Below are 72,089 nucleotides of genomic sequence, written 5' to 3' on the forward strand. Positions count from 1 at the left end.
TTTTGGATACCCCATATAGAGATTCCGGTTGAGGGGAGAGCAGTGACTCCATGTCTGAAGCTCCCAGTGTGGCTATTGAAAGGCTGGCTTCCTGGAGCCTAAGCATTGGTTGCTTGACGTGGATTTGGGTCTCCAGCACCCTGTGGCAAGCAGCTCATTTGGGATAAAGTCATAAAGGGAGATTGGAGCAGTGTGAAGAAAAGGAGGGTTTTACGATTTGCCTGGAAGCAATGCACATGAAGGCTTCACAGCACAGAGGAAGGGCAGCGAGGCCAGTTGTAAATATCTCTATAGATCCATATAGCTAGATATAATATTATACCTTAAAAAGGATATCTTGCCCTAACGTGCTGCAATGAGAGCAGTTGAACGCTACTGCGACTCATACTCTGTAGGTTAAGTGTCAAAATGAGGTGGAGATTTGGCAGTGACACCCTTTCAGGAACGTGAACCTTCTGAGTTTGCTATGGATTTGGTCATTTTAGCCTGCACGTTGCCAGATCTCCCCTTGTTGAGTCTTGTATGTGGTCTGTCGTCTGTGTCATTTGAGTCCTCAGCTGTCCCCAACCCCTTCCCAGCCCCTCCCCAGCCTGCAGTCACCCCCTCCTGTCCAGCAGGCTGCCTCCATCCCATCCCTCTCCTCACCTCACACCAAGTAACTCTGGAAGTGCGGAATGCTTGGTAGTTTGGAGCTTGGGCAGCATCTGGGATGCAGCAACCCCTATTTTACTCTTCTACTCACTTTCTATTTCTTTCCTTCCCATCGACTTCCCCCACCCAGGATCCCTTCTTTGCCACTGTCATGGGAAGGATACCCATCTGTCTTTCTGAAGTGCCATTTTATTGTGGGGATGTGTGACACGTTTCCTACCAAGTTCTTGCCAGTTCCATCTGCCACTGTGGGGTGCCTTTGCACAGGTCATGGGCGATCTGGTGGGTCTTAATAGAGCTTGTCAAATGTATTCTTACAGTTCATGTCATCTTGTTAATAGCAGGGCTTCAAAGTCTTTGCACATTTAGAGCTGAGTTTTGCTGAGACTGTGGCCATTCCTAATGAGGTTTCCTCATTCCATATATATAATAGCTAACCCTTAAAGCTATTAACTAATGAATGCATTTATTAAGCTATCCACTCGCATGGTACCCTGCTGTGGTGATGAGCAGTAACTTTCTAGCTATTCCATAGCCCAACATCAAAGGAAATCGTGACTCGTCCTACTAGAAGTGTAGTGTCTTTGTGTTTGTTGTGTAGTGTCCTGTGATCAATATAAAATCTATATTATCAGTGTTGGGTTTTCAGGGGAGGGAGGGAGAGGGTGTTAAAGTTTCTCTTTGATAAACTTAAATTATGAAATAGCCCAGTTGTTCAGGATCACTTCTATTGACTCAATTTGTGTGAGACTTTGCACTCACTATCTTGCCGGATGGACTGCATGCCCAGGGTCAGTAGTCAGCAGAGCTAAAGGTGCCCGAATTTAGCACAACTGGCTGTGGTGCCTGACATAGGGCAGTGCCGGGGGATTCTTCAGAGGTCAGCCAAGTCGGTAACATTCTGTGAAGCAGATTAAATACAGTAAAATCAAACACATGTAGGTCTTTGGAAGTGATGCTGGCCCCAGGCAGTGAAAATCAAGAAAAGAGGAGAAAGACCAAGACCTGGGTGTCCTGGATGACCTGACCCAAAAAGGGGCACAAAGCAGCAGAGCTTCACGAGGTGACTGGGTGGCTTCTTCGTCCTCATTAAATGTACATCTTTGCATGTAAAGGACCTTGACTGGTCCGGACTTTAACAAAGTAAAATATGAAGAAACGTAAAATTATGCTTCTGAAAAATATACTGAAATAAAATTTTGTAAATAGCTAAAAGAAAAATAAATAAATATAATAACAAGTACTCTACCAGGTCATTGTGTTTCCTCTCTGTTGGATTAGAAGATATTGAGCAGGACAGCTGTCTGGCTTCCATCACTCACTTCCCATGGCCTTCCCACAGCTTTTCACATGGACCTCTTCATACCCCGGGACAGTGGAAGCCATGGTTTTCAAGCCGAGGGGAATTAGCAACAGCACAGTTTAAATTAGTTTTGGTTTTTGCAGAAGCCATTCTTAATCTTTTAAAACAAAACTTCTAAAACAGAACAGACCACTGTGGTGCCAAAATACAAGGTGGAAGTTTCATTCAATTTTATCGGGGGAGAGCCCCGACTTGAGCCCGCAAGTCACGGCTGCAGTAAGCCATCATCGTGCCACTGCACTCCAGCCTGGGAAACAGAGCAAGACTGTCTCAAAACAAAACAAAAGGGTTGGAGGAAAGAACTTGAAAGAAGTGGTATCTTCCAAGGTAGTGTTCTCAAAGAGAAACAAAAGGGAATAGAAATACGCCAGCTTCTTAGGAAGTCTCCCTCCAGTATCACTCTGGGTTGGGAAAGGAGGTTAAAAATTTATTGGAGATTATGGACCCCAGCTCTCCACCCAGCAACTCCTCCCCACCCGCTTCTCTCAGAAGCACTCTGTGTGCCCTTGGACAAGACTTTGTTCATTTGGGAGCCTCTTCTAGGCCTGTCTCTCCCTGGCCCCTGACCAGCTAGCCAGCCCATTCTGACCCCAGGCCAGGTGCTCAAAGCTCTACCCATTAAGGGGAAGATTTTCCCTTGCCACTCTCTTTCAAGACCACCCCCAGGTGTGTGCCTGACATGCAGTGCCATCTATTTTCAGCTTGTACACACAGGCTGAACCAGCTCATTTATAAATCAGCTAGGGCCCTTTCCCTCCTACAGCTGGTCATAAAGGGCTCCCCCATGTGGTCACAGGTACAAAGTGGAGAAGGGGCGCTGGTACAACTGTGATAAGTGGTGTAGGGGTCAAAGCCATCTGCTCACGCAGTTACTTGTGCTCTCTGGTCCTGCACAGGCTGGGAACAGGCCAGCAATGTCATCCCTGCTCCTCTCAGCCACTGGATGGGAGCAGCCCCAGGGAAAGCATGGCCTCCACACAAGTACAGTTGTAGCTGATAAGTAACAATGCCTGCAATAGCAAATTCTCTTACTGGACAGCTGAAAGGCACACAACTCCATGGCCACCACACAAACACACCTTTCTATTGCTACTGTTGGTCTGCCTCTTACAGCATAACATTTTTCACCTAATCAAAAACCCTCTTGTTACTCTAGGTTGGTATGGGCCAGGCCTCGAGAAATCCCACCCTGATACACTCTCCGTGGAGAAATATGTAAATCCTTTCGTGAAGAAAGTGAAACCTCCACCTTCCTCTCCAATAAATAAAAATGACTGCCCCATCACACCACCAGACAATGGCTAACTACATGGAAATACCCAATTTAGTATTAGATAATGAGTCAGGAAAGGTTAGGTGCTGCTATTGTGACAACCCCAAAATCCCAGTGACTTGACCCCCAAAAAATGTTTATTTCCTTCTCACATTGTGCATCTAATGCAGGTCATCAGGGGAGCTTCTGCTCATGGTGGCAACTCAGGGACAAGCTGACAGAGGTTTCATCGTGTGCTTCTGCAATCTTTGTAGTAAAGGGGAAGGGAAAGCAGTGGGGCTCACGCTCTAACTAAATGCTGCAGCCAGAAAGGACCTACCTCACTTAAACTCATGACTCATTAGCTAGAACCAATACCATAGCCTAACCGACTAGAAGGAACCAGGACATTCAGTTTGCTGTGCACCCAGGAGGGGTGAACTATATATTATTGAATTGTACTCGTGGCAACCATAGGTGTTTCCCTTGATCTTTGAAAGGATGTTACTTTCTCATTTCCCCGCTTAAAAGTACTCATGCCCTCCCTTTGTGGTAGTCTTCTCATCTGAAGCCAGTAACATATGCAGAAGTTCTAAAATACTGCCATTCATCAGTGAGAGTGTCTACTGGAGGTAGTATTCAGAAGAAGCTCCAGGCAGACAGTCATTCTCCTCATCCTTTCCCCCCAGGGAAAGGAAAAACAGCCCCTTTGCTATTTCTGACAGGCCGCACTACCAAAATCCCAGAGATCATGGGGGTCAGGAGCTGAAACTTGGTCCCCAACTATCTACAGTTTTAGGAGCAGACCTTGTGTAAGCTTTCTACCTTCACCTCTGAGGTTTGGAAGCAATAGGATAGATATATATATATATACATATACATATACATACATATATATACATATGATAGGTATGAGAGGGATGAGAAGAGATTATTAGGAAAATTGGCTCATGCAATTATGGAGGCTGAGAAGTCCCACAAAATACCATCTGCAAACTGGAGAGCCAAAGAAGCCAGAAGTGTGGCTCAGTCTAAGTCCAGTGAAGGTCTCAGAACCAGGGAAGCCAATAGGTGTAACTCTCAGTCCCAGGCTGAAGTCCCAAGAACCTGGAAAGATGATGGTGCGAGTCCTAAAGTCCAAAGGCCAGAGAGCCTGGAATTGATGTCCAAAAGCAGAAGAAGATGGACGTTGCAGCTCCAGAAGACAGAGAGTGCAAATTTGCCTTTCCTCTACCTTCTTGTTCAATCTGGGTCTCAGCCAATTGAATGGTGTCACCCACATTGAGTGAGGGCAGATCTTCCTTATTCAGGCCATTGATTCAAATGCCAGTCACTCCCAGAAACACCCTCATAGGCACACTCAGAAATAATACTTTATCAGCTATCTGGACATTAGCCCAGTCAACTTGACACCTAAAATTAAGTATCACAGGCTGTATACCCCATTCTGGCTATAAGAAAGGCTAACTGCACCAGAGACACTAAGGCCAAAGCTGAGGAAGAAAAACTCCTCAACAGCTGAGTTGGTCCTGGGCACAGTGAATCTGGAGATGACCCAGACCTTCAGTGAACTCTCTCACAAAAACACAAGTCAACCTCTTTTGGAATCTCAGGGTTCCTGAGTTCTGATGAGGAACCTGTCAAGAGTGAGGGCAGCCAAGAGGAAGTATGTGGAGCAGAGGTGGGGCAGGTGTTGATCCGGGTGGGCATTGATCATGGATGGATGAGATTAACAAGAAAGCACCCTTCATCCTACATAATCCCCACAGCAATCACCCTGGGGCTCATTTTGAATGACCCCATTCTCATACAGAGGCTGATTATCAGCCTGAAGTGTTTCCTACCAGGAGCTGCAAATCCCAGTTTGGTGGTGGAAGGTCTTCATTAACACACTGAAAGGCACAGTTAAGAAAATGAAAAGGCAAGCACAGACTGGGAGAAAATATTTGCAAAACACATATCTGATACAGGACTTTTATCCAAAATATACAAAGTACTCATAATTCAACAATAAGAAAACAAAAAAAAAAACAATAAAAAATGGGCAAAAGATATGAAAAGATAGCTTATCAAAGAAAACATACAGATGGCAAATAAGCATATGAAAAGATAAGCGTCATTTATAATTAGGGAATTACATATTTAAACAACAATGAGATATCATCACATCATATTAAGATGCCTAAAATACAAAACACTGATAATACCAATTGCTGGTTAGGATGCTAAGCAACAGAAATTCCCATTAATTGCTGGTAGTAATGCAAAATAGTACACTTGTTTGGAGGACACTTCAGCAGTTTCTTACAAAGCTAAACATAGCCTTACCATATGATGCAACAATCATAGATTTTGATATTTTATCTTATTTAGTAGAAAACTTATCTCCACACAAAACTCCATACAAATGTTACAGCAGCTTTATCCATAATTTCCCAAAGCTGGAAGCAACCAAGATGCCCCCTCAATAGGTGAATGGATAAACAAACTCTGGTACATTCAAACCTCAGAATAAAAATACCATTCAGCAATAAAAATGAGCTATGAAGCCATGAAAAAAACACAGAGGAACTTTAAATGCATGTTGCTAAGTGAAAGAAGCCAGTTTGAAAAGGCCACACACCATATTGATTCCAACTATGTGACATGCTAGAGAAAGTAAAATTATTGATATAAAAAGATCAGTGCTTGCTAGGGATTCAGGGAGAAAGAGTGAGCATAAATAGGTGAAGCACAAGAAATTCATCAGGACAATGAAACTATTCCATATGGTACTGGAATGGTGGGTAAATGACATTGGACATTTTTTAAAAACCATGAAAATATACAACACAAAGTAAGCCTTAATGTAAACAACAGACTTTAGTTAATAATAATTTATCAACATTGGTTCATTAATTGTAACAAATTTACCATACTAATGCAAAAAGCTAATAATAAGGAAAATTGTATAAGAGGATGAGGCTACTGGGAACTATCAGTACTGCCCAATTTCCTATAAATTAGAACTGTTCTATAATGTCTATTAATTAAAAATATAAAACATGCAACTAACACACAACCCAGATTTCATAGTTGGGCATTTATCCTGGAGAAATGAAAATGTATGATCACACTGAAAGCTGTACATGAATGTCCACAGTAGCTTTATTTATAATACCCAAATGCTGAAAACAGCCCTGAACTAATTCTATTTATGTGGGATCCACCCTCACGACTTAATCACCTTCTAAAAGGTCCCACCTCTTAATATTATCACATTTTCAATTAAGTTTCAACACATGAATTTTCTGAGGATACATTCAGATCATAATGTATGCTAAGTGAAAAAAGCTAAAAATCACAATGAGATACTACCATCCACCTATTAGATTAGCTAATATGGAAAAGACTGACAATACCAAGTATTGGTGAGAATTTGGCAGTTTCTTAAAATGTTAAACATGCACCTATCATGTCATGCAAGTATACCACTTCTAGGGAATTATATAAAACTTCCCTAAATGTAAAAGAATCTATTAAGAGAAGGCAGATCCATGGTTTCTTGGGAATGGAGGTTCAGGGAGGGGGCTCCTACAGGAGGAATTATGAAGGGTAGAAGAAACCTTTTGAGGGTGATGCATCTGTTCACTCTCTTTATTGTGGTGATGGTTTTTCCGGGGTATACATGTGCCAAAGCTTATCAAATTTACACATAATGCAGAGTTTTTTTATGTCAAATATCTTTTAATAAAGCTTTTTTTCTTATTCTTCAACTTTTATTTTAGATTCAGGGGGTGCATGTGCAGGTTTGTTAACTGGTTATATTGCCTGATGCTGAGGTTTGGGGTACAAATGATCCTGTCATCCAGGTGCTGAGCACAGAACCCAACGGTTTTTCAACCCTTGCTCCCCTCCCTCCCCAGTCTAGTAGTCCCCAGTGTGTATTTGGTTTTTGGTTCCCGTGTTAATTCACTTAGGATAATGGTCTCCACCTGCAACCAGGTTGCTGCAAATTGCAGCACATGATTTTGTTCTTTCTTATGAATGCATAGTATTCCATGGTGTATATGTACGTTTTCTTTATCCAATCCACCATTGATGGGCAGCTAGGGTGATTCCATGTCTTTGCTGTTGTGAATAGTGCTGCAATGAACACGCTAGTGCATGTGCCTTTTTGGTACAATAATTTGTTTTCTTTTGGATATATGCCAAGTAATGGGATTGCTGGACAAATGGTAGTCCTGTTTTGCGTTATCTGAGAAACCGCTAAAGTACCTTCCACAGTGGCTGAACTAATTTACATTCCCACCAATAGTGTATAAGCATTCCCTTTTTTCTGCAGCCTCGCCAACATCTGTTGTTTTTGACTTTTCAAGAATAGCCATTCTTACCGGGATGAGATGGTATCTCACTGTGGTTTTGATTTGCATTTCTCTGATGATTAGTGATGCTGAACATTTTTTCACGATGGTTGGCTGCTTGTATGCAATCTTTTGAGAAGTGTCTCTTTGTGTCTTTTGCTCAGTTTTTAAATGGGGTTATGGGTTATTTTTCCTTGTTGAACTGTTTAAGCTCCTTATAGATTCTGGATATTAGACCTTTCTCAGATGCATACTTTTGCAAATTTTTTCCTCATTCTCTCTTGATACTTATCTTGCTGTGCAGAATTTTTTTAGTTGAATTAGATCTGACTTGTCAATTTTTATTTTTGCTGCAATTGCTTTTGAGGACTTTGTCATAAATTATTTCCCAGGACCCATGTCCAGAATAGTGTTTTCTGATATTTTCTTCTAGGATTCTGATATGATTTGGGTCTGTGTTCCCACCCAAAACTCATGTCGAATTGTAATCCTCAGTGTTGGAAGAGGGGCCTGGTGGGAGGGAATTGTATCATGGGGGTGGATTTCTCCCTTGATGTTCTCGTAATAATGAGTGAGATCTCACAAGATCTGATTGTTTATAAAATTGTGTAGCACTTCCCCCCTCTCTTTCTCTTCCTCCTGCTTTGGCCATGTAAGACGTGCCTCCTTCCTCTTTGCCTTCTGCCATGATCGTAAGTTTCCTGAGGCCTCCCTAGCCATGCTTCCTGTACATGCAGGTGGAGACCATTATCCTAAGTGAATTAACACGGGAACCAAAAACCAAATACATACTGGGGACTACTACTTCCTGTACAGCCTGCCAAACTGTGAGTCAGTTGAAGCTCTTTTCCTTTTCAATTACTCAGTCTCAGGTAGATCTTTATAGCAACGCGAGAACAGACTAATATGGATCCTTACAGTTTGAGGTCTTACATTTAAATCTTTATCTTGAGTTAATTTCAGTATATGGTGAAAGGGGTCCAGTTTCATTCTTTTGCATATGGTTAGCCAGCTATCCCAGCACCATTTATTAAATAGGGAGTCCTTTCCTCATTGCTTATTTTTGTTGACTTTGTCAAGGATTAGATGGCTGTAGGTGTGTGGCTTTATTTCTGGGTTCTCTATTATGTTCCATTGGTCTATGTGTCTGTTTTTCTACCAGTACCATGCTGTTTCAGTTACTGTAGCTTTATACTATAGTTTGAAGTCAGGTAATGTGATGCCTCCATCTTTGTTCTTTTTGCTTATGATGACTTTGGCAATTCAGGCTATTTTTTGCTTCTATGTGAATTTCAGAATAGTTTTTTCCAATTCTGTGAAAAAATAACATTGGTAGTTTGATAAGAATAGCATTGAATCTTAGATTGTTTCAGGCAATAGAGTCATTTTAACAATATTGATTCTTCCAGTCTATGAGCATGAAATATTTTTCCATTTATTTGTGTCATCTATGATTTCTTTTAGCAGGGTTTTGTAGTTCTCCTTGTAGAGATCTTTCACTTCCTTGGTTAGATATATTCCTAGCTATTCCACCTTTCCGTGGCTATCGTAAATGTGGTTGCATTCTTGATTTGGCTCTCAGCTTGAACATTATTGATGTATAGAAATGCTACTGATTTTTGTATATTGATTTTGTATCCTGAAAGTTTGCTGAAGTTGTTTATCAGTTCCGGAAGCTTTTTGGTGGAGTCTTTATGATTTTCTAGGTAGAGAAGCCTATTGTTTACAAGAGCTGTTTTTCTAAAGTTGTATTTTCTACAAGAACAAAACAACTTTTGAAAAGAATAAAAATAAAAGACTTGGGAAGGGAGAGTATTTAATGACTGGGATTATTTTAAAATCCTGGGATATGGTGTTAATTAAAAAATCAAGACTTTTAAAATGGGTTTATTACTATTTAAAAATGCTCTGTATGGATTCAACTGCCTTCAGGAAGATGGAGTAGAGGTACTTTTCTCTGTTTAACGTGGTAAACATAACTAAACAGCCTGGACGTTGGCTATACTACAAGCACTAGAAGAGTCTGAATGGTGGAAAGAAGAAAGAAAACTCTCTAGTGACCTTGGGACCAAAGGAGTGGCATGGTGGGGCATTGCCTGGGTTTCCTTTTGCCTCATATATCCCAGACTTGGAGATAAAGAAGCAACAAACCCAGAAATGCCAATGGGCACAGACAAGAAAAGCCCCAACAAAAGCTTGCTCTCTCCAGCCAAAGGAAAGGGGTAACCCATGAAGGCAGAAAATGTTTAGACATTAAGTGCTCTACTCCAGCCAGACAACACAGAAAAAAATGTGGCTCCACCCCAAACAGACAGCAAAGACCAAGTAGTGAGCCCAGATATCTAACCTTATCAGGCTATACCAAAGTATTTGAAACCCCACTCGACTGCACCCCACCAGAGATGGTGACAGAGAAGATTCAGTAGGGCCCTGGGAGTTCGATTCCTTACCAGTTGGTAAGGAGGCCTAGCAGAGACTCAGAATTTAAATATGGCATAGAAACTGTGCAACCACACCCAACCACCATGATGTCAGTGCTCCACATGGGGAGCAGTAATGAGGCGGTCCTACCCCTCCAGGAAGGAGATATTCAAGGGAAGTCTAGTAGGGAGTTGGAACGGCCACCATTTCCCAACAGTAACAAAGACAACCTCTCTAGGTGTCAGTGGAGGCCAAGATAGGAACCCACCTGGCAGTGATGAAGCAGTGGCCTCCTTCCCCTGCTAGAGCAGTGTCAGAGGAAGTTAGTTAAAATAGAAGGTTTGAACAAGATCCAGTCTTATGGCACAATACTAAAATGCCCAGGATACAATTAAAATAAAATAAAACCTCATCATGCCAAGAATCAGGAAAATCTCAACTTAAATGAGAATAGACAATCAAGACAGGCTAACACCAAGAGGACACAGATGTTGGACTTATTCTCCGAAAAGTATTAGAAATAAATCATCATAAAAATGTTTCAACGAGTAATTACAAACACACTTAAAACACAGGAAAACAGAAAGTCTCAGCAAGAAACAGGAGATATTAAAAGAACAAATGGAAGAAAAATACAATAACTGAAATTAAAACCTTAACTGATGTATTCAACAGCAGAATGGAGAGGACAGAAGGGAAATCAGTGAACTGAAGACAGAGTAATAAAAATGATCCAGTCTGAACAACAGAGTTAAAAATAGAAGGAAAACATAAACAAAGCTGCAGGGACCAATAGGATTGTGCCAAAAGATCTGTTATTTCTGTCATCAAAGTCCCAGAAGGAGAGGAGAAAGAGACTAAGGCTGCAAATGTATTAAAATGACACCTTTTATAAGGGGATAACGCTTCAAATGACAGAGGATTTATTTGTAGAAAACACAAGGGCTAGAAAAAGTGGTACAAGATCTTTCAAGTGCAGAAAATGATCTAAACATACCAATTGAAATACAGAGAATAGAATAGTGGATTCAAAAAATTACCCAATTATATGGTGTCTGTAAGAAACTCACTCAAATATAATGATATAAGTAGGTTGAAAATAAACATGTATGTTGATAACACCCTTATCTGTAATAGTCAAAAAATTGAAACAACTAAAATATCCTTCAATAAATGAATGGTTAAACAACCTGTGATACATACTACTCCGCAATAAAAATGAGAAAACTACTGAAAGGTGCAACAACAGCTTATATGGACCTCAAGGGCATTATGCTCATTGAAAAAATCCAGTATTAAAATTCCGTTTCATACTGTGTGGCTCCATGTATATAACATTCTTGATATAACAGTTATAAATATGGACAACAGACTATTGGTTTCCAGGAATTGGGGATTGTGGGGGGGAAAGGGTGAGTGTGATTATAAAGGGTAGCACAGGGAAGTTTGTGTAGATGGTATAGTTCTGTATCTTAATTGTATCATGATCTGTACCTTGACTGGGGTGGTAGTTGCAAATCTACACTTCTGATAAATTGGCAACAAATACACTGTATCAGTTTCCTGATTTTGAGATAGTAATCCTTGGCTGAAATTGGATGGTTACTTAGAACTTCTCTACTACCATTGCAGCTTCCTTGAATCTATAATTATTTCAACATAAAACATTTCTAAAGTGTATGAGGGCCTCTATTTTTGACAAAGTATTTAAAAAGATATTCTGAACAACACCCATTATGAAAACAACTAAAGTGCTGAGTAAATAACTCAAGTCTTTTAAAATACCTAACTGCTTGGCATTGAAATATGGAATTTACTGGAGCCATGTATGAAATGATAGTGGGAATCCTGGGAGGTGAGAGAGTATAAAAGTCAGCTTTAATCCTTGGGTTTCTGGAAAATCTTAGAAGTGTGCTTCTATTGTGATGGGTACATGAAGTACAAAGTACAGGAGACGAAGCCTATAGCCTTCCCAAGGAGGGAAGTCTAATGGGAGATTAATAGCAGGTATAACAGAAGATCATCTGCTTGGGAACTTGCTACAGTATCAGATGGATGAGATGATAAAGGAATTCACTTGTCATGGCCTTTGTACTGGATAGAGGAAAAAACCAGCGCCCTGAAAAATTATAATATTTGTAAGTCATATATTTTATGATACACTAGTATCAAGAGTATATAAATAACTCTTACAACTCAAAAATAAAAAGACAGATATCCTAATTTTAAAATGGGCAGAAGATTTCAATAGACATTTCTCCAAAGAACATATACGAATGACCAATAAGCATAATAAAAGAAGCCAGATCTTATTAGGCATTATGGAAATACAAATCAAAACCACAGTGAGATACCACTTCACATCCACTAGGATGGCTGGAATCTAAAAGACAGATAACAACAAGTATTGGTGAGGATGTGGAGAAATTGAAACCATCATACATTGCTAGGATTGTAACATGGTGCAGCCACTTTGAAAGGTTTAGCAGTTGTTCAAAAATGTAAACATGGAGCTATCATTTGACCCAGCAATTCCACTTCTTGGTATACACCCAAAAAAAATGAAAACATATGTCCACACAAAAACCTGTACAAAAATTTTTATAGCAGCACTATTCACAATATCCCAAAGGTAGAAACAACCTACATGTCCATCAGTGGAAGAGTAGATAAACAAAATGTGGCATATTCATACAATGGAATATTATTTGGCCCTAAAAAGAATGAAGTTATACATGCTGCAACATAGATGAAGCTTGAAAACATTATGCTATGTAAAAAAAGCTATTAACAGAAGACTACATATTATATGATACTATTTATATGAAAGGCTCAGAATAGGCAAACTTAAACAGAGACAGGAAGTGGACTAGTGATTGCCTGGGGCTGGGGATGTGAGGCTGGAAGGAAATGAAGAAGGAATATTAATGGGTACAGGGCTTCTTATTGGGAAGATAGAAATATTCTAAAATTGATTGTGGTGATGGTTGCACAATCGTGTGAACACAGTAAAAACAATGAATTGTAGGTATAAATGGGAGATTTTATGGTATTTGAATTGTATCTCAATAAAGCTGTTTTTTAAAAGCAAGTTGAAGGATAAGATGCCATTTGTGCTAATTGATGGGTGATTGAGAGTATTAGTTTAGAAACCTTTTGTCAACAGAGCTGATGTTTATATTTACTGAATCCATTACTACTTTAATCAAATAAAATTCATCCTCACTGACAGCCTCATTCTGTGAGCGAGTCCGCCTTTCCCCAAGATAGCAGAGCACACAGGGACCTTGGTGGTGGCTCTAACTCCCCACATTCCCCCCATTGCACAGATGGGGAAACTGAGACTCAGGGAAGAGATAGCACGTGCTACTTAGTAAGTTAGCAGGAGAGCAGGGACTGGAATGTGAATCTCCTCACCCCTGTCCCAGGCTCTTACCACTGTACAACCTGTCGTCCACATTCTTATTTCCTTCTCCTTTCCCTTCCTTTCCTTTCCCTCCTCTCCAAAGCAGACCCTATCTTCTCACATATTTGCTTTAGCGTTCTTTAAAAAAAAAAAAAAATTCTTCCTTTTCTCTCTCCCTCACTTCCTCTCCCCCTTCCTTCCCTTTTCCTTCCTTTTAAAAAAAAAAAAAAAACAAAAACAGGGCTACTATTTTCCCAAAGAGTGATTTAAAGCTGGTTCCCTATAGTCGACTGTAATCAGGGTCATACTTTCCCTTCAGTCCAACATCATTCCTCAAAGTACTGGACACAGCCCCTGGGGCTTGTGTATGAGCATGCCAGGCTGTGAAGAGTGCACATCTGATGGCAGAGGGGGAGGGGAAGGTTGTCCCACAGGAGTGGAGGTGGAAGTGAGTTGGGCAATTGCCATTCCATGAAGGTCTGAGGCCCTAGCTGTGGTTTCTTAATCTTCTCCTTTCCTCCTCTCCTCAGTACCACTGAGTATCTTTATATTTGAAATTGGCAGTACGTATTTAAATAATTCTGTCTGGAACTTGTACCAAAAACTGCTGTTTTTTTTCCCCTTATTAGTCTATCTTGTACCTGCAGCCTCTGTTTCTCATTATTTAGTAGGTGACTCATGTCTAGCTGCTGGAAAGAAGAAGAGGCCTTCTAGAGCAAGCCATGTGAGTAGGGGGAGTGGATAAATTCATCCATGAGAACCTGAGTCATGTCTAGCCATCATGTTGATAGTCCCAGGGAGGTCAGTGGGGCCCTAGGGAGGGGTAGGTTCTCTGCAGGAAGATATTGTCCCAACAGTAGCATTTTGCACAGCTTGTCGGGGAGGGTGGCCTCTTCAGGGAACCAGGTCTGGGCTGGTTGTCCAGTTCTGACTTTCCTGCTGACTCGCTGCTTTTCTGAGATCCTCACTTTTCCTTTCACAGTATCTCCAGAACACTAACAAATCAAATTCCTGTATTTCAAACAAAATCATAGCAGCAAATAACTCCAGGAGTTCTCTCCTATAGACAAAGTGATTTGATTGCTCCTCCTTTCTATCTTTCCCCAATGTTTCTATACAGCTGGTCTATTTCTATAGTCTTGGTAGATAGCCTAGAGATCGTGTCTTCTCTTCCCTCCTCCCATCTCTTTTCACTTTTTTTTCTTCCAACACTTTCACCTGGAGGATGACCAGAGTGAAGGCTATGGCTGCAGTAGGTCCAGGATGGATCGAGTGGAATCTTCCAGGGACCTTGCCTTAGTTAAGGGCCAGGGCTGTGCCTGCCTCTCCCCACCTTTACCAGCTTTCTTGGGCACCAGTCAGAGTCCGGCACGTTGTTTTCAATGGGCACAACTGTCCTTAGTCTCCTCTCTGATGCAAAGAACATATAAGGATTCTAATCTCTACCTTCTGGGGACTAAGGTCTCAGGCCGAGTGGGGGGGCCTGGCTGGCCAGCTCATGGCTGTTTCAGTGGGTGAGGCACTTGGCATCTGGAATAACCTATAGCAGTGGGAGTACAGCCTTGAGAAGGCATGGGTCTCATTTGCTGGCTTGGCACCCATGAGCCTTTTCATACCCAGCAGCCTGGGAGGAAGCCAGGGAAATCCCTAAGGAAACTACAAGAACTTCAGCAAGGTTACATGGTCAGCATACAAAAATGAAGTGTTATTACATATAACTACAAGTAAAAAATGGGGTATCAAAAGTTTAAAATACCATTTTAATAGCTCCAAACACGTAATATGTGTGTATAAATCTAAAAAATCATGCGTAGGATCTATATGCTGAAAATAACGAAATGCTGATTAAATAAATCAAATACGACCTAAATAATTAACTAATTGATAGAGACACATATCGTGTTAGTGGACTGGTAGACCCAACCTAGTGAAGATGTCAATTCTCACTCATTTGATCTATATATTCAAAGAGATACCTATCAAAATTGCAGCAGGATTTTTGTAAATATAAATAGGCTGATTCCAAAAGTTCATGGAAGGGAAAAGGAACTAGAATACCTAAAACAATCATAATATGCTGCTAAACACAGATGCAAAAGTCCCCAGCAAAATACTAGCAAACTGAATTCAACAGCATATTAACAGAATTATGCACCATGATCAAGTGGAATTTATCCTGGGGATGCAAAAGCTCCTTGATATTGTTCCTGGCAATGACTTTATGACTGTGACTCCAAAAGCTCAGGCAACAAAAGCAAAAATAAACACACGGAGTTCAATCAAACTGAAAAAGTTTCTGCACAGCAAAGGAAACAATCAATGAAATGGAAAGGGAACCTATGGAATTGGAGGAAATACTTGCAAACCACATGTCTGATAGAGAGCTAACATCCAAAATATATAAGGAACTCATATAATTCAACAGTAAAAAAAACAAAATAGGCAAAATATCTGAATGGACATTTCTCTAAAGAAGGCCAAGAGGTATATAAAAAAGTGGTCAGCATCACTAATCATCAGGGAAATGAAAATCAAAAGTACAATGAGATATCATCTTACCTCTTAGAATGGCTATTATCAAAAAGTCAAATGATAAGCATTGGTAAGGATGGGGACGAAAGAACATCCTTGTATACTGGTTGCTGGGAGTGTCAAATGGCACAGACATTATGGAAAACAGTATGGAAGTTTTTCAGGAAACAAAAAATAACGCCCATGATCCACCAATCCCAGCTCTGGGTAAATATCCAAAGAAATTAAAATTGGGATCTCAGAGAGACATCTGCACTCCCATGTTCATTGCAGCATTATTCGCAGTAGCAAAGGTATGGAAACAACCTACGTGTCCATCAGTGGATGGAGGGATAAAGAGACTGTTATTATTCAGACATAAAAAAATGAAATCCTGTCATGTGCAGCAACATGGATGAAACTGGAGGACATTATACTAAGTAAAATAAATCAGGCACAAACGAACAAATACTGCATAATCTCATTTACATGGGGAATCTAAATAAATCAACCTCATAGAAAGAGAGAGTAGAAAGGTGGTTGTCAAGGGCTGGAAGTTGGTGGAAACAGAGGAATCCTGGTCAATGGGTACAAAATTTCAATCAGAAGACGAGTAAGTTCTGGAGATCTGATATACAACATGGTTACTATAGTTAATAATAATGTATTGTACATACTTGAAATTTGCTAAGAGAGTAGATCTTAAATGTATTCACCCCATGTAAAAAGTAACTATATAGACATTTTTATTTGTCAAAAAGTTATAAAAAGCATAAGTACGGCCTGTAGAGTTTTCCCAAGACCTAAAGCAATTCAGTTGACAAATGTTGGTCTTTTCAATAAATGATATTGGAACAATTAGATATCCAGGTGTAAAAAATGTATCATAGACCTAAATGTTAAATGAAAAAGAACAACACTCTTAAAGAAAGCATTGCAGAAAATCTCTTGACCTGAACTAGGCAAAGAGGTCTTGAACATGACAACAAAAGTAGGATTCATAGAGGAAGCAAATAAATTAGAATTTCTCAAAATTAAAAACTTTCGCTCAACAATAAAAAAAGTCAAAAAGCCAACAACGGACGAGAAGTAAATATTTGCAAATCGTATATCCAACAAAGGATTTGTATCTAGAATACATAATGAGCTCTCAAAATTTAACAATTAAAAAACACATGACCCAGTTTTTTTTGTTGCTGTTTGTTGTTTTTGAGACACAGTCTCACTCTTTCTTTCTTTTTTTTTTTTTTTTTGAGACGGAGTCTTGCTCTGTCACCCAGGCTGGAGTGGCGTGGTCTCAGCTCACTGCAACGTCCGCCTCCCAGGTTCAAGCGATTCTCCTGCCTCAGCCTCCTGAGTACAGGCACATGCCACCATGCCTGGCTAATTTTTATATTTTTTAGTAGACACGGGGTTTCACCATATTGGTCAGGCTGGTCTTGAATTCCTGACCTCATGATCTGCCCGCCTCAGCTTCCCAAAGTGCTGGGATTACAGGCGTGAGCCACCATGCCCGGCCTAACCCAGTTTTGATAAGGGGCAAAATACCTCAATAAGTACTTCACCAAAGTGGGCATATAATGGCAAATAAGCACATAAAAATTGTTTTACATCATTAACCATCAGAAAAATGTAAAGTAAAATCAAAATGAGATAACACTACACACATTGGAAAATGATTAAAATAAAAAAATTGACATTACTAAGTGCTAGTAAGGATAAAGAACAACTTGAAACTCGTACATTACTGTGGGAATGTAAAATGTCATAGCCATTGCAGAAGATGATTTGGTAATTTCCCAAAAACATACACTTACATGACTCAGCAATGCCAATCCTGGGAGAAATAACAACGTTTGTTCATACAAAAGCCTACACCTGAATTTTTACAAAAGTTCTATTCATATTTGCCCCAAATCTGCAAACAACCCAAATATCCTTCCATGGGTATTGGCTAAACAAACTGTGCTGCATCTGAACAATTGTATACTATTTAGCAAAACAAGAAAGAAAAAGAAAGAAAGATACACACAACTTGGATTAACCTCAAAGGCATTTTTGCTGACAAGTGTATTCATAATAAAATAGCAAGAAAATCCTCTTGATTATTGCAGTCCTCATTTCTATTTTTAAAAATATTTTGTGTTTTTTTTATTATACTTTAAGTTCTAGGGTACATGTGCACAACGTGCAGGTTTGTTACGTGTGTATACATGTGCCATGTTGGTGTGCTGCACTCATTAACTCGTCATTTAGCATTAGGTATATCTCCTAATGCTTTCCCTACCCCCTCCCCCCACCCCACAACAGGTCCCAGTGTGTGATGTTCCCCTTCCTGTGTCCAAGTGTTCTCACTGTTCAATTCCCACCTATGAGTGAGAATATGTGGTGTTGGGCTTCTGTCCTTGCAATAGTTTGCTGAGAATGACGATTTCCAGCTTCATCCATGTCCCTACAAAGGACATGAACTCATCATTTTTATGGCTGCATAGTATTCCATGGTGTATATGTGCCACATTTTCTTAATCCAGTCTATCATTGATGGACATTTGGGTTGATTCCAAGTCTTTGCTATTGTGAATAGTGCCACAATAAACATATGTGTGCATTTGTCTTTATAGCAGCATGATTTATAGTCCTTTGGGTATATACCCAGTAATGGGATGGCTGGGTCAAATGGTATTTCTAGTTCTAGATCCTTGAGGAATCCCCACACTGACTTCCACAATGGTTGAACTAGTTTACAGTCCCACCAACAGTGTAAAAGTGTTCCTATTTCTCCACATCCTCTCCAGCACCTGTTGTTTCCTGACTTTTTAATGATCGCCATTCTAACTGGTGTGAGATGGTACCTCATTGTGGTTTTGATTTGCATTTCTCTGATGGCCAGTGATGATGAGCATTTTTTCATGTGCCTCTTGGCTGCATAAATGTCTTCTTTTGAGAAGTATCTGTTCATATCCTTTGCCCACTTTTTGATGGGGTTGTTTTTTTCTTGTACATTTGTTTGAGTTCTTTGTAGATTCTGGATATTAGCCCTTTGTCAGATGGGTAGATTGCAAAAATTTTCTCCCATTCCATAGGTTGCCTGTTCACTCTGATGGTAGTTTCTTTTGCTGTGCAGAAGCTCTTTAGTTTAATTAGATCCCACTTGTCAATTTTGGCTTTTGTTGCCATTGCTTTTGGTGTTTTAGACATGAAGTCCTTGCCCATGCCTGTGTCCTGAATGGCATTGCCTAGGTTTTCTTCTAGGGTTTTTATGGTTTTAGGTCTAACATTTAAGTATTTAATCCATCTTGAATTAATTTTTGTCTAAGGTGTAAAGAAGGGATCCAGTTTCAGCTTTCTACTTATGGCTAGCCAGTTTTCCCAGCACCATTTATTAAATAGAGAATCCTTTCCCCATATCCTGTTTTTGTCAGGTTTGTCAAAGATCAGATGGTTGTAGATGTGTGGTATTATTTCTGAGGGCTCTGTTCTGTTCCATTGGTCTATATCTCTGTTTTGGTACCAGTACCATGCTGTTTTGGTTACTGTAGCCTTGTAGTATAGTTTGAAGTCAGGTAGTGTGATGCCTCCAGCTTTGTTCTTTGGGCTTAGGATTGTCTTGGCAATGCAGGCTCTTTTTTGGTTCCATATGAACTTTAAAGTAGTTTTTTCCAATTCTGTGAAGAAAATCATTAGTAGCTTGATGGGGATGACATTGAATCTACAAATTACCTTGGGCAGTATGGCCATTTTCACGATATTGATTCTACCTACCCATGAGCATGGAATGTTCTTCCATTTGTTTGTGTCCTCTGTTATTTCATTGAGCAGTGGTTTGTAGTTCTCCTTGAAGAGGTCCTTCACATCCCTTGTAAGTTGGATTCCTAGGTATTTTATTCTCTTTGAAGCAACTGTGAATGGGAGTTCACTCATGATTTGGCTCTCTGTCTGTTATTGGTATATAAGAATGCTTGTGATTTTGCACATTGATTTCATCCCGAGACTTTGCTCAAGTTGCTTATCAGCTTAAGGAGATTTTGGGCTGAGACGATGGGGTTTTCTAAATATACAATCATGTCATCTGCAAACAGGGACAATTTGACTTCCTCCTTTCCTAATTGAATATTCTTTATTTCTTTCTCCTGCCTGATTGCCCTGGCCAGAACTTCCAACACTATGTTGAATAGGAGTGGTGAGAGAGGGCATCCCTCTCTTGTGCTGGTTTGCAAAGGGAATGCTTCCAGTTTTTGCCCATTCAGTATGATATTGGCTGTGGGCTTGTCATAAATAGCTCTTATTATTTTGAGATATGCCCCATCAATACCTAATTTATTGAGAGTTTTTAGCATGAAGGGCTGTTGAATTTTGTCCAAGGCCTTTTCTACATCTATTGAGATAATCATGTGGTTTTTGTCTTTGGTTCTATTTATATGCTGGATTATGTTTATTGATTTGTGTATGTTGAACCAGCCTTGCATCCCTGGGATGAAGCCCACTTGATCATGGTGGATAAGCTTTTTGATGTGCTGCTGGATTCGGTTTGCCAGTATTTTATTGAGGATTTTTGCATCGATGTTCATTGGGGATATTGGTCTAAAATTCTCTTTTTTTATTGTGGCAACGTTTGGAAGTTACCCTATATGGCTGAAAAAGGGGAGGAGCCCTCAGTCCCAAGAATTCCCCACTTTTTTCCTGGAAAACTCATGAATAGTCCACCCCTTGTTTAGCATATAATCAAGAAATAACCATAAAAATGGACAACCAGCCGGGCGCCATGGCTCACGCCTGTAATCCCAGCACTTTGGGAGGCCAAAGGAGGTGGATCACAAGGCCAGGAGCTCGACAGCATCCTGGCTACCACAGTGAAACTCTGTCTCTACTAAAAATACAAAAAATTTGCCAGGCATGGTGGCAGGCACCTGTAGTCCAGCTACTTGGGAGAATGTGGCAGGAGAATGGCGTGAACCAAGGAGGCGGAGCTTGCAGTGAGCCGAGATCACGCCACTGCACTGCAGCCTGGGTGACAGAGTGAGACTCTCTCTCTCAAAAAAAAAAAAAAAAAAAAAAAAGGCAACCAGCAGCCCTCGGGGCTATGGAGTAGCCATTCTTTTATTTCTTTACTTTCTTAATAAACTTGCTCTCACTTTACTCTAAAAAATAGAAATAAAAGGAAAAGACAGTTAATTGTCGGCTTTTTATTCATGTGCTGTTCTATAAAATTAAACCATATATGTGTACCTGGATTTTCTTGGCTTCTTCAAGGATGTAGGAGAAATTATATCTTAAATGGAAGTCCCGGTCACTGGCTCATTCTTTCTCAAACACTCACTGAGCATCTGCTCTTTGGAAGGCCCTATGTTAGTGGAGATACTGGCATAAGTCAGACCCACCCCTACCCGAAGGGTGGTAGAGTCTAGGAGCTATAGTCATAAAATTAAGTTGGTGAGATTTCCTCTAAGACCTAAAGGAAAAGTAAGAGAGGGCAGAATGTGTGGTGCTCCCGGTGAGAGTGGTGGAGTGTAAATGCCTTGAGCCAGGGCCTTTTGGGCTTTGGGAAACTGCAGTTCCTTCTGAGGAAGCTGATTCTAATGAAGCTGGTGGGTCCAGGGTCAGATTCTCAGTGAGAGAAAAGCCTGGAATGGAAAACTGCTCTGAGCAGTTCGTTATGGTTGGTGGATGAACATAGACGAGTTTCCACCAGGGGCAGGAATGGAAGGCATCCTGTGCTCTTATCCCAGTGCGGTTGAATACAGCCCAAGAGCTAGGTGATGGATACTCATCATCTACAAGGGTTTCCTGGGAGGTAAGGGTGAATCTCTCAGGAAGGGAGGCCCAGAAGCCACTGGCAAGGTACTCTTCTGCCTTAGAGGGAGAGCTGGAGCTGACTCTAGTCAAATGGCATTCTAATTAGGTTATCTCAAGTGTAATTTGGCCATTCCTAAGCATGGGCTAGATTTTGGGTGGTGATTATATGAATGAAAATAGTGGTTGAGATGGAAAAGCAGCTGAGAGGGAGGAAAAGAGTTGGTCCTGGACTCAAATTCCAGGGACATTGAGCTGCATCCAGCTGAAGAAGACTCCTCCACACACAAATTAAACAATAGATCATCTAGGAGGGAAATTCTCCTGTGTTTTGTCTATGAAGCAACACTTTGGGCTGAGTTGGTATTCTCTGTACTGTACTCTGAGGTTTCCTAGATAACAATAACAACAGCAACAACAAAATTCCCAGAGGAAACTATGGTAGGCTCTGAGTTCCAAATAGTAACACAAATAACTGCCAAACATTAACGATCTAATATATGCCAGGCCCTGAGCCAAGTGCTTTACTTACATTGCACACACTCCAGAAGTCCTACAAGACAGACTTTATCAAACCTGCTTCACTTCACAGATGAAGAACCTGATGCTCATGCGGCTTGATAATTTCCCCATAATTACACGGCTAATAAGCAACAGGGTTGGGATTGTATCCCTGCTAGATTAGGATGGGCCCCAATCCAATATGACTGGTGTCCTTATAAGAAGAGGACATTAGGACACAGACACACACAGAGGAAAGACCATGTGAAGACACAGGAAGAGAATGGCCATCTACAAGTCAAGGAGAGAGGCCTCAGGACAACTCAACCCTGCCCACACCTTGAGCTTGAACTTGTAGCCTCCGGGACTGGGAAAATACATTTCTGACGCTAAAGCTCCCCCAGTCTGTGGTACCTTGTTATGATAGCCAAAGCAAACTAATACACGTGGTCTGAATTCATCTGAGTGTATGTCATTCCTTCTCGTCCCAACCTGAAGCAGACCTTCGTCTTGCTATTTACTTCTCAGGAATCCATGTCTCTCAGGCAACCCAAAGAAGGACCCTGTGGTCAAGCTACAAAAAGTATGCCTAAAGAAGTGCTATGGACTGAAATGTGCTCCCCTCCAAAAAACATGTATATGTTGAAGCTCTAAGTCCCAATGTGACGGTCTGGAGATGGGGCCTTTGGGAAGCAATTAGGGTTAGACGAGCTCCTGAGAGCGTAGGCCCTCAGGATTGGATTAATGTCTGTATTAGTTCATTCTTGCATTGCTATAAAGAAATACCTGAGACTGGGTAATTTATTAAAAAATAGGTTTAATTGGCTTACGGTTTGCAGGATGTACAGGAAGCACGGCAGCACCTGCTTCTGGAGAGGCCTTAGGGAGCTTTTACTTATGGCAGTAGGCAAAGAAGGAACAGGCTCTTCACTTGGTGAAAGCAGGAGCAAGTGAGACGGGGGGGCATTGCCACACACTATTATATGACCATATGTCGTGAGAAATCACTCACTATCTTGAGCACAGTACCAAGGTGATGGTACTAAACTATTAATGAGAAATCTGCCCCCATGATCCAATCACCTCCCACCAGGCCCCACCTCCAACATTGCGGATTACAATTCAGCGTGAGTTTTGGTGGGGACACTGATCCAGACCATATCAGTGTCCTTATAGGAAGAAATGCGAGAGAGCTTGCACATTTTTCTTTTTCTCTCTCTGCCATGTGAGGACTCACAGAGAAGGTGGGCATCTATAAGCCAGAAAGAGGACCCTCACCAGACACCTACCATACTGGCATTCTGACTTTTGGCCTCCCAGCCTCCAGAACTGGGAGAAAATAAGCATCTGTTGTGTAAGACCCCCAGTCTATAGCATTTTATTACAGCAGCATGAAATAACTAAGACAAGAAGGAAGGTGACAATGAGAACCAACACAATTTAGGAATCGTCTGTGGTTCCTTGAGAGCCAACTCTGTCCAGGTGCCAGCATTTCTGTGCATTCCCAGCACTTTCCCGAATTATAGCACCCTTCCACAATGGTGTTGCCCCACGTGCCTGCCTGTCCAATTCTGGAATCTAGCTTGCTGCTAAGCTCTTCATGGTTGCATCCTTTAAAGGCTGTGCCCTACTTCCAGTGGGACAGCCAAGAGTCACCTGCCCTTCTCCTAACATAAAACAGTTCTACTTTCTGCAGAAGTCCCCTTACTGTCCCTGTTCTTCACACTGGGGACCCTCTAATAGCAAAAATACATTTGACTTTGAATAGCGACCTTTAGACATCTGATCATCCTGTTGGATGTCTTCAACACATTCTTAAAATGTTTTCCAAATGAGCTGGTGAGTAGCGTCTGATTTTGACTTATAATGTGTCAGTTCCTGGGATACAACCCTGAAGTTTGAAAGTGTTTGAAACCATCCTATATTTACAGTAGGACTTTAATAAGCTGTCTCATTGGAAACTGGCCACAGAGCACAAACATAGATGGTCAAAAGCCAAAGCCTCTTGTATTAGCTCAGGCTGCCATAACAAAGTACCATAACAAAGTACCACTGGGTGGCTTAAAAAATAAGTAGATGTTTCTCACATTTCTGGAGGCCGGGAAGTTTGAGATCAAGGTTCCAGCAGGTTTGATGCCTGGTTAGGGTCTTTTCCTGGCTTGTAGACAGCTACCTTCTCTGTGTGTCTGCACATGACAGAAAGAGAGAATGCAAGCAAGCCCTCTGATGTCTCTTATAAGAGCAGTAATCCCATCATGAAGGTTCCACCTTAATGACCTCATCTAACTCTAATTGTTCCCAAAGACCTCATCTACAGATACGTCACATTAGGTCTTAGGGTTTCAACATACGAATTTTGGTGGGGGTGGGGACACAGTTCAGTTCACAACATCTCCTTCATAAGTGATAGATGAGGAAGGACTGTCAAAATCACTGTGGGGCAAATATCTACTGAAGCTGAATTCCTAAAACCCTAAAGTTCTCCTAGGAGACGAAAAGTGGTTCCTTGGTAGGCATGCTAGCTCTGATTAGAAATGAAAAAAAAAAATCAAAAATGAAAAAAAAAACTCTCTTGGCACTACTTCTGGTCTGTGGATATGCCCCACAGGAAAGACATAGCTTTCAATGTGTCTAATGGCATCTGAACAGACACGTTCAGGTAACAGGAGGGTAGCAGAGACCCACAGGTTAAGGTTTTACCCATCAATTAAAAGAATGAGAAATTCTCAGCCTACTAAGGTTTCAGACATTAATATTGCAAATGATAGTGCAGAAAAGTGTTAGTAAGTGAAGATAGTTAGTATATCTAACTAAACGAGTAAGGGAAGAAGTTAGTATATCACACGAGGGGCTGAGGTATACTGGATCCTTAGAAAACTACATGTGATCCTGTATTTGAAAGCATCTGTCATACAGTACACACTTAAAAAAAGTTGGAGAACGTGAAGAAAATCTGGTTTTCTCAGAAACTCCTCCCAGCAATGAAGAGGACGGATGTCATAGCAAATAATAATAGTTCCTTTTTGTTGAGCACCTACTATGTAACAGTTTATGGGAGAGACTATAGTGCTCACCCACATCTCATCTTCCTCTCTTTCCTGGATACATGGGAACAGTACAGTCCACTTGTAGTTAGGAAGGGTCATGTGACAACCCCTTACCACTGAAACATGAGCAGAAGCATTGTTAGTCACATCTAGACATACATCTGAGAGCCAGTGTGCCATTTCCATGCTTTCTCTCTCCATCTAATAGTAAAGATGGCAGCCTCATGTTGAGATGGTGGAATCCCAAGGTGGAAGCTGCCTGGATACCTGGGTCACGGGAGAGTGGAGAGGCCCTGTGAAACCACATCAGGACTCATGTGCACATAAAATAAACTTGTGTTTTGTCAAGTCACTCAAATTCCAGGGTTTGCCTATTGCATCAGCTAGCAGTTACTTCAGTTACTTTAACTGACTAACACACAGCTACTGTTTTTGCTGTTAGGCTTATTTAGATATTGTAATTAAAAAGGTAATAGTGCCTATATTCTTGTTGCAAAAGAAATCTAAAATACAGATAATTCACAATTCTTCTCTGTATAAAGTTCCTCCACAATTCAGCCCGCACCTCAGAGGTCACCACAATTAGCAATCTGCTGTGTACTATTTTATTTTATATTTTTATTTTTTTCTGTTTTAGTTTGTTTTTGAATGCATTTATTTCACAAATATGTTCATTAAGTGCTATAAAAATGTTTGTATCACCTTTTGTGTTTGTATAAATTAAATCAACAATAATTTCGGTCAAAACTAGTAGTCACAAGAATTTTTCTCCTTTATACAGGGTGCATATCCAGGGGGCCTTCAAAAAGCTCATGAAAAAAAATTGAATTAAAAGATAAAAATAAACAATATGAACTAATTTCTGAACATAAATTATATCAAGTTCAAGACACTTTTGTAAGTGATGATACCAGATATTTAGTCCATTCCTAAAGAACTGAGAGTCCTGGGAATTTAACCACGTCAGTGCAGTCCTTTTACATGATTAACTGAAGAAAACTGAGTGTCCTTTGACAACTTCTCAAGATTTGGACTGTGGGCTTTTGCGTTAACGCTGAAATGAGTTAAGACTTTGGGGGACTGTTGGGAAGGCAGGACTGGTTTTGAAAGGTGAAGACATGAGATTTGGGAGGGGCCACAGGTGGAATGATATTGTTCGGCTCTGTCTCCCCACACAAATCTCATCTTGCAGCTCCCAATATTCCCACATGTTGTGGGAGGGACCCAGTGGGAGATAATTGAATCATGGGGTTGGGTCTTTCCCATACTGTTCTCGTGATAGTGAATAAGTCTCAAGAGATCTGATGGTTTTAAAAATGGCAGTTTCCCTGCACAAGCTCTCTCTCTCTGTCTGCCACCATCCATGTAAGACGTGACTTGCTCCTCCTTGCCTTCCACCGTGATTGTGAGGGCTACCCAGACACGTGGAACTGCAAGTCCAATAAACATCTTTCTTTTGTAACATTCCCTGTCTCGGGTATGCTTTATCGGCTGTGTGAAAAGGAATAAATACAGAGGAGTTCCCCTACTTCATTTGAAGGTTTATAAACTAACAATAATCAGTATAGTGTGGAATTGTCATAATTTTAGAAACACATAAAAAGAAGAGAATAAAGTCCAGGAATGGATCCACATGTATATGCATATATATAGAAGCCAAATATAGATAAAGATACAAATGAAGATTAGAGGAGAGAAGTGATAGTGTATTCAACTGGGTCTAGAACAGTTGGATATCCATATGCAAAACTGAATTTCAATCCATAATTGCTATCTATCTATCTATCTATCTATCTATCTATCTATCTATCATCTATCTACCTACCTACCTACATATCTATCTATGTAAAAAGAGAGGGAGAGAAAGAAAGATAAAGATTTCATAAGGAATTATCTCATGTGATTATGAGGTCTCGTATATCCCAAATCTGTGAGGCAGGCCAGCAGGCTAGAAACTCACGCAACATTTTTATGTTAGTCTTGTGGTAGATTTCCTTTTCCAGGAAACCTTGGTCTTTTGTCTTAACACCTTCAACTAATTGGATGAGGCCCATCCACATTATGGAGGTTAAACTGCTTCCCTTAAAGTCAACTGATGGTAAATGTTAATCACAACTACAAAATACCTTCACAGCAACATCTAGAGTACTGTTTGACCACACGGCTGTGCACTATAGCCTAGACAAGTTGACACATAATACTAACCATTGCACACATCTTACAACATACAAAAATGTAACTCAAAATGAACGACAGACTTAAAGGTCAAAATTATGGTTTTTTTTTTTTTTTTAGGAGAAAACAAAAAAAACTGTGTTACCTGGGGTTATGTCTTAGTAAGCTCAGGCTGCCCTAACAAAATTCCATGGACTGAGTAGCTGAAACAAAACAAATTTATTTTTTTTCACAGTTTTGAAGTATGGAAGTCCCAGATCAAGGACTGGCTGGGTTGGCTCCTGGTGATGGCCTTATTCCTGGCTTGTAGATAGCCCTTTCTCAATATATCCATACTTGGCCTTTCCTGTGTGCATGTGCCGAGGGCGGGGGGGACAGAGAGAGAGAGACAGAGCTAGTGCAGGCACACAAGTAATTTCATCTGTCTCTTCTAACTTCTTATAACCACACTAATCCTATGGGATCAAGGCCCCACCCTTATGACCTCTTTTAATATTAATTACTTCTTTAGAGGCCTCATCTCCAAATGCAGACACCCTGGGGCTGAGGGCTTCAAAATATGAATTTGGTGGCGGACATAAGCATTAGCAAAGAATGCACACATAGATTAATAAAACAGAACAGAGCTCAGAAATAGACATGCACACATACAGTCAGGTGATTCACAACAAAGGCAATAATGGTGAAAGTACAGTTTTTCCAACCAAAGGTGCCCGAACAATTAGACATCTATATGCAAATTATAATAACCTAGACACATCCTGACATATTCCAGAAAAATTAACTCAAAATACATCACAGACCTAATGCAAAATGCAAACTCTACAACCCTCTATAAGAAAACATAAGAGAAAATTCACATAACTTTGAGTTCAGTGGTGAGTTTTTAAATTCAACACCAAAAGCATGATCAATGAAAGAAAAATTTGCCAAGTAGGTTTTATTAAAACAAACATCATGTGCTCTTCAAAGGACAATGTTAAGAGAATGAAAACAGAAGCCACAGACTAGCAGAAAACATCTGTGGTACACATATGTGATAAAGAACATGTCTCTACAACATACACGAATTCTTAAAGCGCAACAATAGGAAAAACATGAAAATAGTCAAAGATCTGAACACACTCTTCACAAAAGAAGATACACACATGGTAAATAAGCATAATAAAAGTACTGAGCATCCGTTCTCATTAGATAATTGTGTACTAAAATGAGATACCAGTACACACCTATTAGAATGTCCAAAATCCATAAAAAAGCAAAACAAAAAGAACAAAACCAAGATCAATTGCCAGGGAAGATGTGGAGCAACAGAAACTCTCATTCACTGCCGGTGGAAATGCAACATGGTACAGCCACTTTGGAAGACAGTTTGGTGTTTTCTTAAAAAACTGAATATAGACTTAGCATAAGATTCAGCAGCCATAATCAATTTACCCAATTGATGTGAAAACTTATGTCTACATAAAAATTTGTATTTGATTGTATACCAAAGTTTATTTCATAATCACCAAAAATAGAAGCATCCAAAATGTATTTCATTTGGTGAATGGATATATAAATATACACACACACACACACACACACACACTATGGTACAACCAGACGATGATACTACTACTCCTCAATGAAAAGGAATAAGTTCCAAGCCACACGAAGTCATACATGACTCTTCAGTTCATTATGCTAGGTGAAAGAAAGCAGCCTAAAACGGCTACATGTTATAGGATTCTATTTATATGACATTCAGGAAAAGGCAAAATCATAAAGATGAAAAACCTATCAGTGGTAGCCAAGGGGGTTATCTGCCAGGGGCAAGGGATTTATCAGGTCAGTCAAACTACTATGGTAATACTGTAATGGTGGATGCATGCTTGCTTTCATCTGAATATTTGTGTTGCCACAAAATTCATCTGCTGAAATACCAAGGTGATGGTATTTGGTAGAAGGTGGGGTATTTGGAGTATGACTAGATCGTAAGAGCAGAGTCCTCATGAACGGGATTAGTGTTTTTATAAAATAGACCCCACAGAGATCCCTTGCCCCTTCTTCCATGTGAGGACATAGGGAAAAGGCAACTGTCTATGAACTAGGGAGCAGGTCTCCACCAGACATGAACTCTGCCAGCACCTTGATCTTGGACTTCCCAACCTCCAGAATGTGAGAAATAAAGTTGCGTTGTTTATCAGCCACCCAGTCTACACTATTTTTGTTATGGAAGCCCAAACGGATTAAGACAATGGCACGAGGCATTTGTCAACACCCATAGATCTTTACAGCACAAACAGTGAAGCTTAATGTATGTAAAGTCTAAAAGTAACTTAAGAAGTTGGAGAATCATGGGACAGAATGTAGAATGTTACACACACACACAAACCTAGCTGTATTATACACGTATGAAACCACCACAGTGAAGCAAGTGGGGGGAATGTTACCATATTTGGGTACTCCATCAAAGAAATATATTTTTTATAAAGTATAAGTCAGCCAGAGAAGCATGTAAAATAGTTCAACATTTGATAATCATTTATATAATTTTTCAGATATGAAAACTATTGGGATTTTGTTTAATAAAACGTCCTTATCTTTTAAAAATGCATACTGAATTATTTAGAGAGGAAATGGTACAATGCCTTAGATTTGCTCCACGTTATTCCAGAAGCTGATATGCAGATAGGCGAGTGTCTAACTGGAACCAGATTTGCTGTGTATTTAAAGTTGTTCACGCTGGGTATCAAGTATCCTGGGTTCATTACATTAGTTTCTATTATTCTGTATGTGTGAAGGCTTTCCCTAATAAAACTTTTTTCATGATAAATATGCCATTAAAAGTGAAATCCTAAATGAAACTGACCACTTTGTAGAAATAAAATAAATCAGTAACCAAACTGATCCAAAAAGAAAAAGAAAACTTTAATTAAACTATACAAACTGAAACTGTACAATATTCAAAGCTCAAGCCACCTTCAAACATTCCAGGTTAGGCAGTATTGGAGGCCAAATCTACCAAATGATCAGGGAAAACTAACCACCATCTTATATCAACTCTTCCAGAACATACAAAACAATTTACAATTGTTCAACTCATTCTCCCAGACTAGCCCTCCTGGATTCAAAAACCAGATGAGGACCATATCCTACCCTTGATGGAAAAAAAAACACACATTAAGTAAGCTCCCTTACATAGCAGTAAATACCCTATGTAAATTACTAGCATATTAAATGAATAAACAGGCTCTGCCCAAGGAAATAACATACGGTTTAACATTAGGAAAAAAAAAAAAAACGGTTTCATTGTAATTCCTTACATACAAAATGGAGGAGTAAAAAATTTGATTGTGTCAACAGGTACAGAAAAAGCTTTTAAAAGAAATTTAATATGAGTTCATGGTAAAAAAAAAAAGTATTTAACCTATATTCAAAGAGAAATTGCATTTCCTAAAATCAACAGCAAACATACTTAAATGTGAAACGTAAGGAACGAGAAGTAGATGTAGGCTATTACCGCTACGTTTGAAATCAGGATTGAGACACAAAGAGCTGTAAGTACCAAAATGAGTAAGTGGTATGAATGTTGGAAGAACATGTAATGTTTAGTGATAATACCATTATCGATTTTGAAAATTCAAAGGAAAAGGCATGTGGAATATCCAAGTGCATTGGCCTTCAGAACGAGGTGTGCAACCGATTACCAGAGCAAAATCAAAATCTTCACCTCACGAAAGCAATAACTAACTACAACAATTAATAGACAATATGCCATTTGCAATAACAACAAAATTCAAGAATTGCCTGAAAAGAAGTCTAATAAAAATGTATAAGGTCTTTATAGAGACAACTCTCGAAGTGTACTGACATATTCAGGTAAAAAAAGCTTGAAATCCATAGAGGAGTATAACATTCATTCATGGGGAACACAACAGTGTAAAAATGTAAACTCGGCTTAAATTATTTACAATTTAGTGCCTTACCTGTAGCCGCCGACATTACAACAAATTTGGGCTGCTGTGCTCTGCTTCCCAAATCAAACCTGGAAAATTACAGAATGGAAACAGTAAGTAAAAAACCAATATCAGCAACAAAATCTACGTAACAAAACAGAGAAAGCCCATTGTGAGACTGAAGACTGTGTTGAGCTGGTACTTGTGTTTGGCACTTGCAGTGTGGGTTGGAGGGGGTTAGCAGCAGGGATGTTGGGGAGGTTTGTAGCCTGCCTACACGGTAGATGACAGAATGGGTAGAATAAAAGTTTTAAAGTTTCCACTTCACTTCATTGCACAATCTGAGGCAGCCCCTGAAAACACGATGCCAAGAGCCCTAGGTAATAGCAGGACACCAGGAAAATTTGGTTGGTTAAGGCAGTATGACTCCAGAGTTCTGCTAATAACAACCTGGAACCAACATAGTGGCAGAGGAATTACATTTAAAAAAAAATTCTTTCAACAGAACACAAAGACTGAAATAGGAGTAGAATAGGATATCAGAGTGACTCATGCATACTAAGGGTAGGTGTTAGTTCATAGAAATATATATATATATATATATATATATATATATATATATATAGCTACCTACACATATACTTGGAAGATAATGTAAACCCTGTTTCTTCGATTCAGAGAATAAATCATTTAGGACCAAAGGTTTGCCAAGTGTAGCTCTGGCTGGGGAGAAGCCCCGGTGGGAAGGTGTGCGTCTTCTCCCAGAGATTACTACAACCAGGGGAGCTGCCGCCGCGCAGGGAACACCTGGCCTGGGACCCGCAGGCATTCTCTACAAGGGGTGCAGCTGTGCAAATGCTCACAGGTGACAGAAACTGAGCATCTCCTGCCCATCACTTCATCCAACAGCCGGAGGGGAGGAAGAGGACCCTCCTGAGTGAGGACTGAGGGTCCACACCACCCCCCACCCCCCACCATAGAGGGACCACAGAATCCAGCTCAGCCCCTCTTGTCAGCCCTGGTAAACGCAGGCAATGATGTCACCCAGACCACACCCCTTCCCCCAATGCCACTTCAGGGGGACTCAGAGTCAGAGACTTGGTCCGAGGGGAGTAGAAACAATCTGCAGAGGATGGCGGTCCAGGCTCAGCCAGGCATCAACTTCAGGACCCGAGGCATGACCGAAGGCCCCTCCCACCCCCAACTCCCCCGACCCCACCAGGATCTACAGCCTCAGGATCCACGTCCCAATCCTTACCCGTTGCCCCATCACCATCTTCATGCTTACCTCCACCCGCATCCAGATCCCCATCCAGGAAGAATCCAGTTCCATGCCTGCCCGGAACTCAGGGAAGTACCGTTGCCAGGATGTGACGCCACTGACTTGCGCACTGGGCTTCAGAAGACCGCGAGATCCTCGCCCTGAGCAACGGCCTGATGTCGGCGGAGGGAAGCAGGCCCAGGCTCGGTGAGGAGGCAAGGTAAGACGCTGAGGGAGGACTGAGGCGGGCCTCACCTCAGACAGAGGGCCTCAAATAATCCAGTGCTGCCTCTGCTGCCAGGCCTGGACCACCCCACAGGGGAGGACTTCCAGGCTGGGTCGCCACCACCTCACCCCGCCAACCCCTGCCACTTTAGCCACAGGGAACTCTGGGGACAGAGCTTAATGTGGCCAGGGCAGGGCTGGTTAGAAGAGGTCAGGGCCCACGCTGTGCCAGGAATCAAGGTCAGGACCCCGAGAGGGGACTGAGGGCAACCTAACCACCACCCTCACCACCATTCCCATCCCCCAGCACCAACCCCATCCCCCATCGCCCATCCCCCATCCCCCATTCCCCATTCCCATCCCCACCCCCACCGCCATCCTGGCAGAATCCGGGCTTTGTCCCTGGTATCAAGTCACAGAAGCTCCGGGAATGGCGGCCGGGCACGTGAGTCCTGAGGTTCACGTCTACGGCTAAGGGAGGGAAGGGGTTCGGTATCGCGAGTATGGCCTTTGGGAAGCAGTGAAAGGGCCCAGGCCCTCCTGGAAGACAATGGAGTCCTGAGGGGACCCAGCATGCCACAACAGGGGGCCCACTGTACCCCTGTCTCAAACTGAGGCACCTTTTCATTCAGCTACGGGAATCCTAGGGATGCAGACCCACTTCAGCAGGGGGTTGGGGCCCAGCCCTGTGAGGAGTCATGGGGAGGAAGAAGAGGGAGGACTGAGGGGACCTTGGAGTCCAAATCAGTGGCAACCTTGGGCTGGGGGATGCTGGGCACAGTGGCCAATGTGCTCTGTGCTCATTGCGCCTTCAGGGTGACAAGAGAGTTGAGGGCTGTGGTCTGAAGAGTGGGACTTCAGGTCAGCAGAGGGAGGAATCCCAGGATCTGCAGGGCCCAAGGCGTACCCCCAAGGGGCCCTCATCTGGTGGACAGATGCAGTGGTCCTAGGATCTGCCAAGCATCCCGGTGAGGAGCCTGAGGGAGGATTGAGGGTACCCCGGGACAGAATGCGGACTGGGGGCCCCATAAAAATCTACCCTGCTCCTGCTGTTACCTCAGAGAGCCTGGGCAGGGCTGTCAGCTGAGGTCCCTCCATTATCCCAGGATCATTGATGTCAGGGAAGGGGAGGCCTTGGTCTGAGGGGGCTGCACTCAGGGCAGTAGAGGGAGGCTCTCAGACCCTGCTAGGAGTGGAGGTGAGGACCAAGCAGTCTCCTCACCCAGGGCACATGGACTTCAATAAATTTGGACATCTCTCATTGTCCTTCCCGGGAGGACCTGGGAATGTATGGCCAGATGTGGGTCCCCTCATGTTTTTCTGTACCATATCAGGTATGTGAGTTCTTGACATGAGAAATTCTCAGGCCAGCAGAAGGGAGGGATTAGGCCCTATAAGGAGAAAGGTGAGGGCCCTGAGTGAGCACAGAGAGGACCCTCTACCCCAGCAGAGTGGGGACCTCACAGAGTCTGGCCAACCCTCCTGACAGTTCTGGGAATCCGTGGCTGCGTTTGCTGTCTGCACACTGGGGGCCCGTGGATTCCTCTCCCAGGAATCAGGAGCTCCAGGAACAAGGCAGTGAGGACTTGGTCTGAGGCAGTGTCCTCAGGTCACAGAGTAGAGGGGGCTCAGATAGTGCCAACGGTGAAGGTTTGCCTTGGATTCAAACCAAGGGCCCCACCTGTCCCAGAACACATGGACTCCAGAGTGCCTGGCCTCACCCTCAATGCTTTCAGTCCTGCAGCCCCAGCATGCGCTGGCCGGCTGTACCCTGAGGTGTCCTCTCACTTCCTCCTTCAGGTTCTGAGGGGACAGGCTGACATGGAGGACCAGAGGCCCCCGGAGGAGCACTGAAGGAGAAGATCTGTAAGTAAGCCTTTGTTAGAGCCTCCAAGGTTCAGTTCAGTTCTCAGCTGAGGTCTCTCACACACTCCCTCTCTCCCCAGGCCTGTGGGTCTCCATTGCCCAGCTCCTGCCCACACTCCCACCTGCTGCCCTGACCAGAGTCATCATGCCTCTTGAGCAGAGGAGTCAGCACTGCAGTCCTGAAGAAGGCCTTGAGGCCCGAGGAGAGGCCCTGGGCCTGGCGGGTGCGCAGCCTCCTGCTACTGAGGAGCAAGACGCTGCCTCCACCTCTTCTACTCTAGTTGAAGTCACCCTGGGGGAGGTGCCTGCTGCCGAGTCACCAGATCCTCCCCAGAGTCCTCAGGGAGCCTCCAGCCTCCCCACTACCATCAACTACACTCTCGGGAGCCAATCCAATGAGGACTCCAGCAACCAAGAAGAGGAGGGGCCGAGCACCTTCCCCGACCTGGAGTCCGGCTTCCAAGCAGCACTCTGTAGGAAGGTGGCTGAGTTGGTTCATTTTCTGCTCCTCAAGTATCGAGCCAGGGAGCCGGTCACAAAGGCAGAAATGCTGGGGAGTGTCGTCGGAAATTGGCAGCGCTTCTTTCCTGTGATCTTCAGCAAAGCTTCCGATTCCTTGCAGCTGGTCTTTGGCATCGAGCTGATGGAAGTGGACCCCATCGGCCATTTGTACATCTTTGTCACCTGCCTGGGCCTCTCCTATGATGGCCTGATGGGTGACAATCAGACCATGCCCAAGACAGGCCTCTTGATAATCGTCCTGGCCATAATTGCAGTAGAGGGCGACTGTGCCCCTGAGGAGAAAATCTGGGAGGAGCTGCGTGTGTTAGAGGTGTTTGACGGGAGGGAAGACAGTATCTTGGAGGATCCCAAGAAGCTGCTCACCCAAGATTTGGTGCAGGAAAACTACCTGGAGTACCGGCAGGTGCCCGGCAGTGATCCTGCATGCTACGAGTTCCTGTGGGGTCCAAGGGCCCTCGTTGAAACCAGCTATGTGAAAGTCCTGCACCATATGCTAAAGATCAGTGGAGGACCTCACATTTCCTACCCACTCCTGCATGAATGGGCTTTGAGAGAGGGGGAAGAGTGAGTCTGAGCACGAGTTGCAGCGGGGGCCAGTGGGAGGGGGTCTGGGCCAGTACACCTTCCAGGGCCCCATCCATTAGCTTCCACTGCCTCGTGTGACGTGAGGCCCATTCTTCACTCTTTGAAGCGAGCAGTCAGCATTCTTAGTAGTGGGTTTCTGTTCTATTGGATGACTTTGAGATTGACCTTTGTTTCCTGTTGGAATTGTTCAAATGTTCCTTTTAACGGATGGTTGAATGAGCTTCAGCATCCAGGTTTATGAATGACAGTAGTCACACATAGTGCTGTTTATACAGTTTAGGAGTGAGAGTCTTGTCTTTTATTCAGATTGGGAAATCCATTCCATTTTGTGAATTGTGACATAATAATAGCAGTGGAAAAAGTATTTCCTTAAAATTGTGAGTGAATTTGCAATAACATACGTGAGATAACTCAAGAAATCAAAAGATAGTTAATTGTTGCCTTGTACCTCAATCTATTCTGTAAAATTAAACAAATATGCAAACCTGGATTTCCTTGACTTCTTTGAGAATGCAAGTGAAATAAAATCTGAATAAATAATTCTTCCTCTTTGCTGGCTCGTTTCTTTTCCATTCACTCAGCATCTGCTCTGTGGAAGGCCCTGGTTTAGTAGTGGGGATGCTAAGGTAAACCAGACTCACGCCCACCCATAGGGTTGTAGAGCCTAGGATCTGCAGTCATATAGTTAAGGTGGTGAGAAGTCCTGTAAGATGTAGAGGAAATGCAAGAGAGGGGTGAGGGTGTGGGACTCCAGGTGAGAGTTGTGGAGTGTCAGTGCCCTGAGCTGGGGCATTTTGGGCTTTGGGAAACTTCAGTTCCTTCTGAAGGAGCTGACTCTAATGAAGCTGGGTGGGTCCAGAGCCAGATTCACAGAGTGTCAGAGAAAAGCCTGGAATGGAAAGCAACTCTGAGCAGTTTCTTTCGAATGGGGGATGAACAGAGAGGAATCTCTACCTCAGGCAGAGGTAGAGAATGGAAGGTGTCCTCTGCTTTTGTCCCACTGCTGTTGAACACAGCCCAAGATCTAGGTGATGGACACCCATCATCTGCAAGGGTTTCCTGACCGATAAGCCTGAATTTCCCGCGAAGGGTGGCCCAGAAGCCACTGGCCAGGTGCTTTTCTGCCAGGCAGGGAGAGCCAGAGCTGACTCCATTAAAAAGGCATTCTAACTAGGTTATCTCAAGTGCAATTTGACCAATTGTAACCACGGGCTAGATTTTGGATGGTAACAAAATGGATGAAAATAGTGGCTTAGGTGGGAAAGCAGCTGGGAGAGAGAAGCAGTTGGTCTTTGACACAGATTGTGGGAGCTTTGAGCTGCACCTGGCTGGGCAAAACTCCTGCACACCCAAATGTTGAGGTGCATTCTCTGAGAGGAAATACTTCACTGAATTTTATGGAAGAAGCTTCCTTCTTGGGCGAATTATTCCATGTCCTATTGAGCTGTATATTCTCTGGTAAGTCCTGGAGAACAACGACAGCAACAACAAAATCTCAGAGTGTTAGGGCCTCGGGTTAAAAAATATTGGAAATAACAGCCATCCGCCATTTGTTAAACTTCTAATTTATACCAGGCCCAGAGCCAGGTGCTTCACCTGCGTTGCATACACTCCAACTGTCCTACTAGACAGGCCTTATCACATCTGCTTACAGATGAAGAATCCAAGGCTCACAGGGTGTGTGAATTGGGATATAAAAATGGTATTTCCCAGGATCACGTGGCTAGTGAGGAACAGGGCAGAACCCGACCCCTGTTCTGAATTCCTTTAGAGCCCGTGCTGTTCCCACTTCTCCCAGCCCGAGGCTGACCTCCTGACAGGTACTTCATCTTTCTTCTCAGCACTGCGCCATGTCTCTCAGGTGACAAGGAGGACCTTGAGGCCAGCATAATGAAGCAGGCCTGGAGAACGTGACAATGAGACTCAAACACCATTTGGGGCTGGTGTGCGCTGGGTTCCCTGAGAGCTGACACTGGCAAGATGTGTTCATTTCCGTCCAGCCCCAGCACTTTCAGAATTACAGCACATTTCCCCGGGTCACTTCCATGTGTCCTGTCTGACTCCGGAACCTACCTGGCCTGCTGATCAGCTCCTCACTGGTCCCCACAGAACAGCCCAGAATCCCCTGCTCACCTCCTGACAGGGAGCATTCCTTTTCCCTGTGGAAGTCCTCTGGCTGTCCCATCTCTCACCCAGGAAGCCATATGATATCAACAATCCTTTTGATATAAAAATTCACATGGGGACAGTGACGTTTAGACACCTGGTTACCACTCTGGTTGTCTTCAACACACTCTCTAATTGTTTTCTGAAAGGGCTGAGTAGTCTGTTTCGCCATATTATCTAAGGGTTCTTGTGTGATGTCACCCTGAAGTTAGAGGGATTTGGAACCACCTTGATACTTGAAATCGGACTTTCACAGGGCGTCCTTTTGGAATTCGCCTCTGAATACATGCACAGATAAATGGTCAAAGAGCAAACCATCCCTCATGAGTATTAGATGAGAAAAACCTTGGGAAATCCCAGTGGAACGAACATCTACTTACTGAGGCTGAATTCCTAAATTTCTGGAGTCCTCCAGGAGTTTAAAAACGATTCCTTGAAAACATGTCAACTCTAATGAAAGATGAATAATTAAGCAGCCTTCTGTTTCTTGTCTGTTTACCTGCTCCATGGGAAAATACTGGCCTTTATTGTGCCTACAGGCACCCGATAGGTGTTCAGGCTTGTGGAGGGTAGCGGAAATTCACAGGTTAACATTTTGACCGGGAATCAAATGGAGGAAAAATGCTCAGCCTACTAAGGATTAAAGGGTATTGCAAAGGGAAGGCTTCCTGCTGCGACTTTCAAGATTCTTGGGCAGTTAGTTGGGATCGTATATTTGAAAACATCAGTCACATATTTGACACTGGAAAAAGCTGGAGAATGTCACGGTAAATTTGGCCTTCTCAGAAACTCCTCCTAGAAATGAGAAGGGTAGTGTAATAGCAGATAATCACAGTCGTTTTCGTTGAGCACCTACTATGTAACGGTTTATGGGGGAGGGTATAGTAGTCACACACATTTTGTCTTTGTCTCCTTCCTGGACACACGGGAACAGTAAAGTCCTTGCAGTTAGGATGGGTCACGTGATATTTCCTTTATACCAATATAGGAGCAGAAGCATTGTTTGTCACATCCAGGCATGTGGGAGCCAGTGTGCCATTTCCACGCTTTCTCTCTGCTTTCACTAGCAAACATGACAGCTTCATCTTGAGATGATGGAATCACAAGGTGGAAGCAGCTTGGATTCCTGGGTCATGTGAGAGTGGAGAGCCCCTGGCAAACTGCATCAGAACTTATTTGCACATAAAATAAACTTGTGTTGTGGCAAGCCATTCATGGTTATTCTGTTGCAAAGGCTAGCAATTACTTTTTTTTTTTTTTTTTTTGAGACGGAGTCTCGCTTTTTCACCCCAGGCTGGAGTGCAGTGGCTCAATCTCGGCTCACTGCAAGCTCCGCCTCCTGGGTTCACACCATTCTCCTGCCTCAGCCTCTCCGAGTAGCTGGGACTACAGGTGCCTGCCACCACACCCGGCTAATTTTTTGTATTTTTAGTAGAGACGGGGTTTCACCGTGGTCTCGATCTCCTGACCTCGTGATCTGCCCGCCTCGGCCTCCCAAAGTGCTGGGATTACAAGCGTGAGCCACCCCGTCCAGCCGGCTAGCAATTACTTAAACTGACATGGCTAGTATCTCTGTTTGTCAGGTTTAAATATTTTTTATTTAAAATGTAGTATTGTATATATTCTTATTGCAAAAATTATAGAAATGCAGATAATTCACAATTTTCTCCTTTACAAATCTCCACCACATTTAACAACGCCCACCACCCCCACCACCCCCTCAGAGGTCACCACAATTAACAGTGCTGTATATTATTTTACTGCTGACTCTAGGCTTTTCACTGACAGATAAACTATAACAATATATTGTTTTTACTTAATATACAAGAACAATGATATACATATTGATATTCTTTTATCACTTTATAAACTGGATGTAGGATCTTTCCACAACAGTAGATAGATAGATGATAGATAGATAGATAGATGATAGATAGATAGATAGATAGATGATAGATAGATAGATAGATAAGACAGGTAGATCTCTCTCACTTTTGAAACCACTTTCTATAATTCTAAAGCAGGCATGCACCACAATTAATTAAACTCTTTCTTCCTAATGGACATATAAGTTGTTTCTCATTTGCTATTTGATAAATACAATAAAATCAACATCTCTGAATATGAATTTTTAGGCAAACATGGTTTTCTTATAAGAAGGATATATTAACATGGACATTGGGTTAAAGTGAAAGGGTGAAAATAGTTTAACATTTAAAATATTTCTAAAATGTTATTATGAAAATGCTATACCAATTCAAATTCTCATAAAAATCACAATTGATTTAAAATTCTGAAATGTGGACAAGACATTTCTTCTCTGCTTTGAGAAGGATTTGGTCAGACTGAAGAGAAGCCAGGTAATGAGAGCAGACAGGAGACCCTCAGCCCGTGAGGGAGGATCCAGGGGAGAGCCGTTGCTAGCGTCCATGAGAGAGACCACATGCAAAACCAAGTCCACCGAGCCCCAGGCAGGCTGGAACTCCGAGCTCTAAATCCAGACTTCAGGCCGGTGGGGTCAGGGGCCTGAGGGAGAGAAGGGGGAAGGGAGGAGGGAGGACAGGACAATGAATAGGAATAGGCTTGGGAAATCCCGGCAACATCATCACCAGCTGGAGGGGGCCCTGTGATCTGAGTGGGCAGGCCTGTTGGCTGAATGCACCAGGGCTGTGCTGGTCAACCTTCCCGCCCTCAGAATCCCCTTCCCTCTCTCAGGAAGAGCTTGGCTGACTCCCTGCGTCATTCTGGGCCAGCTACCTCGCCTGAACACTCCAGTGGTCCTTTGCACCTTCACCGGCCTCCCAGATGTGGGAGCTGTCTTCATGCCTGCTGGGGGCTGGTATTTTATCCCCTGGGGACCCTCCATAGAGGCTGGGCTATGTGAGTGGGTTGCTGACTGATGATCAACTGCCGAGACAGGCCCAGAATGCTGATGAGCAGTTGAAAGGGGCAGTGGGGCTGCACGGAGGAGAAATGGGAGGAAGAGTGCCCTGGGACTAGTCAGCTCAGACTCTGCAGATGAGGGATTGGCTGTGGACGTGCCCTGAAAATGTTCCAGGTGGCGACTGTGTCTCAGATAGCCTTCTGTGGCTTCTGAACCCTTGGCACAGAAGGGGACAGTTGTCCTAGGGCAGTGATCGCTGGCTTATGTGGCCAGCTGACAGTGTCTGGGGTAGTGGGCTGGGGCTGGACCAAGGTGTGTATGTGAGCAGGTTGTATGGCAAGGCAGTGGAGGTGGCAGCTTTCCTTGTTAAACTGATGGGGACGTGTGGGGTCCAATACAGGAAGCATCCTGTTGGGAGCATCCTCACCTCCGTGACAGTGTTTGGGCCTGGGGAGAAGGCTTCTGCCGTGACCCTCTCCGTGGTAGTTTCCACAGGATTTCTGAACTCAAGTGAGCACAGGTGAAGGAACTGTGGGTTTCTTCATGTAGGCAGGAGGCCCAGGAGGGGCAGACTCCATAATTTGAACCAAAGAATTCCCATACCTGGTACTTTCATTCATTTCACGCATTTATTCATTCCTACAGAAAACTTTTATTGAATATATGCTGAGGAAACACCAAGTCAACAAAAGAAAGTGCCAAGGCCCTTAATTAGGTCTGCAGGGAGTGGGGGGATATGGTGAGGTGGTGTGAATCGCCCATCAGAGCCAGGGAGGCCAGGAAGGCAGAGCCAGACTTGGGGACTGGCAGTGTGCAAGAAAAGGAGCGACAGCCTGTGTCCAGGCCAGAAAGCTCTCCTTCTGTGACACAACTGATCTGGTTTTCTTCCTGGATGCTGCCTGTGTGTGAAAGCAACTGCTGCTCTCTGTGCCTACCTGCCTTTGTTAACAGGGAAAATGCTCTTTGGTGGGTGGATGCTCACTTCTGCTCACCTTGGATCACTTCTACTGAAGAGATGGTTTGACAGCAAGAAGACAGGAAGAAACTTTTGGGGATGATGAATATATTTTTCACCTTCACTGTGGTTGTGGTTTCATGGGACTAAACATTTCTCAAAACTCTTTGATTTGTTTCTCAGTACTTAGGAGAAAAAGTAAGCAGAAAACCAGGAATGATATAGATGACCTGAAAAGCACCATTAACTACTCTGACTAAATAAAAGAATAAGAAAAGCACCGCATTCAACAATAGCAGAATAAACAATCCTCTCAAGTGTGCATGAAGTATCTCCCAAGATAGATGGTATTCTGGGCCATCAAACAAACCTTATAAATTGAAAAGAATAGAAATAATAGAAAGCCTCTTCTTAGACCACAATACAATTAAACTCAAACCCAAACACCAAGATATCTGAAAAATGCCCAAATATTGGAAATTTTAAAATATGCTCCTAAATAACCTATGGGTCAAAGAGGGAGTCTCAGGAGAATTTTAAAAATACATTAAGTTGAATGAAAATAAAAATATACATACAAAAATGGGATTCAGCTAAAGTGTGTCCTTGAGGGAAATGTACAGCATATTTTAAATGTTTATATTAGAAAATGAAATCTAAAATCAATAACCAAAACTTTCACCCCAGGAAACCAAAGAACGAAGAGCAAGTTGAATTAGAGAAATTGTAGAGGATCCCCCGTCCTGTCCCACACTCCCACCTCTTCCCCCTTACTCCCTACCCCTACCATTTGAGACACACAGACACACACATCATTTTGCAACATGTTCACTTTATTTTCATCACCATGGGGCATACCCTTTGGGGTGTAAAATGTACTCTATACCCAGTTGGCTACTTATCTGGGGTTAGACCTCTGGAGACTTTTCAGATAGCCTTGAGGTTTCTGGCCTTGCCCGGGAATTACTGGCTGCCCAAAGAGACGCTGGAGAAGCTGCTGGTCTCCTTGCCCTTGTGGTCCTACTGTGGCTCATTTTGATTGAGTTCCTCCTTCGGCTGGTCAGAGTGGCTGGATAGTGTTGGCCCACTCCATTCCTCGGGTTTTTTTGAAGCGGTGGTCTTTTAGGGAGAGCCTTTTGTTCCTGGAACTTCCTTGACGGGTCCTTTTTCCCTTCTGGGTTGTCTTGGGAACCTGGAAGGACAACAGGGAGATCAAAGAAGGGCACTGGTTTGGGGAAGAGGATGGAGGAGGGGTGAGAACAGGGGCTTCATAGAGAAATGGTACAGGCTGGGGTGGGGGTTGTGCCAGGGGAGGACAGGGTAGGAGTCAGAGCTTGGGTGGGCTGTTCACTTTGATAGGGCTTCTGGGCCAGGGTTGAGAGGATGCTTTCCACGTTCTTGCCTCTTTGGTGTTGGTGGGTGGTTGTTGAACAATGGGCTGGAGGCTCGTGGTTTCCCAGACATCTTTACCAGACCAGCGTCTCTCAATAGTCTACTCCAGTCCACCTGGTCTCTCCATGCCTCCTCCAGGACAGTGAAGGCAGGCCAGCAGGCTAGAAACTCACACTGCATTTTTATGTTAGTCTTGTGGTAGAATTCCTTTTCCAGGAAACCTTGGTCTTTTCTCTTAACACCTTCAACTAATTGGATGAGACCCATCCACATTATGGAAGTTAAACTGCTTTCCTTAAAGTCAACTGATTGTAAATGCTGATCACATCTACAAAACACCTTCACAGCAATATCTAGACTACTGTTTGACCACACAACTGAGCAGTATAGCCTAGACAAGTTGACACATAATACTAGCCATTGCACATATCTTGCACCATACAGAAATGTAACTCAAAATGAACTACGGACTTTATATGTCAAAATTACTTTTTTTTTTTTTCTAGGAGGAAAGAAAAAAAATTGTATTACCTGAGGTTATGTCTTAGTCAGCTCAGGCTGCCATAACAAAATGCCATTGACTGAGTAGCTAAAACAACAGAAATTTATTTTTTTTCACAGTTTTGAAGTCTGGAAGTCCTAGATCAAGGACTGGCGGGGTTGGCTTCTGGTGATGGCCTTATTCGTGGCTTGCAGATGGCCCTTTATTAATATGCCCATTCTTGGCCTTTCCTCTGGGCATGTGCAGAGAGAGAGAGAAAGAAAGAGAGAGAGAGAGAAAGAGAGAGAGAGAGAAAGGTCATGCAGGCACAAAAGTACTTTCTTCTGTCTCTTCTCCCTTCTTGTAACCAAACTAATTCTATGGGATCAAGGTCTCACCCTTCTGGCCTCTTTTAACGTTAATCACTTCCTTAGAAGCCTCATGTCCAAATACAGACACCCTGGGGCTGAGGGCTTCAAAATATGAATTTGGTGGAGGACATAAGCATTAGCAAAGAATAGACACATAGACTAATAAAACAGAATAGAGCTCAGAAATAGACCTGCACACATATAGTCAGGTGATTCACAACAAAGGCAATAATGGTGAAAGTACAGGTTTTCCAACAAAAGGTGCCTGACCAATTAGACATCTATAAACAAATTATAATAACCTGGACATATCCTTACATATTCCATGAAAACTCACTCAAGATACATCATAGGTCTAATGAAAAGTGCAAAAACAATACAACCACTATAAGAAAACATAAAAGAAAATCCACATAACTTTGAGTTTGGAGATGAGTTTTTAAATTCAACACCAAAAGCATGATCAAGGAAAGAAAAATTTGCCAAGCTGATTTTATTAAAATAAACATCATGTGCTCTTCAAAAGACAGTGTTAAGAGAATGAAAACAGAAGCCACAGACTAGCAGAAAATATCTGTGGCACACATACGTGATAAAGAACTTGTCTCTACAGTATACACGAATTCTAAAGCTCAACGATAGAAAAAAATGAAAATAGTCAAAGATCTGAACACACACTACACAAAAGAAGATACACACATGGCAAATAAGCATAATAAATGTACTAAGCGTGTTTTGTCATTAGATAATTGTGTACTAAAATGAGATACCACTACACACCTATTAGTATGTCCAAAATCCATAAAAAAGCAAAGCAAAGCAAACAAAACCAAGACCAATTGCCAGTGAAGATGTGGAGCAACAGAAACTCTCCTTCATTGCTGGTGGAAATGCAACATGGCACAGCCACTTTGGAAGACAATTTGGCGTTTTCTTAAAAAAATGAACATAGACTTACCATAAGATTCAGCAGCCACACTCAATCAATTTACCCAACTGATTTGAAAACTTATGTCTACATAAAAATTTGTATATGAATGTATACAATAGCTTATTTCACAATCACCAAAAATAGAAGCATCCCAAATGTATTTCATTTGGTGAATGGATAATATATATATGTACACACACACTAAAATATGGTACACTCAGGCAATGATACTACTACTCCTCAATGAAAAGAAATAAGTTACAAGCTGCACAAAGTTATACATGACTCTCCAGTTCATTATGCTAAGTTAAAGAAACCAGTCTAAAAAGGCTACATAGTATGTGATTCTATTTATATGACATTCTGGAAAATGCAAAATTATAAAGATGAAAAACCTATCAGTGGTGGCCATGGGGTTTATCCAACAAGCACAAGGGATTTATCAGGGCAGTGAAACTAGTATGCATAATACTGTAATAGTGGTTGCATGCTTGCTTTGGTCTGAATATTTGTGTTGCCACAAAATTCATCTGCTGAAATACCAAGGTGATGGTATTAGGGAGAAGGTGGGGTATTCGGAGAAAGACTAGATCATGAGAGCAGAGTCCTCATGAATGGGATTAGCGTTTTTATAAAATAGACTCCACAGAGATCCCTTACCCCTTCTTACATATGCATAGGGAAAAGGCAGCTGTCTATGAACTAGGGAGCAGGTCTCCAGCAGACATGAACTCTGCCAGCACCTTGATCTTGGACTTCCCAACCTCCAGAATGTGAGAAATAAAGTTGTGTTGTTTATAAGCCACCGAGTCTACACTATTTTTGTTATGGAAGCCCAAACGGACTAAGACAATGGCACGAGGCATTTGTCAAAACCCATAGATCTTTACAGCACAAACAGTGAAGCTTAATGTATGTAAAGTCTAAAAGTAACTTAAAAGGTTGGAGAATCACGGAACAGAATGTAGAATGTCATACACACACACAAACCTAGCTGTATTATAGATGCATGAAACCACCACAGTGAAGCAAGTGGGGGGAAAGTTATCATATTTGGGTTCTTCATCAAAGAAATATATATTTTATAAAGTATATGTCTTCTAGACAAGTTTGTAAAATAGTTGAACATTTGATAACCATTTATTTAATTTTTTAGATATCAATGCTGTTGGGTTTTTGTTTAATAAAAAGTCATTTTCCTTTAAAATGCATATTGAATTATTTAGAGAGGAAATGGTATAATGCCTTAGATTTGCTCCATGTTATTCCAGATGCTGATATGCAGATAGGCGAGTCTCTAACTGGAACCAGATTTGCTGTGCATTTAAAGTTGTTCATGCCGGGTATCAAGTATCCTGGGTTCATTATATTAGTTTCTATTATTCTGTATGTGTGAAGGCTTTCCCTAATAAAACTTTTTTTATCATAAATATACCATGAAAAGTGAAATCCGAAATGAAACTGACCACTTCGTAGAAATAAAATAAATCAGTAACCAAACTGATCCAAAAAGAAAAAGAAAACTTTAATTAAACTATACAAACTGAAACTGTACAATATTCAAAGCTCAAGCCACCCTCAAACATTCCAGGTTAGGCAGTTTTGGAGGCCAAATCTACCAAATGATCAGGGAAAACTAACCACCATCTTATATCAACTCTTCCAGAACACACAAATGATTGACAATTGTTCAATTCATTCTCCCAGACTAGCCCTCCTGGATTCAAACCCAGATGAGGACCACATCCCTCTACTGATGGAAAAAGAAAACATCAAGTAAGCTCCCTTAAATAGCAGTAAATACCTTACATAAATTAGTAGCATATTAAACAAATAAACAGGCTCTGCCCAAAGAAATAACATATGATTTAACATCAGAAAAAACGGTTTCATTGTAATTCCTTACATACAAAATGGAGGAGAAAAAATTTGATCCTGTCAAAGGGTACAGAAAAAGCTTTTTAAAGAAATTTAATATGAGTTCATGGAAAAAAGAAAATATTTATTTAACCAATATTCAAAGAGAACTTCCATTTCCTAAAATCAACAGCAAACATAGTTTAATGTGAAACATTTGAAGAATTATCATTCAAGTCAGGAATGAGAAGTAGATGTAGGCTATTATCTTTACATTTGAAATCAGAATTGAGACACAAAGAACTATAAGTATCAAAATGAGTAAGTGGTATGAGTATTGGAATAACATGTAATGTTTAGTGATAATGCACTTATCGATCTTGAAAATTCAAAGGAAAAGGTATGTGGAATATTCAAGTGCATGTGCCTTCTGATCAAGGTGTAAAACAGATTACTAGAGCAAAATGAAAATCTTCACCTCACGAAAGCAATAACTACAGCAATTAATAGACAATATGCCATTTGCAACAGCAACAAAATCCAAGAATTACCTGAAAAGAAGTCTAATAAAAATGTATAAGGTCTTTACAGAGGCAACTATCAAAGTATACTGACATATTCAGGAAAAAAGAGCTTGAAATAAATAAAAGAGTACAACATACTCATTCATGGGGAACACAACAGTGTAAAAATGTAAACTCAGCTTAAATTATTTACAATTTAGTGCCTTACCTGTAGCCGCCAACATTACAAACAAATTTGGGTTGCTGTGCTCTGCTTCCCAAATCAACCCTAAAAAGTTATAGAATGGAAACAGAAAGTTAAAAACCAGTATCAGCAACAAAATCTACACAAGAAAACAGAGAAAGCCCAGGGTGAAACTGAAGACCTTGTTGAGCTGGTACTTGTGTTTGACACTTGCAGTGTCGGTTGGAGGGGGTTAGAGGCAGAGATTTTGGTGAGGTTTTTACCCTGCCTAGACGGCAGATGACGGAATGGGTAGAATAAAAGTTTTTACATTTCCACTTAACTTCATTGCACAATCTGAGGCAGCCCCTGAAAGCACGATGCCAAGAGCCCTAGTGTAATAGCAGGACACCAGGAAAATTCGGTTTGTTAAGGCAGTATGGCTCTAGAGTTCTGCTAATAACAACCCAAAACCCACAGAGTGGGAGAGGAATTACGATTTAAAATCTTATTTCAACAGAACACAAAGACTGGAATAGAAGAATAGGATATCAGAGTCAGTGCATACTAAGGATAGGTATTAGTTCATAGAAATAAATATATATATTGCTACCTACATATATACTTGGAAGATATGTAAACCCTATTTCTTTGATTCAGAGAATAAATCATTTAGGACCAAAGGTTTGCCAAGTGTAGCTCTGGCTGGGGAGGAGCCCCGGTGGGAAGGTGTGTGTCTTCTCCCAGAGGTTACAACAATCGCGGGAGCTGCCGTCCTGCAGGAAGCACCTGGCCTGGGACTCGCAGACATTCTGTACAAGGGGTGCAGCTGTGCAAATGCACAGAGGTGACAGAAACAGAGTATCTCCCACCCATTTCTTCATCAAACAGCAGGGGTGAGGAAGAGGACCCTCCTGAATGAGGACTGAGGGTCCACCCTCACCCACATGGAAGGACCACAGAATCCAGCTCAGTCCCTCTTGTCAGCCCTGGTACACACTGGCAATGATCTCACCCCGAGCACACCCCTCCCCCGAATGCCACTTCGGGCAGACTCAGAGTCAGAGACTTGGTCTGAGGGGAGCAGACACAATTGGCAGAGGATGGTGGTCCAGGCTCAGCCAGGCATCCAAGTCAGGACCTTGAGGGATGACCAAAGGCCCCTCCCACCCCAAACACCTGTGACCCCACCACACTCTACAGCCTCAGGATCCCCATACCAACCCGTACCCCTACCACCAACACCATCTTCATGCTTACCCTCACCCCCATCCAGATCCCCATCCAGGCAGAATCCAGTTCCACCCCTGCCACGGACCCAGGGAACTCACGGGGCCAGGATGTGACGCCACTGACTTGCGCACTGGGCTTCAGAAGACCGCGAGATCCTCGCCCTCAGCAACGGCCTGATGTCGGCGGAGGGAAGCAGGCCCAGGCTCGGTGAGGAGGCAAGGTAAGACGCTGAGGGAGGACTGAGGCGGGCCTCACCTCAGACAGAGGGCCTCAAATAATCCAGTGCTGCCTCTGCTGCCAGGCCTGGACCACCCCGCAGGGGAGGACTTCCAGGCTGGGTCGCCACTACCTCACCCCGCCTGCCACTTTAGCCACAGGGAACTCTGGGGACAGAGCTTAATGTGGCCAGGGCAGGGCTGATTAGAAGAGGTCAGGGCCCACGCTGTGCCAGGAATCAAGGTCAGGACCCCGAGAGGGGACTGAGGGCAACCTAACCACCACCCTCACCACCATTCCCATCCCCCAACACCAACCCCACCCCCATCCCTCAAACACCAACCCCACTCCCACCGCCCATTCTCATCCCCACCCCCACCCCCATCCTGGCAGAATCCGGGCTTTGTCCCTGATATCAACCCACGGAAGCTCCAGGAATGGCGGCCAGGCACGCGGATCCTGACGTTTACATCTATGGCTAAGGGAGGGAAGGGGTTCGGTATCGTCCGCACAGCCTTTGGGAAACAGCGAAAGGGCCCAGGCCCTCCTGGAAGACAACGGAGTCCTGAGGGGACCCAGCATGCCAGGACAGGGGGCCCACTGTACCCCTGTCTTAAACTGAGGCACCTTTTCATTCTGCCGCGGGAATCCTAGGGATGCAGACCCACTTCAGCAGGGAGTTGGGGCCCAGCCCTGCGAGGAGTCAAGGGCAGGAAGAAGAAGGAGGACTGAGGGGACCTTGGAGTCCAGATCAGTGGGAACTTTGGGCTGGGGAATCCTAGGCACAGTGGCCTAATGTGCCCCGTGCTCATTGCACCTTCAGGGTGACAGAAGGTTGAGGGCTGTGGTCCGAGACGTGGCACTTCAGGTTAGCAGAGGAAGGAATCCCAGGATCTGCCGGATCCAAGGTGTGCCCCCTTCGTGAGGACTGGGGATACCCCCAGCCCAAAGAGAATGGACACCACAGAGTCTGGTTGCTCCTTGTTCTTAGCTCTGGGGGTCCCGATAAGGGACGGCCCTAAATGGCAATCTCATTTGTACTACAGGCAGGAGATTGGGGAACCCTCAGGGAGATAGGGTGTTGGTGTAAAGAGGAGCTGTCTGCTCATTTCAGGGGGTTGGGGGTTGACAAAGGGCAGTCCCCGGCAGGAGTAAAGATGAGTAACCCATAGGAGGCCATCATAACCTTCACCCTAGGACCAAAGGGGTCAGCCCTGGACAACGCACATGGGGGTGACAGGATGTGGCCCCTCCTCACTTTTGTTGCTAGATCTCAGTGGGGCGAGTTCCTTGTTTTCACAGGGTGACTCACATCAACACAGGGTCCACAGATGGAGTGGTCCTAGGACTACCAAGCATCCAGGTGGGGAGCCTGAAGGAGGACTGAGGGTACCCCTAGGACAGAACTCAGACAGGGGGCCCTGTAGAAATCTGCCTTGCCCATGCTGTTACCTCAGAGAGCCCAGACAGGGCTGTCAGCCGAGGTCTCTCCATTATCCTGGGATCATTGAGGTCAGGGAAGGGGAGGACTTGGTCTCAGGGGGCTGCACGCAGGTCAGTAGAGGGAGGGTCTCAGCCCCTGCCAGGAGTGGAGGTGAGGACCAAGCAGGCTCCTCACCAAGGACACATGGACTCCAGTGAATTTGGACATCTCTCGCTGTCCTTCCTGGGAGGATCTGGGCATGTGTGGCCAGATGTGGGTGTCCTCATGGCCTTCTGTACCGTATTGGGGATGTGAGTTCTTGATATAAGCGTTTCTCAGGCCAGCAAAAGGGTGGGATTAGGCTCTACAATGAGAAAGGTAAGGGCCCTGAGTGAGCACAGAGGAGACCTTCCACCCCAATAGAGTGGGGAACTCACAGAATCTGGCCATACTTGCTGACAGTTCTGGGAATCTGTGGCTGTGCTTGCAGTCTGCACCCGGACTGCCCGTGGATTTCTCTCCCAGGAATCAGAAGCTCCAGGAACCAGGCAGGGAAGCCTTGGTCTGAGTCAGTGTCCTCAGGTCACAGAGTACAAGGGGCTCAGATAGTGCCAATACTGAAGGATTGCCTTGAATGCAAACCAAGGGCCCCACCTGCCCCAGAACAAATGGGACTCCAGAGCGCCTGGCCTTACCCTCCCTACTCTCAGTGATGCAGCCTCAGCATGCGCTGGCCGGCTGTACCCTGAGGTGTCCTCTCACTTCCTCCTTCAGGTTCTGAGGGGACAGGCTGACAAGGAGGACCGGAGGCCCCCGGAGGAGCACTGAAGGAGAAGATCTGTAAGTAAGCCTTTGTTAGAGCCTCCAAGGTTCAGTTCAGTTCTCAGCTGAGGTCTCTCACACACTCCCTCTCTCCCCAGGCCTGTGGGTCTCCATTGCCCAGCTCCTGCCCACACTCCCACCTGCTGCCCTGACCAGAGTCATCATGCCTCTTGAGCAGAGGAGTCAGCACTGCAGTCCTGAAGAAGGCCTTGAGGCCCGAGGAGAGGCCCTGGGCCTGGTGGGTGCGCAGCCTCCTGCTACTGAGGAGCAAGACGCTGCCTCCACCTCTTCTACTCTAGTTGAAGTCACCCTGGGGGAGGTGCCTGCTGCCGAGTCACCAGATCCTCCCCAGAGTCCTCAGGGAGCCTCCAGCCTCCCCACTACCATCAACTACACTCTCGGGAGCCAATCCAATGAGGACTCCAGCAACCAAGAAGAGGAGGGGCCGAGCACCTTCCCCGACCTGGAGTCCGACTTCCAAGCAGCACTCCATAGGAAGGTGGCTGAGTTGGTTCATTTTCTGCTCCTCAAGTATCGAGCCAGGGAGCCGGTCACAAAGGCAGAAATGCTGGGGAGTGTCGTCGGAAATTGGCAGCGCTTCTTTCCTGTGATCTTCAGCAAAGCCTCCGAGTACTTGCAGCTGGTCTTTGGCATTGAGCTGATGGAAGTGGACCCCATCGGCCACTTGTACATCCTTGTCACCTGCCTGGGCCTCTCCTATGATGGCCTGATGGGTGACAATCAGATCATGCCCAAGACAGGCCTCCTGATAATCATCCTGGCCATAATCGCAAAAGAGGGCGACTGTGCCCCTGAGGAGAAAATCTGGGAGGAGCTGAATGTGATGCAGGTGTTTGACGAGAGGGAGTACAGTGTCTTTGCGGATTCCAGGAAACTGCTCACCCAAGATTTGGTGCAGGAAAACTACCTGGAGTACCGGCAGGTGCCCGGCAGTGATCCTGCATGCTACGAGTTCCTGTGGGGTCCAAGGGCCCTCGTTGAAACCAGCTATGTGAAAGTCCTGCACCATATGCTAAAGATCAGTGGAGGACCTCACATTTCCTACCCACCCCTGCATGAATGGGCTTTGAGAGAGGGGGAAGAGTGAGTCTGAGCACGAGTTGCAGCGGGGGCCAGTGGGAGGGGGTCTGGGCCAGTGCACCTTCCAGGGCCCCATCCATTAGCTTCCACTGCCTCGTGTGACATGAGGCCCGTTCTTCACTCTTTCAAGTGAGTAGTCAGCATTCTTAGTAGTGGGTTTCTGTTCTATTGGATGACTTTGTGATTGATCTTTGTTTCCTGTTGGAATTGTTCAAATGTTCCTTTTAAGGGATGGTTGAATGAACTTCAGCATCCAGGTTTATGAATGACAGTAGTCACACATAGTGCTGTTTATATAGTTTAGGAGTAAGAGTCTTGTTTTTTATTGATTGGGAAATCCATTCCATTTTGTGAATTGTAACATAGTAACAGCAGTAGACTAAGTATTTGGTTAACATTGTGTGTGAATTAGCAATAACATACATGAGATAAAGAACTCAAGATATTAAAAGATAGTTAATTCTATTAAAAGGTAGTTATACCTTGGTCTGTTCTGTAAAATTAAACAAATATGCATACCTGGATATCCTTGGCTTCTTTGAGAATGCAAGAGAAATTAAATCTGAATAATAATTCTGCCTGTTCACTGGCTCATTTCTTTTCCACGCACTCAGCATCTGCTCTGTGGAAGGCCCTGGGTTAGTAGTGGGATGCTAAGGTAAGCCAGACTCACGTCTACCCATAGGGTTGTAGAGTCTAGGAGCTGCAGTCATATAGTTAAGGCGGCGAGAAGTCCTGTAAGATGTAGAGGAAATGTAAGAGGAGTGAGGGTGTGGGACTCCAGGTGAGAGTTGTGGAGTGTAAATGCCCTGAGCTGGAGCATTTTGGGCTTTGATAAACTGCAGTTCCATCTGAAGGAGCTGACTCTAATGAAGCTGCGTGGGTCCACGGCCAGATTCTCATAGGGTGTGAGAAAAGCCTGGAATGAAACACAACTCTGAGCAGTTTCTTTCGGATGGGGGATGAACAGAGAGGAATCTCCACCAGGGGCTGGAATAGAAGGTGTCCTGTGCTTTTGTCCCACTGCTACTGAACACAGCCCAAGATCTAGGTGATGGACACCCATCATCTGCAAGGGTTTCCTGAGCGATAAGGCTGAATTTCCCAGGAAGGGTGGCCCAGAAGCCACTGGCCAGGTGCTTTTCTGCCGGGCAGGGAGAGCCAGAGCTGACTCCATTAAAAAGGCATTCTAACTAGGTTATCTCAAGTGCAATTTGACCAATTATAAGCACAGGCTAGATTTTGGATGGTAACAAAATGGATGAAAATAGTGGCTTGGGTGGGAAAGCAGCTGGGAGAGAGAGAAGCAGTTGGTCTTTGACACAGATTGTGGGAGCTTTGAGCTGCACCTGGCTGGGCAAAACTCCTGCACACCCAAATTTTGAGGTGCATTCTCTGAGAGGAAATACTTCACTGAATTTTATGGAAGAGGCTTCCTTTTTGGGCTAATTATTCCATGTCCTATTGAGCTGTATATTCTCTGGTAAGTCCTGGAGAACAACGACAGCAACAACAAAATCCCAGAGTTCGGGCCTCGGGTTAAAAAATATTGGAAATAACAGCCATCCGCCATTTGTTAAACTTCTAATTTATACCAGGCCCGGAGCCAGGTGCTTCACCTGCGTTGCATACACTCCAACTGTCCTGCTTACAGATGAAGAATCCAAGGCTCATAGGGTTTCTGAATTGGGATATAAAAACAGGGTATTTCCTGGGTATTTCTCAGGAACATGTGGCTAGTAAGGAACAGGGCTGGAACCAGTCCCGTGTTCTGAATTCCTTTAGAGCCCATGCTGTTCCCACTTCTCCCAGCCCGAGGCTGACCTCCTGACAGGTACTTCATCTTTCTTCTCAGCACTGCGCCATGTCTCTCAGGTGACAAAAAGGAGGACCTTGAGGCCAGCATAATGAAGCAGGCCTGGAGAACGTGACAATGAGACTCAAACACCATTTGGGGCTGTTGTGCGCTGGGTTCCCTGAGAGCTGACACTGGCAAGATGTGTTCATCTCTGTCCAGCCCCAGCACTTTCAGAATTACAGCACATTTCCCCGGGTCACTTCCATGTGTCCTGTCTGACTCCGGAACCTACCTGGCCTGCTGATCAGCTCATCACTGGTCTCCACAGAACAGCCCAGAATCCCCTGCTCACCTCCTGACAGGGAGCATTCCTTCTCCCAGTAGAAGTCCTCTGGCTGTCCCATGTCTCACCCAGGAAGCCATATGACATCAAAAACCCTTTTGATATAAAAATTCACATGGGGACAGTGACGTTTAGACACCTGGTTAGCACTCTGGATGTCTTCAACAAACTCTCTAATTGTTTTCTGAATGGGCTTAGTAGTCTGTTTCGCCATATTATCTAAGGGTTCTTCTGTGATATCACCCTGAAGTTAGAGGGATTTGGAACCACCTTGATACTTAGAAATCGGACTTTCACAGGGCGTCCTTTTGGAATTCGCCTCTGAATACATGCACTGATAAATGGTCAAAGACCAAACCATCCCTCATGAGTATTAGATGAGAAAAATCTTGGGAAATCCCAGTGGAACGAACATCTACTTACTGAGGCTGAATTCCTAAATTTCTGGAGTCCTCCAGGAGTTTGAAAATGATTCCTTGAAAACATGTCAACTCTAATGAAAGAGGAATAATTAAGCAGCCTTCTGTTTCTTGTCTGTTTACCTGCTCCATGGGAAAATACTGGCCTTTAGTGTGCCTACAGGCACCGGACAGGTGTTCAGGCTTGTGGAGGGTAGCAGAAATTCACAGGTTAACATTTTGACTGGGAATCAAATGGAGGAAAGATTCTCAGCCTACTAAGGATTAAAGGGTATTGCAAAGGGAAGCCTTCCTGCTGAGACTTTCAAGATTCTTGGACAGTTACATGTGATCATATATTTGAAAACATCGGTCACATATTTGACACTGGAAAAAGTTGGAGAACATCACAGCAAATTTGGCCTTCTCAGAAACTCCTTCTAGAAATGAGAAGGGTAGTGTAATACCAAATAATCATAGTTGCTTTTTGTTGAGCACCTACTATGTAACGGTTTATGGGGGAGGGTATAGTACTGACACACATTTTGTCTTTGTCTCATTCCTGGACACATGGGAATAGTAAAGTCCTTGCAGTTACAATGGGTCATGTGACATTTCCTCTATATCAAGATAGGAGCAGAAGCATTGTTTGTCACATCCAGGCCTGTGGGAGCCAGTGTACCATTTCCACGCTTTCTCCTCACTTTCAACGGCAAACATGGCAGCTTCATCTTGAGATGACGGAATCACAAGGTGGAAGCAGCTTGGATCCCTGGGTCCTGTGAGAGTGGAGAGCCCCTGGCAAACCGCATCAGACCTTATTTGCACATAAAATAAACTTGTGTTGTGGCAAGCCATTCATGGTTATTCTGTTGCATTGGCTAGCAGTTACTTAAACTAACATGGCTAGTATTTCTGTTTGTCAGGTTTAAATATTTTTTATTTAAAATGTAGTATTGTATATATTCTGATTGCAAAAAGTACAGAAATGTAAATAATTCACAATTTTCCCCTTTACAAAGCACCTCCACAGTTAACAACACCCCCGCTGCCCCCGCAGAGGTCACCACAGTTAACAGTGTTGTGTATTATTTTACAGCTGACTCTAGGCTTTTCATTGACAGACAAACTATAACAATATATTGTTTTTATTTAATATACAAGAACAATGATATCATATTGGTATGGTTTTATCACTTTATAAAATGGATGCAGGATCTTTCTACAACAGTATATATATAGATTGATAGATAATAAGATAGATAGATAGATCTCACTTTGGAAACCACTTTCTATAATTCTAAAGTAGGCATGCACCATAGTTAATTAAACTATTTCTTCCTAATGGACCAGCAAGTTGTTTCAAATTTGCTGTACGATAAACAGAATGAAATCAACATCTCTGAATATGAATATTTAGGCAAACACGGTTTTCTTATAAGAAGGATATATTAACATGGACATTGGGTTAAAGTGAAAGGATGAAAATAGTTTAACATTTAAAATATTTCTAAAATTTTATTACAAAAATGCTCTACCAATTCAAATTCACATAAAAATCACAGTTAATTTAAAAGATTAGACGATGGTAGTTTCTTTTGCTGTGCAGAAGCTCTTTAGTTTAATTAGATACCATTTGTCAATTTTGGCTTTTGTTGCCATTGCTTCTGGTGTTTTACACATGAAGTCCTTGCCCATGCCTGTGTCCTCAATGGTATTGCCTAGGTTTTCTTCTAGGGTTTTTATGGTTTTAGGTCTAACATTTAAGTCTTTAATCCATATTGAATTAATTTTTGTATAAGGTGTAAGAAGGGATCCAGTTTCAGCTTTCTACATATGGCTAGCCAGTTTTCCCAGCACCATTTGTTAAATACAGAATCCTTTCCCCATTTCTTGTTTTTGTCAGGTTTGTCAAAGATTAGATGGTTGTAGATATGTGCCATTATTTCTGAGGGCTCTGTTCTGTTCCATTGGTCTATATCTCTGTTTTGGTACCAGTACCATGCTGTTTTGGTTACTGTAGCCTTGTAGTATAGTTTGAAGTCAGGTAGTGTGATGCCTCCAGCTTTGCTCTTTTGCCTTAGGATTGACTTGGCAATGTGGGCTCTTTTTTGGTTCCATATGAACTTTAAAGTAGTTTTTTCCAATTCTGTGAAGAAAGTCATTGGTAGCTTGATGGGGACATAATCTATTACCTGCAGATGCATCATGAATGATCTTCCCTATACATGGATCTTTGTTTGTGTCCTCTTTTATTTCGTTGAGCAGTGGTTTGTACTTCTCCTTGAAGATTTCCTTCACATCCCTTGTAAGTTGGATTCCTAGGTGTTTTACTCTCTTTGAAGCAATTGTGAATGGGATTTCACTCATGATTTGGCTCTCTGTTTGTCTATTATTGGTGTATAAGAATGCTTGTGATTATTGCACATGGATTTTGTATCCTGAGACTTTGCTGAAGTTGCCTATCAGTTAAGGAGATTTTGGGCTGAGACGATAGGTTTTCTAGATATACAATCGTGTCATCTGCAAACAGGGACAATTTGACTTCCTCTTTTCCTAATTGAATATCCTTTATTTCCTTCTCTGGCCTGATTGCCCTGGCCAGAACTTCCAACACTATGTTGAATAGGAGTGGTGAGAGAGGGCATCCCTGTCTTGTGCCAGTTTTCAAAGGGAACGCTTCCAGTTTTTGCCCATTCAGCATGATATTGGCTGTGGGTTTGTCATAAATAGCTCTTATTATTTTGAGATATGTCCCATCAATACCTAATTTATTGAGAGTTTTTAGCATGAAGGGCTGTTGAATTTTCTCAAAGGCCTTTTCTGCATCTATTGAGATAATCATATGGTTTTTGTCGTTGGTTCTGTTTATATGCTGGATTATGTTTATTGATTTGCATATGTTGAACCAGCCTTGCATCCCAGGGATGAAGCCCACTTGATCATGGTGGATAAGCTTTTTGATGTTCTGCTGGATTCAGTTTGCCAGTATTTTATTGAGCATTGTTGCATCAATGTTCATCAGGGATATTGGTCTAAAATTCTCTTTTTTTGTTGTGTCTCTGCCAGGCTTTGGTATCAGGATGATGCTGGCCTCATAAAATGAGTTAGGGAGGATTCCCTCTTTTTCTATTGATTGGAATAGTTTCAGAATGAATGGTACCAGCTCCTCTTTGTACCTCTGGTAGAATTCGGCTGTGAGTCCATCTGTTCCTGGACTTTTTTTGGTTGGTAAGCAATTAATTATTGCCTCAATTTCAGAGCCTGTTATTGGTCTATTAAGAGATTCAACTTCTTCCTGGTTTAGTCTTGGGAGGGTATATGTGTCCAGGAATTTATCCATTTCTTCTAGATTTTCTAGTTTATTTGCATAGAGGTGTTTATAGTATTCTCTGATGGTAGTTTTTATTTCTGTGGGATCGGGGGTGATATCCTCTTTATCATTTTTTATTGTGTCTATTTGATTCTTCTCTCTTTTCTTCTTTATTAGTCTTGTTAGCGGTCTATCAATTTTGTCGATCTTTTCAAAAAACCAGCTCCTGGATTCATTGATTTTTTGAAGTGTTTTTTTGTGTCTCTATTTCTTTCAGTTCTGCTCTGATCTTAGTTATTTCTTGCCTTCTGCTAGCTTTTGAATGTGTTTGCTCTTGCTTCTCTAGTTCTTTTAATTGTGATATTAGGGTGTCCATTTTAGATCTTTCCTGCTTTCTCTTGTGGGCATTTAGTGCTATAAATTTCCCTCTACACACTGCTTTGAATGTGTCCCAGAGATTCTGGTATGTTGTGTCTTTGTTCTCGTTGGTTTCAAAGAACATCTTTATTTCTGCCTTCATTTCATTATGTACCCAGTAGTCATTCAGGAGCAGGTTGTTCAGTTTCCATGTAATTGAGCAGTTTTGAGTGAGTTTCTTAATCCTGAGTTCTGGTTTGATTGCACCGTGGTCTCAGAGACAGTTTGCTATAATTTCCGTTCTTTTACATTTGCTGAGGAGTGCTTTACTTCCAACTATGTGGTCAGTTTTGGAATAAGTGTGATGTGGTGCTGAGAAGAATGTATATTCTGTTGATTTGGGGTGGAGAGTTCTGTTGATGTCTATTAGGGCTGCTTGGTGCAGAGCTGAGTTCAATTCCTGGATATCTTTGTTAACTTTCTGTATCACTGATCTGTGTAATGTTGACAGTGGGTGTTAAAGTCTCCCATTATTATTGTTTGGGAGTCTAAGTCTCTTTGTAGGTCTCTAGGGACTTGTTTTATGAATCTGAGTGCTCCTGTATTGGGTGCATATATATTTAGGATAGTTAACTCTTCTTATTGAATTGATCCCTTTACCATTACGTAATGGCCTTCTCTGTCTCTTTTGATCTTTGTTGGTTTAAAGTCTGTTTTATCAGAGACTAGGATTGCAACTCCTGCCTTTTTTCTTTTCCATTTGCTTGGTAGATCTTCCTTCATCCCTTTATTTTGAGCCTATGTCTGTCTCTGCACGTGAGATGAGTCTCCTGAATATAGCACACTGATGGGTCTTGACTATCCAATTTGCCAGTCTGTGTCTTTTAATTGGAGCATTTAGCCCATTTACATTTAAGGTTAATATCGTTATGTGTGAATTTGATCCTGTCATTATGATGTTAGCTGGTTATTTTGCTCATTAGTTGAAGCAGTTTCTTCCTAGCATCGGTGGTCTTTACAATTTGGTATGTTTTTGCAGTGGCTGGTACCAGTTGTTCCTTTCCATGTTTAGTGCTTCCTTCAGGAGCTCTTGTAGGGCAGGCCTGGTAGTGACAAAATCTCTCAGCATTTGCTTGTCTGTAAAGTATTTTATTTCTCCTTCACTTACGAACCTTAGTTTGGCTGGATATGAAATTCTGGGTTGAAAATTCTTTTCTTTAAGAATGTTGAATATTGGCCCTCACTCTCTTCTGGCTTGTAGAGTTTCTGCTGAGAGATCAGCTGTTAGTCTGGTGGGCTTCCCTTTGTGGGTAACCCGACCTTTCTCTCTGGCTGTGCTTAAAATTTTTTCCTTCATTTCAACTTTGGTGAATCTGACAATTATGTGTCTTGGAGTTGCTCTTCTCAAGGAGTATGTTTGTGGCGTTCTCTGTATTTCCTGAATTTGAATGTCGGCCTGCCTTGCTAGATTGGGGAAGTTCTCCTGGATAATATCCTGCAGAGTGTTTTCCAACTTGGTTGCATTCTCCCTGTCACTTTCAGTTGCACCAATCAGATGTAGATTTGGTCTTTTCACATAGTCCCATATTTCTTGGAGGCTTTGTTCATTTCTTTCAATTCCTTTTTCTCTAAACTTCTCTTCTCACTTCATTTCATTCATTTGATCTTCAATCACTGATACCCCTTCTTCCAGTTGATCGAATTGGCTACTGAGGTTTGTGCGTTCATCATGTAGTTCTCGTGCCTTGGCTTTCAGCTCCATCAGGTCCTTTAAGGACTTCTCTGCATTGGTTATTCTAGTTAGCCATTCGTCCAATTTTTTGTCAAGGTTTTCAACTCCTTTGCCATGGGTTTGAACTTCTTCCTTTAGCTAGGAGTAGTTTGATTGTCTGAAGACTTCTTCTCTCAACTCGTCAAAGTCATTCTCTGTCCAGCTTTGTTCCATTGCTGGTGAGGAGCTGCATTCCTTTGCAGTAGGAGAGGCACTCTGATTTTTAGAGTTTCCCGTTTTTCTGCTCTGCTTTTTCCCCATCTTTGTGGTTTTATCTACCTTTGGTCTTTGATGATGGTAACATACAGATGGGGTTTTAGTGTGGATGTCCTTTCTGTTTGTTAGTTTTCCTTCTAACAGTCAGGACCCTCAGGTGCAGGTCTGTTGGAGTTTGCTGGAGGTCAACTCCAGATCCTGTTTGCCTGGGTATCAGCAGCGGAGGCTGCAGAACAGCGGATATTGGTGAAAATCAAATGTTGCTGCCTGATTGTTCCCCTGGAAGTTTTGTCTCAGAGGAGTACCTGGCCATGTGAAGTGTCAGTCTGCCCCTGCTAGGGGGTGCATCCCAGTTAGGCTACTCGGGGGTCAGGGACCCACTTGAGGAGGCAATCTGTCCATTCTCAGATCTCAAGCTGCATACTGGGAGAACCACTACTTTCTTCAAAGCTGTCAGACAGGAACATTTAAGTCTGCAGAGGATTCTGCTGCCTTTAGTTTGGCTATTCCCTGCCCCCAGAGGTGGAGTCTACAGAGTCAGGCAGGCCTCCTTGAGCTGCGGTGGGCTCCACCCAGTCCGAGCTTCCGTGCTGCTTTGTTTCCCTACTCATGCCTCGGCAATGGCAGGCGCCCCTCCCCCAGCCTCGCTGCCACCTTGCAGTTTGATCTCAGACTGCTGTGCCAGCAGTGAGTGAGGCTCCGTGGGCGTAGGACCCTCCGAGCCAGGCATGGGATATAATCTCCTGGTGTGCCGTTTGCTAAGACTGTTGGAAAAGTGCAGTATTAGGGAGGGAGTAACCCGATTTTCCAGGTGCCATCTGTCACCCCTTTCTTTGACTAGGAAAGGGAATTCCCTGACCCCTTGTGCTTCCCAGGTGAGGCAATGCCTGGCCCTGCTTCAGCTCATGCTCGGTGCACTGCACCCACTGTCCTGCACCCACTTTCCAAAACTCCCCAGTGAGATGAACCTGGAACCTCAGTTGGAAATGCAGAAATCACCTGTCTTCTGCATCACTCACGCTGGGAGCTGTAGACTGGAGCTGTTCCTATTTGGCCATCTTGGCTTCACCCCCCAGGCAACCTACAGAATGGGAGAAAATTTTTGCAATCTACTCATCTGACAAAGGGCTAATATCTAGAACCTAGAAAGAACTCAAACAAATTTATAAGAAAAAAACAAACAACCCCATCAAAAAGTGGGCAAAGGATATGAACAGACACTTCTTAAAAGAAGACATTTATGCAGTCAAAAAACACATGAAAAAATGCTCATCATCACTGGCCATCAGAGAAATGAGAATCAAAACCACAATGAGATACCATCTCACACCTGTTAGAATGGCGATCATTAAAAAGTCAGGAAAAGGGGTGGAGCCAAGATGGCCGAATAGGAACAGCTCCGGTCTCCAGCTCCCAGCCCCAGCGACACAGAAGACGGATGATTTCTGCATTTCTGCTTGAGGTACCGGTTTCATCTCACTAGGGAGTGCCTAACAGTGGGTACAGGACAGTCGGTGAAGCGCACTGTGCGCGAGCCGAAGCAGGGCGAGGCATTGCCTCACTTGGGAAGCGCAAGGGGTCAGGGAGTTCCCTTTCCTAGTCAAAGAAAGGGGAAACAGACGGCACCTGGAATATCGGGTCAGTCCCATCCTAATACTGCGCTTTTCCAACGGGCCTGGAAAACGGCACACTAGGAGATTGTGTCCCGCACCTGGCTCGGAGGGTCCTATGCCCACGGAGTCTCGCTGATTGCTAGCACGGCAGTCTGAGATCAAGCTGCAAGGCGGCAGCGAGGCTGGGGGAGGGGCGCCCGCCATTGCCCAGGCTTGCTTAGGTAAACAAAGCAGCCAGGAAGCTCGAACTGGGTGGAGCCCACCACAGCTCAAGGAGGCCTGCCTGCCTCTGTAGGCTCCACCTCTGGGGGCAGGGCACAGACAAACAAAAACTCAGCAAGAAACTCCACAGACTTAAATGTCCCTGTCTGACTGACAGCTTTGAAGAGAGTAGTGGTTCTCCCAGCACGCAGCTGGAGATCTGAGAACGGACAGACTGCCTCCTAAAGTGGGTCCCTCACCCCTGAGCAGCCTAACTGGGAGGCACTGCCCCAGTAGGGACAGACTGACACCTCATTCAGCCGGGTACTCCTCTGAGACAAAACTTTCAGAGGAACTATCAGACAGCTGAACTTGTGGTCTCACGAAAATCCGCTGTTCTGCAGCCACCGCTGCTGACACCCAGCCAAATAGGGTCTGGAGTCGACCTCTAGTAAACTCCAACAGACCTGCAGCTGAGGGTCCTGTCTGGTAGAAGGAAAACTAACAAACAGAAAGGACATCCACACCAAAAACCCATCTGTACATCACCATCATCAAAGACAAAAAGTAGATAAAACCACAAAGATGGGGAAAAAACAGAACACAAAAACTGGAAACTCTAAAAAACAGAGCACCTTTCCTCCTCCAAAGGAATGCAGTTCCTCAGCAGCAACGGAACAAAGCTGGATGGAGGATGACTTTGACGAGTTGAGAGAAGAAGGCTTCAGACGATCAAACTACTCTGAGCTACGGGAGGAAATTCAAAACAATAGCAAAGAAGTCAAAAACTTTGAAAAAAAATTAGAAGAATGGATAACTAGAATAACCAATGGAGAGAAGGGCTTAAAGGAGCTGATGGAGCTGAAAGCCAAGTTTCGAGAACTACGCGAAGATTGCAGAAGCCTCAGTAGCAGATGCGATCAACTGGAAGAAATGGTATTGCTGATGGAAGATGAAATGAATGAAATGAAGAGAGAAGGGAAGTTTAGAGAAAAAAGAATAAAAAGAAATGAAAAAAGCCTCCAAGAAATTTGGGACTATGTGAAAAGACCAAACCTACGTCTGATTGGTGTACCTGAAAATGATGGGGAGAATGGAACCAAGTTGGAAAACACTCTGCAAGATATTATCCAGGAGAACTTCCCCAATCTAGCAAAGCAGGCCAGCATTCAGATTCAGGAAATACAGAGAATGCCACAAAGATACTCCTCGAGAAGAGCAACTCCAAGACACATAATTGTCAGATTCACCAAAGTTGAAATGAAGGGAAAAATGTTAAGGGCAGCCAGAGAGAAAGGTCGGGTTACCCACAAAGGGAAGCCCATCAGACTAACAGCTGATCTCTCAGCAGAAACTCTACAAGCCAGAAGAGAGTGGGGGACGATATTCAACATTCTTAAAGAAAAGAATTTTCAACCCAGAATTTCCTATCCCGCCAAACTAAGCTTCATAAGTGAAGGAGAAATAAAATACTTTACAGACAAGCAAATGCTGAGTGATTTTGTCACCACCAGGCCTGCCCTAAAGGAGCTCCTGAAGGAAGCACTAAACATGGAAAGGAACAACCGGTACCAGCCACTGCAAAAACATGCCAAATTGTAAAGACCATCGAGGCTAGGAAGAAACTATAGCAACTAACGAGCAAAATAACCAGCTAACATCATAATGACAGGATCAGATTCACACATAACAATATTAACGTTTAATGTAAATGGGCTAAATGCTCCAATCAAAAGACACAGACTGGCAAACTGGATAAGGAGTCAGGACCCATCAGTGTGCTGTATTCAGGAAACCCATCTCACGTGCAGAGACACACATAGACTCAAAATAAAGGGATGGAGGAAGATCTATCAAGCAACTGGAAAACAAAAAAAGGCAGGGGTTGCAGTCCTAGTCCCTGATAAAATAGACTTTAAACCAACAAAGATCAAAAGAGACAAAGAAGGCCATTACATAATGGTAAAGGGTTCAATTCAACAAGAAGAGCTAACTATCCTAAATATATATGCACCCAACACAGGAGCACCCAGATTCATAAAGCAAGTCCTGAGTGACCTACAAAGGGACTTAAACTCCCACACAATAATAATGGGAGATTTTAACACCCCACTGTCAACATTAGACAGATCAACGAGACAGAAAGTTAACAAGGATATCCAGGAATTGAACTCAGCTCTACATAAAGTGGACCTAATAGACATCTACAGAACTCTCCACCCCAGGTCAACAGAATATACATTTTTTTCAGCACCACACCACACCTATTCCAAAATTGACCACATAGTTGGAAGTAAAGCTCTCCTCAGCAAATGTAAAAGAACAGAAATTATAACAAACTGTCTTTCAGACGACAGTGCAATCAAACTAGAACTCAGGATTAAGAAACTCACTCAAAACTGCTCAACTACATGGAAACTGAACAACCTGCTTCTGAATGACTATTGGGTACATAATGAAATGAAGGCAGAAATAAAGATGTTCTTTGAAACCAACGAGAACAAAGACACAACATACCAGAATCTCTGGGACACGTTCAAAGCAGTGTGTAGAGGGAAATTTATAGCACTAAATGCCCACAAGAGAAAGCAGGAAAGATCCAAAATTGACACCCTAACATCACAATTAAAAGAACTAGAAAAGCAAGAGCAAACACATTCAAAAGCTAGCAGAAGGCTAGAAATAACTAAAATCAGAGCAGAACTGAAGGAAATAGAGACACAAAAAACCCTTCAAAAAATTAATGAATCCAGGAGCTGGTTTTTTGAAAAGATCAACAAAATTGATGGACCGCTAGCAAGACTAATAAAGAAGAAAAGACAGAAGAATCAAATAGATGCAATAAAAAACGAAAAAGGGGATATCACCACCGATCCCACAGAAATACAAACTACCATCAGAGAATACTACAAACACCTCTATGCAAATAAACTAGAAAATCTAGAAGAAATGGATAAATTCCTCGACAAATACACCCTCCCAAGACTAAACCAGGAAGAAGTTGAATCTCTGAATAGACCAATAACAGGTTCTGAAATTGTGGCAACAATCAATAGCTTACCAACCAAAAAGAGTCCAGGACCTGATGGATTCACAGCTGAATTCTACCAGAGGTACAAGGAGGAACTGGTACCATTCCTTCTGAAACTACTCCAATCGATAGAAAAAGTGGGAATCCTCCCTAACACATTTTATGAGGCCAGCATCGTCCTGATACCAAAGCCTGGCAGAGACATAACCAAAAAAGAGAATTTCAGACCAATATCCTTGATGAACATTGATGCAAAAATCCTCAATAAAATACTGGCAAACCTAATCCAGCAGCATATCAAAAAGCTTATCCACCATGATCAAGTGGGCTTCATCCCTGGGATGCAAGGCTGGTTCAACATACGCAAATCAATAAATGTAATCCAGCATATAAACAGAACCAAAGACAAAAACCACATGATTATCTCAATAGATGCAGAAAAGGCCTTTGACAAAATTCAACAACCCTTCATGCTAAAAACTCTCAATAAATTAGGTATTGATGGGACGTATCTCAAAATAATAAGAGCTATCTACGACAAACCCACAGCCAGTATCATACTGAATGGGCAAAAACTGGAAGCATTCCCTCTGAAAACTGGCACAAGGCAGGGATGCCCTCTCTCACCGCTCCTATTCAACATAGTGCTGGAAGTTCTGGCCAGAGCAATCAGGCAGGAGAAGGAAATAAAGGGTATTCAATTAGGAAAAGAGGAAATCAAATTGTCCCTGTTTGCAGATGACATGATTGTATATCTAGAAAACCCCATTGTCTCAGCCCAAAACCTCCTTAAGCTGATTAGCAACTTCAGCGAAGTCTCAGGATACAAAATTAATGTACAAAAATCACAAGCATTCTTGTACACCAATAACAGACAAACAGAGAGCCAAATCATGAGTGAACTCCCATTCACAATTGCTTCAAAGAGAATAAAATACCTAGGAATCCAACTTACAAGGGATGTGAAGGACCTCTTCAAGGAGAACTACAAACCACTGCTCAATGAAATAAAAGAGGATACAAACAAATGGAAGAACATTCCATGCTCATGAATAGGAAGAATCAATATCGTGAAAATGGCCATACTGCCCAAGGTAATTCATAGATTCAATGCCATCCCCATCAAGCTACCAATGACTTTCTTCACAGAATTGGAAAAAACTACTTTAAAGTTCATATGGAACCAAAAAAGAGCCCGCATCGCCAAGTCAATCCTAAGCCAAAAGAACAAAGCTGGAGGCATCACGCTACCTGACTTTAAACTATACTAACAAGGCTACAGTAACCAAAACAGCATGGTACTGGTACCACAACAGAGACATAGATCAATGGAACAGAACAGAGCCCTCAGAAATGATGCCGCATATCTACAACTATCTGATCTTTGACAAACCTGACAAAAACAAGAAATGGGGAAAGGATTCCCTATTTAATAAATGGTGCTGGGAAAACTGGCAAGCCATATGTAGAAAGCTGAAACTGGATCCCTTCCTTACACCTTATACAAAAATTAATTCAAGATGGATTAAAGACTTATATGTTAGACCTAAAACCATTAAAATCCTACAAGAAAACCTAGGCAATACCATTCAGGACATAGGCGTGGGCAAGGACTTCATGTCTAAAACACCAAAAGCAATGGCAACAAAAGCCAAAATTGACAAATGGGATCTAATTAAACTAAAGAGCTTCTGCACAGCAAAAGAAACTACCATCAGAGTGAACAGGCAACCTACAGAATGGGAGAAAATTTTTGCAACCTACTCATCTGACAAAGGGCTAATATCCAGAATCTACAATGAACTCAAACAAATTTACAAGAAAAAAACAAACAACCCCATCAAAAAGTGGGCGAGGGACATGAACAGACACTTCTCAAAAGAAGACATTTATGCAGCCAAAAAACACATGAAGAAATGCTCATCATCACTGGCCATCAGAGAAATGCAAATCAAAACCACAGTGAGATACCATCTCACACCAGTTAGAATGGCCATCATTAAAAAATCAGGAAACAACAGGTGCTGGAGAGGATGTGGAGAAATAGGAACACTTTTACACTGTTGGTGGGACTGTAAACTAGTTCAACCATTGTGGAAGTCAGTGTGGCGATTCCTCAGGGATCTCGAACTAGAAATACCATTTGACCCAGCCATCCCATTACTGGGTATATACCCAAAGGACTATAAATCATGCTGCTATAAAGACACATGCACACGTATGTTTATTGCGGCACTATTCACAATAGCAAAGAGTTGGAACCAACCCAAATGTCCAACAACAATAGACTGGATTAAGAAAATGTGGCACATATACACCATGGAATACTATGCAGCCATAAAAAATGATGAGTTCGTGTCCTTTGTAGGGACATGGATGAAACTGGAAAACATCATTCTCAGTAAACTATCGCAAGGACAATAAACCAAACACCGCATGTTCTCACTCATAGGTGGGAATTGAACAATGAGAACTCATGGACACAGGAAGGGGAACATCACACTCCGGGGACTGTTGTGGGGTGGGGGGAGGGGGGAGGGACAGCATTAGGAGATACACCTAATGCTAAATGACGAGTTAATGGGTGCAGGAAATCAACATGGCACATGGATACATATGTAACAAACCTGCACATTGTGCACATGTACCCTAAAACCCTAAAGTATAATAAAAAAAAAAAAAAGTCAGGAAACAACAGGTGCTCGAGAGGATGTGGAGAAATAGGAATACTTTTACACTGTTGGTGGGACTCTAAACTAGTTCAACCATTGTGGAAGTCAGTGTGGTGATTCCTCGGGGATCTAGAACTAGAAATACCATTTGACCCAGCCATCCCATTAGTGGGTATATGCCCAAAGGATTATAAATCATGCTGCTATAAAGACACATGTACACATATGTTTATTGAGGCACTATTCACAATAGCAAAGACTTCGAACACAGCCCAAAGTCCAACAAAGATAGACTGGATTAAGAAAATATGGCACATATACACCATGGAATACTATGCAGCCATAAAAATGATGAGTTCATGTCCTTTGTAGGGACATGGATGAAGGTGGAAACCATAATTCTCAGCAAACTATCACGAGGACAAAAAACCAAACACTGCATGTTCTCACTCATAGGTGGGAATTGAACAATGAGAACACATGGACACAGGAAGGGGAACATCACACACTGGGACCTGTTATGGGGTGGGGGGAGGGTGGAGGGATAGCATTTAGAGATATAACTAATGTTAAATGACAAGTTACTGGGTGCAGCACACCAACATGGCACATGTATACATATGTAACTCACCTGCATGTCGTGCACATGTACCCTAAAACTTAAAGTAAAATAAAAATAAATAAATAAATAAAAGATTAGACAAACGGCTAACTAGAATAAACAATGCAGAGAAGTCCTTAAAGGATCTGATGGAGCTGAAAACCATGGCAGGAGAACTACGTGACGAATGCACAAGCTTCAGTAGCCGATTCGATCAACTGGAAGAAAGGATACCAGTGATTCAAGATCAAATTAATGAAATGAAGTGAGAAGAGAAGTTTAGAGAAAAAGGAATTGAAAGAAATGAACAAAGCCTCCAAGAAATATGGGACTATGTGAAAAGACCAAATCTACATCTGACTGGTGTACCGGAAAGTGACGGGGAGAATGGAACCAAGTTGGAAAACACTCTGCAGGATATTATCCAGGAGAACTTCCCCAATCTAGCAAGGCAGGCCAACATTCAAATTCAGGAAATACAGAGAACACCACAAACATACTCCTTGAGAAGAGCAACTCCAAGACACATAATTGTCAGATTCACCAAAGTTGAAATGAAGGAAAAAATTTTAAGGGCAGCCAGAGAGAAAGGTCAGGTTACCCACAAAGGGAAGCCCATCAGACTAACAGAGGATCTCTTGGCAGAAACTGTACAAGCCAGAAGAGAGTGGAGGCCAATATTCAACATTCTTAAAGAAAAGAATTTTCAACCCAGAATTTCATATCCAGCCAAACTAAGGTTCATAAGTGAAGGAGAAATAAAATACTTACAGACAAGCAAATGCTGAGAGATTTTGTCACCACCAGGCCTGCCCTACAAGAGCTCCTGAAGGAAGCACTAAACATGGAAAGGAGCAACTGGTACCAGCCACTGCAAAAACATTCCAAATTGTAAAGATCATCAATGCTAGGAAGAAACCGCATCAACTAAAGAGCAAAATAACCAGCTAACATAATGACAGTATCAAATTCATACATAACAATATTAACCTTAAAGGTAAATGGGCTAAATGCTCCAATTAAAAGACACAGACTGGCAAATTGGATAGAGTCAAGACCCATCAGTGTGCTGTATTCAGGAAACCCATCTCACGTGCAGAGACACACATAGGCTCAAAATAAAGGAATGGAGGAAGATCTACCAAGCAAATGGAAAAGAAAAAAGGCAGGAGTTGCAATCCTAGTCTCTGATAAAACAGACTTTAAAGCAATATTATCAAGGAGAACTTCCCCAATCTAGCAAGGCAGGCCAACATTCAAACAAAGATCAAAAGAGACAAAGAAGGCCATTACATAATGGTAAAGGGATCAATTCAACAAGAAGAGCTAACTATCCTAAATATATATGCACCCAATACAGGAGCACCCAGATTCATAAAGCAAGTCCTTAGAGACCTACCAAGAAACTTAGACTCCCACACAATAATAATGGGAGACTTTAACACCCCACTGTCAACATTACACAGATCAATGAGACAAAGTTAACAAGGATATCCAGGAATTGAACTCAGCTCTGCACCAAGCGGACCTAATAGACATCAACAGAACTCTCCACCCCAAATCAACAGAATATACATTCTTCTCAGCACCACACCACACCTATTCCAAAATTGACCACATAGTTGGAAGTAAAGCACTCCTCAGCAAATACAAAAGAACAGAAATTATAACAAACTGTCTCTCAGACCACGGTGCAATCAAACTAGAACTCAGGATTAAGAAACTCACTCAAAACTGCTCAATTACATGGAAACTGAACAACCTGCTCCTGAATGACTACTGGGTACATAATGAAATGAAGGCAGGAATAAAGATGTTCTTTGAAACCAACGAGAACAAAGACACAACATACCGGAATCTCTGGGACATGTTTAAAGCAGTGTTTAGAGGGAAATTTATAGCACTAAATGCCCACAAGAGAAAGCAGGAAAGATCTAAAATGGACACCCTAATATCACAATTAAAAGAACTAGAGAAGCAAGAGCAAACACATTCAAAAGCTAGCAGAAGGCAAGAAATAACTAAGATCAGAGCAGAACTGAAGGAGATACAGACACAAAAAACCCTTCAAAAAATCAATGAATCCAGGAGCTGGTTTTTTGAAAAGATTGACAAAATTGATAGACCGCTAACAAGACTAATAAAGAAGAAAAGAGAGAAGAATCAAATAGATGCAATATAAAATGATAAAGGGGATATCACCCCCAATCCCGCAGAAATAAAAACTACCATCAGAGACTACTATGAACACCTCTATGCGAATAAACTAGAAAATCTAGAAGAAATGGGCCAGGCGCAGTGGCTCACGCCTGTAATCCCAGCACTTTGGGAGACCGAGGTGGGCAGATCATGAGGTCAGGAGATTGAGACCACGGTTAAACCCCGTCTCTACTAAAAATACAAAAAATTAGCCAGGCCTGGTGGCGGGCACCTGTAGTCCCAGCTACTCAGAGAGGCTGAGGCAGGAGAATGGCAGGAACCCAGGAGGCGGAGCTTGCAGTAAGCCGAGATCGCGCCACTGCACTCCAGCCTGGGTGATAGAGCAAGACTCCGTCTCAAAAAAAAAAAGAAAATCTAGAAGAAATGGATAAATTCCTGGACACATATACCCTCCCAAGACTAAACCAGGAAGAAGTTGAATCTCTTAATAGACCAATAACAGGCTCTGAAATTGAGGCAATAATTAATTGCTTACCAACCAAAATAAAGTCCAGGACCAGATGGATTCACAGCTGAATTCTACCAGAGGTACAAAGAGGAGCTGGTACCATTCCTTCTGAAACTATTCCAATGAATAGAAAAAGAGGGAATCCTCCCTAACTCATTTTATGAGGCCAGCATCATCCTGATACCAAAGCCTGGCAGAGACACAACAAAAAAAGAGAATTTTAGACCAATATCCCTGATGAACATCTATGCAAAAATGGCAAACCGAATCCAGCAGAACATCTAAAAGCTTATCCACCATGATCAAGTGGGCTTCATCCCTGGGATGCAAGGCTGGTTCAACATACACAAATCAAAAAACGTAATCCAGCATATAAACAGAACCAAAGACAAAAACCACATGATTATCTCAATAGATACAGAAAAGGCCTTTGACAAAATTCAACAGCCCTTCATGCTAAAAACTCTCAATAAATTAGGTATTGATGGGACATATCTCAAAATAATAAGAGCTATTTGTGACAAAACCACAGCCAATATCATGCTGAATGGGCAAAAACTGGAAGCATTCCCTTTGAAAACTGGCACAAGACAGGGATGCCCTCTCTCACCACTCATGTTCAACATAGTGTTGGAAGTTCTGGCCAGGGCAATCAGTCAGGAGAAGGAAATAAAGGATATTCAATTAGGAAAAGAGGAAATCAAATTGTCCCTGTTTGCAGATGACAT

At 42.8% G+C, this 72,089-nt stretch overlaps 4 protein-coding genes across 7 annotated transcripts in view; 3 read left to right on the forward strand and 1 right to left on the reverse strand.

The window, feature by feature from the left end:
- Positions 1 to 1,899, forward strand: part of GABRQ (gamma-aminobutyric acid type A receptor theta subunit) — a 19,547-nt gene extending 17,648 nt beyond the window's left edge. The window contains exon 9 of the mRNA XM_012499126.2: positions 1 to 1,899. This exon is cut by the window's left edge and continues 3,086 nt beyond it. The gene's annotated coding sequence lies outside the window, so the exon portion shown is untranslated.
- Positions 1,900 to 32,800: 30,901 nt separating this feature from the next.
- Positions 32,801 to 36,411, forward strand: MAGEA3 (MAGE family member A3). Of its 3 annotated transcripts, none has more exons than XM_003271858.4 (3): positions 32,801 to 32,882; positions 34,688 to 34,753; positions 34,834 to 36,411. In XM_003271858.4, exon 3 carries the CDS (start codon positions 34,899 to 34,901, stop codon positions 35,841 to 35,843), a length of 945 nt encoding a protein of 314 aa, XP_003271906.2. In that variant the 5' UTR covers positions 32,801 to 32,882; positions 34,688 to 34,753; positions 34,834 to 34,898; the 3' UTR covers positions 35,844 to 36,411. The 3 variants fall into 3 exon arrangements, with proteins under 3 accessions (XP_003271906.2, XP_003271907.2, XP_003271909.2); XM_003271859.4 differs by having other exon boundaries at positions 32,802 to 32,882; positions 34,624 to 34,753; XM_003271861.4 differs by lacking the exon at positions 34,688 to 34,753 and having other exon boundaries at positions 32,870 to 32,882.
- A 6,274-nt stretch (positions 36,412 to 42,685) lies between these two features.
- Positions 42,686 to 43,677, reverse strand: LOC115830410 (chondrosarcoma-associated gene 2/3 protein-like). Of its 2 annotated transcripts, none has more exons than XM_030807298.1 (2): positions 43,268 to 43,677; positions 42,686 to 43,057 (listed from the first exon to the last, which is right to left on the reverse strand). In XM_030807298.1, exons 1-2 carry the CDS (start codon positions 43,528 to 43,530, stop codon positions 42,988 to 42,990), a joined length of 333 nt encoding a protein of 110 aa, XP_030663158.1. In that variant the 5' UTR covers positions 43,531 to 43,677; the 3' UTR covers positions 42,686 to 42,987. The 2 variants fall into 2 exon arrangements, with proteins under 2 accessions (XP_030663158.1, XP_030663157.1); XM_030807297.1 differs by having other exon boundaries at positions 43,217 to 43,677.
- Positions 43,678 to 49,024: 5,347 nt separating this feature from the next.
- LOC100595761 (melanoma-associated antigen 3-like) lies at positions 49,025 to 52,386 on the forward strand. Its single transcript, XM_012498774.2, has 2 exons — positions 49,025 to 49,037; positions 51,377 to 52,386. Exon 2 carries the CDS (start codon positions 51,442 to 51,444, stop codon positions 52,384 to 52,386), a length of 945 nt encoding a protein of 314 aa, XP_012354228.1. The 5' UTR covers positions 49,025 to 49,037; positions 51,377 to 51,441.
- The last annotated feature ends 19,703 nt before the right edge of the window (positions 52,387 to 72,089 follow it).

This window comes from Nomascus leucogenys, chromosome X (genome assembly GCF_006542625.1).
Source record: "Nomascus leucogenys isolate Asia chromosome X, Asia_NLE_v1, whole genome shotgun sequence".
Taxonomy (NCBI): Eukaryota; Metazoa; Chordata; class Mammalia; order Primates; family Hylobatidae; genus Nomascus; species Nomascus leucogenys.

What these genes read in the sequence shown, in the direction of transcription:
- LOC115830410 (XM_030807297.1), bottom strand. Translation starts at nt 43,530, where the DNA reads ATGTGGATGGGTCTCATCCAATTAGTTGAAGGTGTTAAGAGAAAAGAC. An exon ending in GGCCCAGAAGCCCTATCAAA is followed by an intron (nt 43,058 to 43,216) that starts GTGAACAGCCCA and finishes TTGTCCTTCCAG; the next exon opens with GTTCCCAAGACAACCCAGAA.
- LOC100595761 (XM_012498774.2), top strand. Translation starts at nt 51,442, where the DNA reads ATGCCTCTTGAGCAGAGGAGTCAGCACTGCAGTCCTGAAGAAGGCCTT.
- MAGEA3 (XM_003271858.4), top strand. Translation starts at nt 34,899, where the DNA reads ATGCCTCTTGAGCAGAGGAGTCAGCACTGCAGTCCTGAAGAAGGCCTT.